At 38.4% G+C, this 71,277-nt stretch overlaps 3 protein-coding genes and 2 long non-coding RNA genes across 8 annotated transcripts; 3 read left to right on the top strand and 2 right to left on the bottom strand.

Annotated features, from left to right (window-relative positions):
- Positions 1-10,853: 10,853 nt before the first annotated feature.
- LOC114149711 (uncharacterized) lies at positions 10,854-11,380 on the bottom strand. The gene is made up of 2 exons (XR_003596569.1): positions 11,028-11,380; positions 10,854-10,956 (listed from the first exon to the last, which is right to left on the bottom strand). It is a non-coding gene; the product is annotated as an uncharacterized LOC114149711 (long non-coding RNA).
- Positions 11,381-12,298: 918 nt separating this feature from the next.
- On the bottom strand, positions 12,299-15,378 carry LOC114149716 (uncharacterized). Its single transcript, XR_003596572.1, has 2 exons — positions 13,495-15,378; positions 12,299-12,769 (listed from the first exon to the last, which is right to left on the bottom strand). It is a non-coding gene; the product is annotated as an uncharacterized LOC114149716 (long non-coding RNA).
- Positions 15,379-16,562: 1,184 nt separating this feature from the next.
- Positions 16,563-22,517, top strand: skor1b (SKI family transcriptional corepressor 1b). Of its 2 annotated transcripts, none has more exons than XM_028025728.1 (8): positions 16,563-16,796; positions 17,100-18,820; positions 19,144-19,237; positions 19,350-19,454; positions 19,575-19,634; positions 20,104-20,178; positions 21,491-21,565; positions 21,925-22,517. In XM_028025728.1, exons 2-8 carry the CDS (start codon positions 17,117-17,119, stop codon positions 22,020-22,022), a joined length of 2,211 nt encoding a protein of 736 aa, XP_027881529.1. In that variant the 5' UTR covers positions 16,563-16,796; positions 17,100-17,116; the 3' UTR covers positions 22,023-22,517. The 2 variants fall into 2 exon arrangements, with proteins under 2 accessions (XP_027881529.1, XP_027881538.1); XM_028025737.1 differs by having other exon boundaries at positions 16,564-16,796; positions 21,928-22,517.
- A 675-nt stretch (positions 22,518-23,192) lies between these two features.
- Positions 23,193-33,483, top strand: pias1b (protein inhibitor of activated STAT, 1b). The gene is made up of 14 exons (XM_028043897.1): positions 23,193-23,254; positions 24,685-25,117; positions 25,295-25,379; positions 25,524-25,571; positions 26,411-26,501; positions 26,613-26,747; positions 26,845-26,950; positions 28,439-28,512; positions 28,737-28,897; positions 29,548-29,681; positions 29,774-29,951; positions 30,253-30,389; positions 30,525-30,562; positions 31,506-33,483. The coding sequence occupies exons 1-14, from the start codon at positions 23,231-23,233 to the stop codon at positions 31,830-31,832; spliced, it is 1,971 nt and encodes a 656-aa protein (XP_027899698.1). The 5' UTR covers positions 23,193-23,230; the 3' UTR covers positions 31,833-33,483.
- An 835-nt stretch (positions 33,484-34,318) lies between these two features.
- morf4l1 (mortality factor 4 like 1) lies at positions 34,319-39,544 on the top strand. 3 transcript variants are annotated; one of them, XM_028043928.1, is made up of 12 exons: positions 34,319-34,474; positions 35,988-36,034; positions 36,146-36,213; positions 36,300-36,386; positions 36,530-36,607; positions 36,720-36,745; positions 36,853-36,944; positions 37,078-37,179; positions 37,576-37,664; positions 37,781-37,953; positions 38,923-39,007; positions 39,085-39,544. In XM_028043928.1, the coding sequence occupies exons 1-12, from the start codon at positions 34,435-34,437 to the stop codon at positions 39,167-39,169; spliced, it is 972 nt and encodes a 323-aa protein (XP_027899729.1). In that variant the 5' UTR covers positions 34,319-34,434; the 3' UTR covers positions 39,170-39,544. The 3 variants fall into 3 exon arrangements, with proteins under 3 accessions (XP_027899729.1, XP_027899720.1, XP_027899711.1); XM_028043919.1 differs by having other exon boundaries at positions 36,853-36,962; XM_028043910.1 differs by having other exon boundaries at positions 36,693-36,745; positions 36,853-36,962.
- The last annotated feature ends 31,733 nt before the right edge of the window (positions 39,545-71,277 follow it).

Here is a 71,277-nt window from a genome sequence, read left to right as displayed (position 1 = left end):
GATCCGACGCTCCTCGCCCGATTTAATCAGATTCCTAAATATCCTTTTACAGCCTGACACAGTATAAAATAGACACAATTATTTGATTTTTAGAATTCTGTCTATTTGATGCTTTTAAGAAAACAAAAAAAGCACTGCTTTATTTTCTAAATGTTCTTGTATCATAATTGCCACATTAGGCTTTTGCAGTCATGTAACTATCTATCTGCAAAGATGTCTTTATGCACTCTAAAAACAAACATTGGCCTCATTTTTCCATGCGTTTTCTAAGTTGATACAGCAAGCTTTTTTTAAAAAAAGCTATTAGAAATGTCTGTCGATCAAGTGTACTGGTATCAAGGAATACTGAGGTTCTAAAGTTACTAAAGTCCTATTTGTAAGACACAAGATAAAGTGTCAGGGTTTTCCCCAAGTAGATCCAAATGCCTCTTCCCTGATCTTTTGCTGCAAACTGTTTGTCAGCTGGCTTAACAATGGCCGCTATACACTTTTATCTCACTCACAACAAAAAGAAGTTTATAATTTTTTTTGGAAATGAAACTTGTTTTCAAGGTCAGGAAAAGCATTTGTGGCTCAGAATTTAAATCACTGTTTTACTGTAGCTGAACAGATAGCCTGATTGATTAGCTAATATCAACTTGTTGTATTCTCATTCTTCCTTTATAAACAGCATAATACTAAATTTAGCAAGTAAATTTATGGAATAATTTTTTTGTCTTTGTTTCATAAGAAAAAACCCCCAATAAATTTGGTATTAAACTTATCATAACTATTAAACCACAGTGTTATTTTATATTTATAAGTACCATAAGAATCTCCCACCAGCCGATGCCTATGCCGAAATGTGCATCACGTCTGTCAGTCTGTCTGCAGGCGTGTGTGAGTGTGTGTGTTTTCAGGGGCCTTGGAGTTCGCCTATGGCAGATCCACGGAAGAGAGGGTTTCATCCTGGTTTGTCATTGATTAGAGAAGGGTCTTTAATTCCTTCCCACCCCATGTTGTGATTCATTTGCATTTTGTGTCAGGAGGTAATGGAGTTTTGCTCCACGGTCTACTCTGAAAAATCTTGAAGATGTGGCCTAATGTGTATGCAGCCGCTAGCAAAGAGCTTTCTGATTGATTAAGTCTGTTGCGTTGGCTCATTTTTTTCCCCCTCCTTTCTTTCTCATCTTTGATTGGACTATAAGCTTCTCAAATACTTATGTGAAAATAGAGATAAGACTTAAAAATACATGTCAAGATGATTATTAGACAAATTTGTAAAAAATAAAATTGCTAGTGCTGTTTATTTGTATGGATTTTGAGACATATGCTGCTTAATAGCCAAGCCCTTGTAGCTAAAGCCAACTGTAGCTTTAAAGCAGCCAGTGTCAGTTTTTGAAATCAGTGATATGGCTCTGTGCCCAGGGCAGAATGACTTTGTGTAGTGAAAGGTGCCATTTATTGTTTTACATTTCTTACTGACCCTGTTCTAAATTATACCTGCTAGTAAAGACGCTTCTTATGTGCCTCCTCATAGCTTGCTGTAAGGAACTGACATTATATGATTTCAATAAGATGCACCATGTGGAGGTGAAGGGTCAACCAGCCCAAACAAGAATAACAATCGAAGAGAATAAGCAGGAGTGTTTCACTAAATTTTCAGATAATGAAATGCAACTGAATTAAATTACCCATTAGATTTTAAGCATTTTTATGATTATGTCAACTGTTAACTCATACGTCACTACAGCAAAATAATAAACTGAGACACAAAAGTTCAGCCCAGCTTATATGTATTGTGTATCTTGAAATAAAGAAACACAGATAGAATTTCTAGTTGGAGTTATCTAATGGGAATCTCATCTTATTCTGTCTGGAATGGGTTTGAAGTTAGGAAAGACACCGTTGGATTGGCTTGATTTTTTTAATTTAAGGATGTTTATTTTTGAGCAAAGATGGAAAAATATTGGAAATAAATATATATCACTGTTTGGCATGTCATGTTCTGGGTCGGAGTTAAATCTGTGTGACTGGAGTAAAAAAAAAAAACTGTCGTGACTCCACCACAGAGAAGCAGAGTGGATTCCTGCAGATTGCTTCAAACTTGTTTTAAAGTCAGCTGGGCATCAATAAGGGCAAAAGATGATAAGTGTGGGCATTTCATCTCTACATTTACTCCTGGTCTGCTCTATTTATACAGAAAAATAAATATCTTTTCCATAAAAATATACAAGAAATCCACAAAACTCCAGTATCTAAAACAACCTGCGCTCACACAGTTACCTATTTATTCATCCAATTGAATTTCTATTATATTAAAGTGCGGCATCAGCACTCAATCACTTATTGTGAGATGTGACTCATTCATCTGATAAATATGTAAATTGAAAATGTTTTATAGTTGATAGCCAGCAATAATCTCATTTGGAGGACTTAACACAAATTGGATGAGAAAGTGCAGCTCATAACAGTTAGCAATGAGTGAATTCGTGTCTGAATTAAAAAGAAAATGAACAGGGGACAGAACTTCTCTTTTTTTTTCATTATTACAGATGTTAATGAAAAAATGTTATTGACTTGAACAAATGGAGAATACACCTGGAAATGTATATTAAAACCTCACTTTCCAATTTCTCTCTCTGTGTAGTTTGCAATTATAGTTATTTCGGCGGCAGTGGGGGGAATTAATTTTTCGTGCAGACTGATAACACGAGCGGCGTAAGGAGAATGGATATTGTGCAGGATGGGGGGTCTCTGGGTATTTACAAGGTGTGGAGGGAGCAAAGCTTTATTTAATTGAGAGGATGAATCAATAACAGCTGCGGCGCTTTTGTCGGACAAGGCCTCGCGAAATGAGCAAGTGATTTAATGTGGACAATCTGCAGCCAGATGGACGGCTGATTGAAAATGTTTTTGTTCTCAAACATCACGAGTGGCTTAATGCAGGTGGAGAGCCTCAAAAACTTTTTAAAAACCCATAAAGACCAGCACTTTCTATTGATGTTTTTTAATTATGGTTGAAGAGTACCGGGAACAATTAGTCTCTCTATGATGACAAGCTCGCTTGCGGCTTCTTTGTTGCTTGTCGCCTTTTTGAAATGCGTGAATATTTTTGAATCAAGAATGAATAGTTTCAACATGTCCTTCCTAATTTGAAGTGATCCATTTTGTTAAAGCCATTACCAAAAATATCACTTGCTGTTAATGGCTTCAACACTTGTGTCCTTGTGAGGGTTTCAAAAGTGTTTTTTCTTTTTCTTGTTCTAACTTTACAGAAACTCTTTCCATCAGTAAGAAAAGCTCTCAGACATCTCCCCAGTTCGGCTCCCTTTGTTGCCACTGGATTTTTTGGTAAATGTTTTCTCAGATCTCACGTATGCATCATTGCTCCCACGCCATCACTGAAATCCTTTCTAGAAAGAAGAAGAAGAAGAAAAAAATCAATCTTAAAGGTAAATTAGCCTCCCCTTGCACACTGGCAGGCATCCCAGTATGTAAATTCATGTGCTAATTCACAACATGATTTCATCTGAACTTACAAGAAAATGAGGTTTTAATTGAAAATAAGATCTTCTGCAGAGTCCCTCACAGAAGACGTGGGACGAGGGGGAATGACACTTTCCCAGATTGTTTTTAAGACACAAAAAACACTCTTTTTCATCTCTCTCTCTCTCTCTCTCTCTCTTCTTTCAAGTCATTTACAGAACCGTCGTATGTTTCTCAATGTTTGCCCACATTCTCTAGCTCCTTGTCCGTGTGAAGAGGACTGGCTATTAGCATTTGTATATTTTCATTATGCTAATGTTGTTAGCACATGCCCACAGATTGCCACCGCTGGTGCAGTCATTCTGTCTTGCCGAACATAAAGTGGCCGAGTGGGTCATTTTGATTATGACACACTAATTACATATTGCCCCCACCACAAAAAATAAAAGGGAAGTCAAAGCAACCTACAGTCTTTAATGATAAGCTTTTATGAGTTGGTTGAGAGAAAATAGGAGAAAAAATCTCTACCTATGGCCCTGACGGCTATGCTGCACACATGCTTCACTGCTTCCCTTTAAACTTCCTAAATTGTGTTTCACAATAAATAGATGCCCAAGCCTTTAACTGCCAGTATTAAATTAGATACCATTAGATGTAATAGAAAATTCTCCCCCTGTAATATTTTCATAAGAGTTTGAGGCATTTGATTAATCTGACCACATTTTATTGCATTAATGATTTTTTTTTCTCTCCCTTCCACTCTGCTGTAAAGACATCGCATACAAGCTAATGCTGTTTTTTTTTTCTCCTTCCTCTCTCTCCCTTTCCTCTCTCTGCTCGCTCTCATTCATCCTCAGCCGTTATTGCAATGCATTGTTGATGAGGTGAGTCGGCGTCTTATGTGCTTTCACTCCTAAAGTCATTCCTAATGGAGTGGAAACCTTATATTTTGTTTCCTAATGAAGCACAGGAGTGGCAGACAGCTCCGCTTGGGCTGTCCTATGGCTGCCTGCAGGTTGAAGCCACCGGGCCGAGCCAAGCAGCTCCGAGGGAGCCAGCAGGAGACGCCAGGCCGGGCCAACACACACCCTGTGCATCAGCTTACACTTATACAGGCAGCAAAAAGAGTGTGGAGTAGAATCTACGAGGAATAAATAACTTTCTGAGTGGGAGATGGATTTAGATCTCTAGAGTTTCCTCAACTGCAAGTGAAATTCTGCACTGAAATTTTTACTAATGTGCAAGTGTTACAAATAGCTTGATTACAGAAAGCCATGTGCTTATTAGGACTGGGCTGAGTCTCATGATGTGACAGCCTTGAGTAAAACACGGTAGTTTAAAGGCATTTCTGAAAAAAAAAAATTAAAATGGGGAAATAAAAGACATTATCTAATAGCTTTTATATAAAACACTAAGGCAACAACTGACTCCTTTGGTGATGCAACTTGACTGACTTATTATAAGAGTTAGTATAATGTTAGCCATAAATTATTCTTTATGTATTGGGTTCTTTGTAGAGTGGTAAAAGGAAGATGGCAAGCAAATATTACCTGGATAATCTTCCCTAACTGGTGACTGGATTGGGAGGTTTTCTATGCCAGCTAGTATTTCGCTGTGGGTCCCACTGCCAACAGTGTTTCTTCACTTCAAGTTATCCTTCTTTGTCTTTTCTGGTTTGTTGGACCCCTCAGTGTGCAGGTAGCTGCTGCCACTACATTTTGTGCATCAACAGCTGGTTGCTGCTGGCATCTTTCTTGGATCGCGTTGTTGGTAACTTGGTCATGCATAGAGATGCCACATTTGACAAACCTTAACTTTGTTCAAATCTTTCTCAGAATGGCCCAGGTTTCATATTTAGAGAAGGAAAGCTGATGTCAAAGAACATCAGATATCCTGGCTTTCTGCCAGGTGCACCATCAAAGGATTACCAAAGCCCCTCTATTGAACCCGTCTTCTTTTCCAACACTAGTGAGCCGAGATTTTTAAAATCGGTAATCCTTTAAAATCTTAAAGCCATCAGGAAAAACAGTAGCCCTTTCTCATCCCAAATAATCTTTAGGCCATTCAGCTGAGCAGAACAGATGATATTGTATAAAATATTTGTAACCTCTGTCTGATCATTGGTAAAAATTGCATCTTCAATTTTCAAACTAATTAACGTCAAATAAACATTGAAATTTACTCTTTTTTAGCAGTGGGACTTTTGTTGCTCCAGTAGAAAGTCTAGTGTTTACCTGCTTAGCAGACAAACTGTAGCTTTAAATAATTTTACCCTAACAGCAGTGAAAAGTGGTGCTTCTTTAGTGACTGGCCTGTTTTCACTGAAAGAATGAGCCAATTTGTTTTTTGATAAGAGATGGAAAGCCTGCTGACCACTTCTCTATTCTCCATACAACTTGAGAAAATTCTTGTCACTTTATTCAGCTTTTCGTTAAAAGGGCTATGATCTGTAGCAAGAGTATGAAAAGAAATTTTATTGATTTTGAAGGAAACCGATAAAACGTTGGTATAACCATGATACCAATAAAAAACCATGTCTAGTAGATGAAGATATTAATATTTGTCTAATGAATGATAAAGATTTTTGTAGTTAATACCTAAAGCTCATTGGAAACCAACAACAGAAGTGAGCAGAAATAATGTTTAAAAACGAGGAATGAAATGATAGTAAATGAGCTCAACTGTGTTCTCTGACAAGACAAGCAGACAACAAACATTAAAATACTTCTTACCTTTTAGGTTGGTTGTTGCCAGCTTTGCTCTCAAGTTTCAGTTTGTCATTTACTCTCTTAACATTTTTTCTTTTATTTTTAATCCTATGTTGCATGTTGAATGTAAAACAAAATGTATGTCCATGACAAAATAGCAAACCAACTGGCATAACTAAAAAAAGTCAAACAAAATGTAATCTCTAGAGATCTGCTATGTTTGTATGGATAATGTCTCACTAGAGAACCCATAAAGACTAGGAAATGATCAGACTGATGTTACCAGGTTGACCCAAATGCAGGCATGATGCAGACAGGATCGTTGTAAACCAGAGCTTTTACTGAAAATTCAAAGAACTCATAACAAATGAGCTGGAAGCACCACAAAAGAAGAGCATCTGGAGACATACTAGCTTGACAGCTAGTAACAGGTCAACAGAGTGAATAGAAACCTGGAGCATAACTGCTGAGTGATAACAAACAGGCCACAGCTGTGAAGGAAGAGATGATCTGAAGGGCACCTGAAGAAGGTAAGTGGAGAAAATGACAAAACACCAGCTGGCAAAACAATAACACAGGCATCATCAGATAGTAAATAACTATAATAGGAAACATGACGACACACAAAAGTAACCATAAACACTTAATGATAGGCTGCCTGTCTAATAGAAACGCAGCAACGGTCTGCTTGACTTGATTTACAAAAACTAGCATAGCTGTGCTAGTTTTAAACGAGCTGTTATGATTCCATTTTTTTCTCTTAAGTCTAGATAGTAGTTAATCAGAATTTTCTTGGTGTTTTTTGATTAGCAGAGACTTTTCTCAATGTTGTTTCTTTCCAGTTGGTAAAGCATAAACAATGATGTTCTGGGTTCTTCTGTGTCTGGATTGGTCGCTGATTTGCTCCTGGTGTCATTTGTGAATAATTCTTCCATCTGTGGTTCACTGGAGTCAATATGCCTTAGAAATGTCAAATAGATGTCAATGACTTTTTTTTCTTCTGTTCTTGAAGTTTTTAAGCTGTGGATATTATGTTTTGCTCTTATAAATGGTCTAAGCTTGCTTCTTGTTGTCAGACAGTTTCCTGTTCAAATGATTTCTTGATTTAACAGGTCAGGTAGTAAACTGAAAAAATAAACACAAATGATATTTTCACATATGTCAAGTTTGGTTTGAAAAGCCTTTTTCCCTTGATATATGAAATTATCATTTAACAGCTGCTTTTTGTACTTACTTTCTTTGATATAATATGTATTTAATGAGCTGAGATATTTGATGGTGACAAAATCTAAAGAAATTTATGAGAGCAAAGACATGTTGCACCACTATATAAATGGACCTCAATTAAACTTGTTTGGCTGACAAAGTGTCTTGATATGATGTTTTCTTCTAATTTTGTACTACATAAATAAACTTAAAGAATGAAAACATCAAACTTTAAAAACAACGTTTCCTCATCAAATATGGGTCAGCCAACATTATCACGGTCCCTTTTAAAGTGACATTTGGGCTTAAGCTTTGATTTCCAACATTTCTTTTAAGACATTGACGACGTGGAACAAAGCAGCCAAGCAAAAATACAAAGGCCAAGAGTTATCAATTTATATCATGTGAGAATATCATTTTTTTAAATGGCAGAGGTCATTTGTGGTAATGCGCTGTTACTCCTGCTTTACATCTGATGGCTTCCTCTGTACCCTCAATGATGATGCTGCCACTTAACGAGGTCAGCATCTGACTGCTCAAAGCTCTTCAAACTGTCAAAGATATACCACACTAAAGAAGTGCAGCATGATAGTAAAAGGTTCTTCAGTAGTCATAAATGGATTTGCAAACCCTGTGCAACTCGGTTTAACCAGAGCAGAAGAAGCAGTGAGGCTGTTGCACTCTGAGCTATTCTGAGCTGACGTTTCACAGCAAGGTCACTTTTAAAACAAAATGTCTCCCTTGCTATCTGGGTCACAGCGCATTCTGTTACTTTCTCCGAAACTTCCCTCCTTCCTTTCTTTCACTGCACCACAGCTTATAATTAAACACACACAATTATCCCAAATTTAATGGGATTTCAGGATTGGGCTTTTATTTAAGAGGTAATGAATAATATTTTAATTGCATATGTAACTGTGAGAACCAAATGTGCTTCTCTCATCACGTGTAATTACTACCACATATTCCTAGTGCGACGTTCTGAGAATGCATTCAGGATCTTATGGGTGCCTCTTTTTCCTGCATTTCTAAGGTTGATGAGCTGCAGTAATTGTAAAACGACTCAGTGGGTGGAAGAGAAGAGGAATAAGCACACTTGAAACATATGGACATGGTCCTATTGTTTTCTTTTAATGTCTGTAATTAATGATATAATGCATGGCACTGAAGTGGTTTGACCTCTGATACGATGATTATTCAGAGTGTGGCAGCATCAATCAAACTGTGCTTTTCTCAGATCTATTCCTGCGCAGCCCTCAGGGACAGACGGAGCACCCACTGTATCCTCATTTGTATTCAGCTGACCATGGCCTCACTATGAATGATTTAGACATCTATATGTCAAATGTAGTCATGTTCGCCGCTGCTGAAATTCATAAAAAAAAACAAAAAAACTAAAGTGGATGGTTGGCTGCCTCAAATAGGAGAAAGAAGTCATTTTCTTTACAGTACTTTGGTGTATTTACTGCTTCTTTGCCTCTGTCCTTCCACCCTGGATACGACGCGTATTTACTCATGTCGGGGAAGATGATGTCTTTGTGTCCAGTAATGACAGGCTCAGTGGTGTTATTCAGCATCTCTGCACCATAATGCGAATGTTTGCCTTTTGGATAAAGGGCTGGCCAGATTGTTTTGGCTATTTAGAAGAAGCGATATGCATCACTACCCCGCCTGAGGATAGAGGTAGGGGTTGATGTCCCACTCCAGCAAACATCCAAGGCCCTCCTTGGGACGGGAGTATTAGAATAAGCTGTTCCATTGTTAATTTAAATGGCTTAATGCATCACTCTAAGGTAACAGACTGATGTGAGCAGCAGAGGAACCCAGAACAAGTAAGAAGGATTGCAATGCCGACGGGTGTTTCTTTAATATCAAATCATATTGAGTCCTGTGTTACTTCAGTTTTTCCAAAGGCAGCTTCCAGTCTATTAGCATAAAGCTGCGACAGAATTGGTTTGTTTTCTGGTCCTTTAATTTTACCCCAGCTCCCAGATGTTAGGTCTTTGTCTCACCGCTGATCCCCGGCTGATCTATGATGTTGTCTGTATTCCGCCTGCAGTCCGTTGTGGCTGTGTGTTGTGTTATTGGGTCAGGTGAATCTATCAAGGACAGAGAGTTGGGCAGTTTACACACCAGGGGGATAATTACAGGGTGATTGGTGTCCTCACGCTCTCTGCTCTCTCTTTTTGTCTCCTTCCTGCGAGCTTTGCCCTTACATAAACGCACACAGCATGTGTCAACTAACAAAAATAAATAAATTTTAAAAAAAGGAAGTGAAGCTAGGATTCAGGAGCATCTCTGGGGCCCACTTTTAAACATCTGTGTTTGTTTGATAGAAAACCTGTGCAGCTATTGTTTACAGATGCTTGTGTACTTATTTACACCAGCTCATTGAGATGAACACAAGAGACCGCAGCCTTGCATTCTCCAGCAACTCATCCCCTCCTGTCATTAACCTAACTCACACACACTGTTCATCACAATTTCACACATATGGATCTCACTCCACCCTGATTCCTCACGTCTACATGTCCTTTCTGGGACGTAAGCTGTCGCTCAGGTTGAATTAATTACTTTGTGCAACTAATTACTATTTTGACCCTTAATGAAGCAGCTTGACAGTTTTTGGAATTGCATTCATACAAAAGCGGCAGCTCCCACTGACAGTGAGAAAGAAATGGCAGCACGGCACAGTGTTGGTCAGAAGTTTACATACATTCAAGTCGTTCCTTCTTTATGCTTAACTTTAATACTTTTTAAAAACAAGAATTAAGAAATTTTCACCTTTAGGGGATTTTCTCTACTCCATACAAGGTCCAAATTATACATGCAGATAAAAATACATTCACACAATGTCAGTAATATATTTAGATACAACCAAAAATGATAATAATATAATAATAATAATAATAATACGTGAGTATGGTATGGCACAGACATCACAGAAAGATTGAGCAAATTAGGCTCAGGGCATCTAAACAGATCAGTAAAAGTTTTGTCTTTTTGCAAAAGCAAAGAGGTATAGATTTGGTCCCAGGTCATCAGTTCCATTTTTTCTTTCTGGTTTGTTTTCCACTTTTTCTGAAGTTGCATGAGGAGTTGCTGTTTGTTGATTTAGTTTCATTTTCTTTAAAAAGCCATTTTGTCAATGACACTTGAAGGGGTAACAGCTACTCTGTTCTCAACAACTTCCTAATTTTTTAAATACATCATTCCATATTAATGACAAGTATCCAGTATCAACTGTCATAAGTGGTTATGTTAAATATAGTTTTACAATTTCTACCAGTATTTTCTGAACCATTCTGGTTCATTTTTTAGCCATTGCCTGGTAGCAAAATTTTTACCCGCTGCCATCAAAAATTTATTAAATACCGGGCACTGGAGGAAAGTACTGACAAAAATCATAGTTCTGTCATGGTGTGATCAATTCTCTGAACCCACATGTGCAGAACACACTCCGGAGGCAGATCAGGTTAGGGAAATTTATTAGAAAAACAACGTGCAGATATGTACAGGTGAAGGTGAGAGGTCTCTCTCTTATTCTCTCTGGCAAGGGCTGGATCTCTGGGATCTAGTGAGAACAGAATAGGGTGAGTACAGAGGCGTGGGAGCCCTCAGTCCCTAACCCGGCTATGGTCTTACTTGAGGATTTACAGGGGAAAGCTCGGCTGGAGATCTGGGACTGGTGGGTCCGCGAGGCCGGGGCTCAGGGAAGGGAGGTGGGCTGGTAAGCGGAAGAACAGGAATCCAGGGTGGAAAAACCTTCCAGCCAGTAACTCGGGTCAGGCGGCCAAGGCGTCACGGAGGGGCAACCATAACTGGCTAACACTCTGGCACTGGAGTGTCGGCAGCTCCATCCAGATATACTCCTCCAAATGAGTCAGATATGTGTCAGGTGTGCAGCCGCGAAACCACGCCCCTCCAGGAACCTCCAGGAAGCCCCCTGGTGGAAAAAGTGGGAAAGAACCCCAGCCAGCCTTCCCCAGATCCCAACAAGTTCAGCTTAAAACATCACATGACCAATTATTTCTACAGTTTCAATCCAACGTGGTTGAATGAATGGTCAACTCCAGAAGATGTTAAAGTTCTGCTGACTACTCTTATAATCTGAGATAGATGAATAAATGTTAGACATCTTTGGGAAAATGTGTGTGTGTGTGTTTTTCTGCAGCACATTTTAAACAGCACATTCCCATCTACATTTACTACATCTTATATTTCTAGGACTTGTGATTTCTAAAGTTTGCCATGCGAAAACACTTCATTTGTTAGACACTGTGATGACAAGTATGTTGCACACTTCCTCACTTGCTGGATCTTGATGGAAATCTCTGGTTTGCTGTTCACACACATATAAGCTCTTTACACTTCCAGATTTTGAAAGCTGTCTGCAGAGGGAAACAGTGTTATGTTTCAGCACCCTAGACAGTTCCTTTGCAGAGACTGACTGGGTGTTCAAGACCCTCCCGCTGCCCCCTCCCTTAGAAAATCACCGGGGAACACCAGTCCAGAACTGAGATTTACCACTTCCTCATCACGGCCATGAGCGTGCGCGATGCACTTGTGCGCCCCAACGAGTCTATGGAGTCGCCCGACTCCTTCCCCCTCACTCGCATATCATCCACCCAGAGCCATTCTATCTGTATGGAAATTTGGGCTCCACAGCTGGAATCCAGCAAAGCACTGTCATCTACTAATAGTTATTATCGCTTTGGCCTGCTCTCTCTTAAAAAAAAAGAAAAAAAGGAAAAATAAAACCTCCAATACAAGCACATCACATCTTTATGGTAATGCCCTACAATATAGCCCCCAGCTATGATGCATAGACCTTTGTTATCATTACGATAATTCCCATTCTCACTTGACTCCTCATTACACTTTTGAAAACTGCTTGGGGTTGGGATGTAGACAAATTTCTACATATTCCTTTTATTGCACTGTCGCACACGCAAAATTTACATCCCCACCATATAAAAGCAGCAAGAATGACAAAAATAAGTTTAAGAGATGCTTTTAGCAATCAAGAGTTACTTAAAAATAGTTAATACAAATTCTCACATTTGTTCACATTACATGCACAAACTTTAGCGGATTTTGTAGCTTATTTTACATGGAATACCAACATTGTAGTAAAGGGGAAGAAGAATGACACTTTCACACTTTTTTACACAGAAAATTCTGAACAGTGTAGTCCATGTTTCAAATCACCCCTTTTACTCTGACATCTCTAAATAAAAACCTATAGCCTTTAACAGTTGCATAATAAATGGAGTCCATCTGTGCATAGTTTAATCTCATTATAAATGCAGCTGTTGTGTGAGGGCCTCGGAGGTTTGTTGGTTGAGCAAACAGCATCAGGGAGACGGAAGAGCACACTGGAAGACCTGAGGTTTAGAGTGAGGTCAGGTTAGAAAACAAACAAAAAAGAAGCTCTAGGTGTCTTATACAGCCATGTTAAATTCATCAGTAAAAAATGACTGAGTATTTTGCAACTGCAAAACAAGAATTGCCAACATTGTTGGCAGCGTCATGCTGTCGGGATTATTTTCTTCAGAAGGGATAGTGACTTTCGTCACATAGCTGATGGGAAGACAAATATAGCTAATTAAATTGCAATAAAGCCTGTTATGGGGGCTTTGATTGAAAAACCTAAACATTAAACCCAGTGCTACAAGGGAATGGCTTAGGACAAAACATATATATTTGCTTGAATGGCATAGTCAAAGTTCAGAGCTAAATCCAATGAGAACTGAGAAAAATCTTCAGTGTGTACATGTGCACAGCTGGTAGAAAAGCATTCTAAAAGACTCAGTTTCAGTTCAACATGTATTGACACATTTGCAAGGTGCTGTGTTGATTTCTTTGTTTAATAAAGGAAAATAAATAATCTTCCCTCCAAACCACTACAGTTGTACACTTCATTCTCTTGACTTATGGAGGCTCGTTGTCAGCGAGACCCTTTCTAACATACCAGAAGATATTGCTTTACAGATAACCCTACTGGCTAATAAACTTTCCAAGTGTTTCAAAGTAATTTTTTTTTTTTTAGCAGTGGATGAGATGAAGCAAGGGAGGTTAACTTTGTCGAACCAAAAAGACGGTTGATTACCTCCAGATTACTGCCTTGAAGAGCTTCAGTTCAGCTCTGCATTACAAGGAAAGCTCAGAGAAACACGGCAGCATGTGTCCTTGCTCCTCTCCATGAATGCCCACACAAGGCCCCTGGATAGCACACACAGAGACTCACACACACACACTTACAAATAGTAATAATTGCAGAGTGATTGGCACAGCTTGTCCCATGCAGCCTCTGTCCCACTCTTGAAGGCTCTCCTCGGAGCACCCTCATTGTCACGCAGCCTTTTAGCACCTTTGTTCCGGCCTTCCCCCAGGACCTCACAGCTCACCATTGGCAGATGAGTCCCGCTCTGTGACAAAAGGGTCCCTGTGCTCAGTCTCATTTGATGCAGTGATGTACCCCACCCCACCCCTCTCTCTCGCTCTCTCTCTCACTTTCACTCCTTTTCGCTTTTCTCTCTTTCTCTCACACACATACATGCACACACACTAACCCGCTACACTCCACCTCCTTGGAAGATGAAATGTTCCGTTTAGCGGTGCACGATGTGGGGGTCAAGACCCAGGGGTGGGCTTTTAGGAGACAAATAAACATCCAAGCAGGAGAGGGGTGATGTCTTGTTTACGCATTAGCAACCATTTAGCAAGTCTTACTGTTTTCTCAACACCTCTCCTGTGGCCTCTCAAACAGCTGATCTTCCTCTTGCAGTTGTGCTTCGACATCTTAGAGTCACTTGTGCCGTCCATTCTTGCCTCTGATCAGCCATAAGTGACAAATCCTGCATCCTGACTCATTACGACATGAGAGCAAACAGGAAAGATCCAGAATAATTAGCCTGCAGCACATTTTCCTTAAAAAAAGCCTCCTGATTATTGTCACACCCAATCAGGAAAACATTCACACTCACAACTGCATCATTCTAACACCATCTAATGAGGTGATGACCAACCACTTGTTATAATTGCTTCAGTCTCCTTTTAATTTTCAAGCTTATTAATCATATGTAGGGTTATTTAAGAATGCATAAATTAATCTTAGATTAAAAAGCCTATCAAAGACTCAAAACAATTAAAGAGCAAGGTAAGATTTCCCCTGGGCTGCCACTTTTATTTTAATAGAGTGTTCAGGTGATTATCATACTTTGATGCAGCGCTGTGATTAATACAGAGACACTTTTAAATGAGCTGTTCTGCTTCACAGAGAGCTGGAATCAGCTCGCACCTGACACTAACCTCACTAAGTTATTTTCTTTTTCTTATGTTTTGATTTTTTGGGGTTTGTAGTTTTTTTTTTTTTTTTCTTCTTAAGTGCACATCATTTGCTTAGGAAAAATAATATCGGATTTATTGTCTTTTAAAATATAGGCCAATATTGGAAATGTATTCCTGAAGTGGATGACGTTAAGAATTGTAAAAAGGTTTATTTAGATTGTTTTGCGCACTTGAACTAGTGTTTAGTATCCTTGACCTTCATTTGGATTGATTCACGTCACTGACAATGAAACCCTGCGTTTTTACGATCCATTGCGCTGATGCCCCTCACTGATGTTCAGTGACGTTCAGGTGAAGGGCAAAGCTGTACTCCCATTAAATTTGTTCACATTTTCATCCGCCTGTTTCAAATTGTTTCTTTTCTTACACGGATTGTTTTCTTCTTTTTTTTCATAAATCAATTTAAAATATTCTGCTTCTTTCCCAAAAGCGAATGAGATTTGTAGATTGACATATGTGGAAATTATTTTAAAAACAAAACAACAACAAACCTGGTGCGGTTTACATTAATTACATTTGAATATTACGCTAATAACTTCTGAGTTAAATTCAATATGTTGGAAGCAAGGTTTTATTTATTTATTTATTTACTATAGTCGAGACCTGCAAATTCAAACATATGAGCCATAATTAATTATTTTACCCAAATTCCCACGAAAGTGTTTTTTAAAAAAATTATTCCAATCCAGTTTTACTTTTAAGGTCACAGTGCTGTATAGAATGTATGTGTTAAAGTTAAAATTGAAATTTGAATGTGTTTTTATGTATAGAATACATAAAAACATTACATTTACAAATGCTATAAGAAAAGGCACACAGAAATATGTATGCATTTTTAATTTTTGGAGTTTCTCATAAATTCACAATCCGCTGATCTTATCACCAGCAGTGTTTTCATCTAAATTTTGTACTGACTACTGCGGCAAGATGTTTTAACTTATTCTTTAACAAATATCTCATATTACTATTCATGTTTGAATATCACTTGAAAAATATAATAGGGTGACTATAATAATAATAATAATAATAATAATAATAATAATAATAATAATAATAATAATTTTATTTCAATTACTGCTCCAGCATTGCGTCTTCCCCCACTGAGTAAATAATTACGCACAAACTGTCATTGCTGTGTCCAGCTCTGTCCCGCTGGTGTCACTGAGGCCAAGCAGAACGTGTCCCGTTACCTTCATCAATATTATATCAGCGCCTGTCGCAGCGCGGGGGCCACATGAAAATGATTAACCCAAAACCTTTTATTGACTTTCAGGAAGTTTAAATGTCGGTCGCTGATGGCGCATTGTGTCTGATTCTTTTCTCTGAGCCGAGGGGGCAAAAACACCATAAAGCAGCTCACACAGAGGGAACCTCAGAGCAGCTGCTTAATATTATTCTCCGGGCACGAGTAGTTTGTAAACTGTGAATACGTGGGAACCCAGCACGTGACGGAGGCCTGCGCCAAGCATTCATCCACCACGCGCGTGACAATGTGTCAGAGGGGGGTCTGCTGTTTTAGTGAATCCCACATGCAGACTCCCGTTTATTCTATAAACAAATACACCCAATATTCGTTTGTAAAGAGCGTTTAACTTATATCGCTTCGAATAAAGTGCTTACTTTGTTTACTTAGCTCCTCTTAGAGTTCAGCACAGACCTTCAGGCTCACACCAAATCATCCTCATTGGTCATGAATCCATATTTAATGCGGGCTGCTCGTGGAAGTGGGAGTGTCTTGCCTTAAGTTTTGCAGTCACTTGATTGCTGTCGTTGTCGGTGGGGGTAAAGCGACTGTTAGGCGAGGAGGGGGTGGGGGGAGGGCGGTCTGTACTACAGTCTGCGTGCCTTGTGGACACCGCTGCTCCTGGTGGCGCAACACAAACCGTCCGCGCACACAGACCGCGCAGCAGAGAGACGGGAGGACACAGAGCAGGAGGGAGGCGTCCCGCTCCTAAAGCAAACATATTTGCAACCTCCAGCACAGACTTCTTAATATTTATCCGGCATTTATTCGATCACAGTCACTCGATTTCGGAGGTGATCTGAACAGGACCGTCAAAGGTGAGTTTAGGAGACCGATTTCTTGAGCACAGATACTGTCTGGGTGTCAGATGGAGGCTACTTTGGAAGCTGCACGCATGTCTTGTCATCTTTGTAGTTTGCAGGATTGAAACGCTCAATCATGATTGTAAGAATTAAAAAGTCATGGTAAAAAGAAAAAACTGCGTTGTAGAAATACTTGTGATAAAATACATACAAGCCGCGTAAAAAAAATCATAAGGTTTTTAAAAGCAAAAAGTCTTAATTAAAACTCTTGTAAAGACGTGTAGAAACTCGTGTCCAAATTAAATGTCATATTTGCAGCCTCCAGGTCTCCAAGGATGGACTCCATACCTACGGGACGAGACACCACTAGCTCTTCGCCAAACTCCAAACAAGAACTTTCCTACCCCAGTACCAACTTGAAACCGAACCAGGTCGGCGAGACGATTCTGTACGGAATACCCATCGTGTCTTTGGTGATAGATGGCCAGGAGAGACTTTGCCTTGCGCAGATATCAAACACGTTGTTGAAGAATTACAGCTACAACGAGATCCACAACCGACGCGTGGCCCTGGGCATCACCTGCGTCCAGTGCACCCCGGTGCAGCTGGAGATCCTGCGGAGAGCCGGGGCGATGCCAATCTCTTCCCGGCGCTGCGGGATGATCACCAAACGGGAGGCTGAGAGACTCTGTAAGTCGTTTCTGGGAGCGCACTCGCCTCCAAAACTTCCCGAAAATTTTGCCTTCGACGTGTCTCACGAGTGCGCCTGGGGAAGCCGAGGAAACTTCATCCCGGCCAGATACAACAGCTCCAGAGCCAAGTGCATCAAGTGCTCCTACTGCAACATGTATTTCTCCCCGAATAAATTTATATTTCACTCCCATCGCACGCCGGAGTCAAAGTACACGCAACCGGATGCCGCTAATTTCAACTCCTGGAGGCGACACCTCAAGCTGACAGACAAGAGCAGTCCCTTGGAGATCATGCACGCGTGGGAAGACGTGAAGGCCATGTTCAACGGGGGAAGTCGCAAGAGGACGCTGCCGGGGAGTGGATCTGGGTCCAACTCTCCTCTAAAGCTGCATGGGCCAAATCGATCCCGAGACTCGCCGGAGATCCCCGCAAAAATCCTCAGCTGTGAAGACACTCGGGGTGCTATGACCAGCGCCCGCAGCTACCCGGTCATTCCGGTGCCCAGTAAAGGCTTCGGGATGCTACAGAAAATCCCTCCGCCGCTCTTCCCTCATCCCTATGGCTTCCCTGCTTTCGGTCTGTGCCAGAAGAAGGATGACGGGATAATGGGAGAGCAGAGCAAAGCGGGGCTGCCTGGCGTCCTGTGGCCTGGCACCAAGGACAGCGCCTACCCCTCCTTCCCCATGTTCTGGCCCGCTGCGGGCCCGCTGCCCATGCCCCCATACGCACAGACTCCACACAAGCCCCCTCCTGAGCTGCTGTGCCCTAGGCAGACAGAGGTGGACATTTCCGAAAGCAGCGACCGCAGCACCAACACGTCCAAAGACAGCGTGGTGGACACCGACCGCTGCTCCAGCACCCAGTCCATACGTAACGAAGACGACAAATCCGGGGACGAGGGGAGGCCCACGGAAGGAATGAGCCTCCCGGCGCGGAAACTTAGCTACGTGTCCGCATTCAGGCCCGTCATTAAAGACGCTGACTGCATCGCCAAGCTGTACGGCAGCAGGGGCGCGTACAACGGCTGCCGCACCGGCTACTTATCACCTGATTTTTTAAGCGAGAGCTCCAGCTACCGGTCTGTGTCCCCGTGCGTGGACAGCGAGGGTGAGCCGGACGTAGACGTGGAGACGAACAGATCGCCAGAGGAGCAGGAGGATCCCGGGCCTCGGACTCCTCTTGGTTTGGCGCACAGCGCTTCACCGAAAGACTCAGAGTCCTCAAAGGGCGCAGAGGGAAGCGAGAATGAGGCGCAGAAAATGAGCCTGCAGGTGGCCCAGTCCTCTGACAGAGAGCTGCAGAGCAAACAGCTACCAGAGCACCACATAGCAGCACCTTTCACAGAAGTGAGCCGTTTTTAAATAAAATACTACATTAGATTATTATTATTTTTTTGCTGATTTTTAATTAATTATTTGTCTGTAGTTTATATTGTAGTCTGTAATTATTTGTCTGGGGAAAAAAGTAAAAAATTACTTTTTTTTCCCATGTGGAGGAAATTTGATAATAATTCAAAAGAAAAAAGAAAAAAACAATCACAAATAATCCAATTATTTTGAAATAAATCTAAAATAAAGTTTATCTGCGTGCATTTCAATCACATATTATTTTTATATTTCCTTTTACTGAATTTCGAATATTGTCCTGAGCTTGATTGCCTTTGCTTCAGGTTTACACACCGGACAGAGCTGAGCTGCAACAAAGGAGCAGCCCGTATCAATTCAGACCCACCAATTACCTGACGGCAGTACTGACTACAAACGGTAGATTTTTTTTTTTTTTCAATTTTAACTTTAAAAAATGCTGCAAAACGGCAAATAGATTATTTTTTACTTATATTCATTTAATTTTGTTTATTTGTTGTTTTTTTTCAAGACGAGAGCGCAAGTAAGGAAGAGCCGTCTTCCACAGTGGAGGAGATTGAAACAAAATCTTTTAATGGACAAAGCAGCGAGGAGAGCCAGCGAGAGCCGGATGAGGGTGAGCTCGTGAGAAAAAAAGTTTTTCTCTGTGCTAGAAGCTCTGTTTGAGTGTATGGATGCACGCTTTGTTTTCAGAATGAATAATCAAAATGTTGAAACTTAATTTGTGTGAATTTAGGCGAGGACGCGGCAGCCAGAGTTGCGCCGTTACGCAGAGAGCTCCAAAGTTTAGCAAAGGGTAAGATGACTGTTTTTTTTTAAAATCATTATTATTCTTAATAGTAGTCGTAGTAGCAGCAGTGTACTTTGAGTAATAACAATTAAATTTTCAATATTTTGTCATGATACAGATAAATTGAATCAATCTGAAACCAAATCATAATAATAAAAAAAAACAAACTAAAAACAAAAACGGGTATCTCGAACGATCCTTCAGGTTCAGCTTCATCAGTTTCTGATATCCTCAGATGCCCTCAACATAGGATGGGTTCTATTTTTGTGCCTTTATTTTTAGACTAACAGACTCGGGAAGCTGTGCTCTGAATTTTCATCCTAAGTGATAGTGATGAAGAAGATGATGATGATATTCTCTTCTCTTCGTCGTTGTGATTAAAAATAGAAAGCTGTCCTAGATGTAATGCAAAAGGCTCCCAGCGCCTGTTTCTCTGCTCCTCCACTAACGCTTCCTCTTTTGCCTGCTTTTTTAGAGGATCTGCAGAAGCAGCTGTTGGAACAAGTCGAGCTGAGGAAAAAGCTAGAACGCGAATTTCAGAGCTTGAAAGGTAAGAAGACACTTTAACGCAGCGATGATTTGGATTTCTGTCTTCCAACAAGTGCAAAAGATTTATTTTAGGATTTATAATAAAACAATACGTTTTTTCTTTTTTCTTTTTTTGTCACTGACATGGATTGGGTTTTAAAACTGTTAAAATGTGTTATTGGAATTACGTACATCAGAAAAATGTATATATTCCCATACTGGCTGGTTCTCAAACTATTACAAATCTATCCACACATAAGAAATTCTGGGTGAAATTAATAAAAAAAAAAGAAGATTTTAATGACAAAAATAATAGCACTGTATTTTCCTCTAAAATATTTGCAAATTCTGCAATGTTCTATTTTTTCTGTGAAAAAATTACCAAACCAAATACCATTTAAAAGTGGTTTTGTGCTATATTCTTGGAGAAGAAACAGAAACTGTTGAACTTCTATTGCTTTTCCAGTAAAAATAACGAACGTATTCAGCCTCTGCGAAACACATCGATTAAAGAGGGTAATTCTGATCTTTAAAATTGCTTTATAATGTGCAAATCTTTTAGCACCATTAAATCGCTTTGGTAAAAACTTAAACTGCTCTTATAATCTGATCTGACCAGAGCGGTTATTTTTCTGTCCTTATTTTATTTTGTTGAACTCTGCTCTAATAACATGTAAATATTGCTTTTCCTCATATGTGATATTATGCATTGTTTCAAACTCTAAAGTTAGAGTTATTCAATCACTCTGACTAAAGGATATATTTTATGCAAACGACAACAAAAACACTACAAGTTTATCAAAATCGCAACATTACACCAAATGTGATTTTTTTTCTCCAAATTTCTTCGAATTCGCTGTAAACATGATCTTCTTTCTAAATAATTCCTAATAATACATTCGTCTACCATTTTATAAGATAAATCTATAATTAAATATAGACATGTGACATTTCTGACCAGTGTTCATTAACAAAACACTCAAAATTGTGTTAACGCGAATTTGACGTTGGTCACAGTTCAAAAGACTTTTTGTAGCTCTTGCTTGGGAACAGCGCCCTCTATCTGCTGTTTAACGGTCTGACAATGCATAGTTGCAATCCGGCTTACCCAAGCTTCTTGTTTTTTAAAACCTAAAATGATAACAAATACGTTAATAAAGTGTGAAACAAACGTAACTATATGCTTATTAGTGTTTTTTAATTGTGATTTATTTTGATTGACTGAAGTTATGTTTTGCTTCTTTAGCTCTTTTTTTTCTTCCTGTCTTCCCTTCTTTCTTTCTTTCTTACGTACGAGCGGAACACCAAATTTAATGTTGACTTTTACTTCATAGATAATTTTCAAGATCAGATGAAAAGGGAGCTTTCCTACAGGGAGGAGATGGTGCAGCAGCTTCACATCGTTAGAGGTGAGAAAAATAAAGCAAATGAGAAAAAAAAAAAAAAAAAACTCACAGCAGAAGTGTTCAAAGATATGTGCGTAATTTACACTTCAGCTCAATTTGCCCCATTCTGTTTGCCCCATTCTTGTACACTTACAAGAATTTAATTTACAAATAAGATCTATTGCGTCCTGTCTCATGGCATACCTGAGATATATTACCCTCAAAGCAATGATCAGTCCGCCAACAAAAAACGTGAATTGCTTCATCATATGGTCTTTTAAAATGTCACTCAACCATCTTTTATTGTGAATAACAGACATTGCGTATCTATGATTTTCAGGAGCCGTTTGCTTGTGCACTATTGATTGTTTTTCTCCTTCTAGAAGCTCACGACGCTTTACACCATTTTTCCTGTAAGATGTTAACTCCTCGCCACTGCACGGGATCCTGCACATTCAAATCTCCTCTGCTGCCGCCTTGAGTACTGGACATATTTATTTGTAAGGCAGATGATGGGTGAAAAGGATCCACCGCTTGTGTTAAACACCAGAGTTTGGGGGGGGGAAAATTAAGTGGAATATAAACATCAGCGGAAAGATGGAGGAACTGAACTGAAAACAGACCAACTTGTAATTATTTGTAAGATTGGGGAAAAAAAATGTATTACCACCCTCAGTATTTATGAAACCTTCCTACATACGTTGTAATTTGTTTTATTAAAATTATGCCATCAACTCATTTCATTTTTGTGGCAAAGTGCAATGACAGTGAATGTCCTATCTTGAAATTAATTATCTACGTTTTATTTTTGTTCAGAAACATTTTTCCTCTTTTTTCCTCTATTATAAATAAGTCGGTTATTACTTTTTGTCTTTTACTTTTTTTTTTAGGTCAGTCACTCACATTGGATTTAATGCACTTTAAATGAGTCACGGGAAATTACAGCAAAATCCACTGGTTGGTAGTTGTATTTGTTTTTAACGAATGGAAAAACACATAATTTAGAGGAGGAAATCTGTGCATCTGCGTCCATATATTATAATAAGAGTAGATTATTTGTCCCTGTAACATTTGTTTTCATTGTTGAAGAATAAATCATTTTATTGAAGAAATGTGGCACATTTTGGCGTCGGTGTGGTAATTACTTGCAGTTCTTTGTATTTTAATTTCTAAAATAAACCCAATAATAATATCCTGCGCAAGTGCTGCTTTATTAGACTCAAAATAATCAATATGTTGCTGATTGGTCGAAGTAAGTTTTCACTTGTAGCTATATTGTGGCACCGTAAAGTAACATAAAATGAGCCAATATATTGATTTTTTTTTTTAACTAAAAGAGTCACCCAGCGTTCTACGTTTTCGTCTGTTAGTATCCTAAAAATCGTAATATTTTCACCTATTTATCACTTCTCATAACTAATGAGATGTCTATTGTTCAGTTTATCAAAAACAATTAGTCATTCATTATCAATGTATGATGATTCCGACAAATAATAATCAATTTTAGTTTAAAACTATTTAACCACTAACACTTTCCTTGGTGTGTCCGTTTTATTCGATTGTACTTTCGTTCATAAAAACATGCGAGTGTTTACTAGCGTTGCAACAGCGCCCCCTTCTGGGATTCGCAGAACAACATTCAGTCCCTTGAGGGAGATTGTGTTGCGCATGCGCACCTAATGTAACGAGATGGCGGAGAGTGCGGAACTGAAGGTAAACCTGCTCTGTCTATTAGCTTGCCGAGTAGATGTTTCAGTCACTGAAACTTGAATTTTAAGGCCACATCACTCTTGGTATTCGACAGCAAAGAGCTGAGTTGGGTTGTTATGAAAGTATATGATGAATAAACAGCTGAGCAGAAGGAACCAGAATACCGTTAGCTTGCGGCTAAGCTCGTTAGCATTAGCTTTGTTATTGTTGCCGACGTTCCCGTTAGATTTCCCCTGCGGTTCTCCTGATCAAAATCTAATATATCGCTTTCATTACGGATTGAACCGTAACGATTGTCAGTGTTTTAAAATCAACAAAGCAGCAGTTTCGGCTACCTTTGATTATTTTTACACTACTGTTCGAACGGTTATCTGTTGAAAAATGGGCCATGTCTATTCCCTGGAAGAGAAGCGCACGTTAACTTGAAATATTGCTTCCTTTTTTGTAGGAATGGTAGTCTCTGATAGCAAATCTTGTTATATTATAATGCTTGGGAAGTATATCTATTTAAAAATACATCGCGAAGGTTAAACATGAAGAATTTGGTTTCTTTTTGGGCAAATGACAGCATCGCATAGCCAGTGGGAGCTAGAGTATGCTAACTAAATCTGTTATCTTCCTCTCCATCCTTTTTTTGTACATTGTTATTGTACCCTCCGTATGATAAGTGCTTTCTTTAATTTAATGAAACCAGACTTATATGTGCAGAAATGCTGCTCCTGCTTTATAATAGACATTTACTGTGACATAATTGTAGCTGTTAAGCGACATTTATTTTTTGGAGAAGAAAAAGGAAGCTTATGCATTGATAATAAAACAGCTGCTATTGTTTGTATAACGTACAAAACATTCTTTCAGGCTGGGTCTAAGGTGTTATCAGAGTGTTTACATCTAGACTCGTTTCCTGATGAAACAGATAAAGTAATCCAGGTTTATAGTAATCTCAGAATTGTTTAAATTCACATATCAATAAGATGACATATCCAGAGATTAGAATATGCTAAATTGACCTTAATCGTCTGTGACTGGTCATTGGCAGGACAAATATTTAAAAGGCTATGTTTTTTTTAACCTTATTCATTACATGCATCAAAACTATTAACTCACTACATCTTTGATCTCAATGCATTACCCAATAACATGTACTATAATGATCTTTTGAAGGAGTTCAATAAAAATTAGTTAAAGCTTAGATGCATATGCTTTGAAGCTAAAGTATGGATAATCTGATCATTTCTTTCAAACTACTACCTCTATATTAAATTGGGCAGGAGAAGGCTGATGGAAACATCTGTGTTTTAGAAATGTTTCATATTAAAGAAAAAAAAGTGCTACAGAATATTTGATAGAGGTAGTAGTTTCATCGTGGAGTAGAAAACTGCGTTTTCCCAGTTTTTATAGATCCTTTTCCCCACTCTTCATTTTTCCACCAGCAAATGGTAATGAGCCTTCGAGTTTCTGAGCTCCAAGTGTTGTTGGGCTATGCAGGACGGAATAAGCATGGGCGCAAACATGAACTTTTGACCAAAGCTCTCCACCTACTCAAGGCTGGCTGCAGTCCTGCTGTGCAGATGAAGATCAAAGAACTCTACAGACGGCGGTTCCCAACCAAAATGGTTTCGCCAGTGGACCTAGCTCTTCCTGTTGTTCATTCTGCGACCAGCTTGCCCACTGGTCTCGCTCAGCTAGGATTCGACGGCCACAGCTCTCCTTCATCACTGCTGCCTGTTTCTCTTCTCGGACCTAAGCATGAGCTGAGTCTGCCTCACCTCTCCTCCGCCCTGCACCCTGTACACCCTGACGTCAAGCTCCAGAGATTGCCATTCTACGATGTTCTAGATGAGCTCATTAAGCCAACAAGCCTGGGTGAGTCCACAAGCAGCTACTCAGCTGTGTTTATAGTTATAACATTCCTCCTGCTTGAGCATACCAGTGAAGCTTTGAGATCACAGGTACAGCTAAACAATGAGTCGTGAGAAGCGTGCGTAAAAAACTCTTTGTAGCTTCTTGTCTGACTTTGTGTTTCTGGCTTCTTTCTCAAAGTTTCAGACAACAGTCAGCGCTTCCAGGAAGCATGTTATGCCTTTGCATTAACACCACAGCAAGTTCAACAAATTAGCAGCTCAATGTAAGTGAGAAAATTGCCTGCAGGAAAAAAATAGCCGAAAGGCACAACCAGTGAATAGTGCCGCTGCTATTTCAACGTGTAAAATTCCTAACTTTGAATTTGTTTTTGTTTTTGTGTAATAAACTGTTGATTCTAAATTTTCAGGGACATATCTGGGACCAAATGTGACTTTGCTGTTCAAGTTCAACTAAGGTATTTCCAACACACACTTTATTTTGAGTATCAGTCTAGTGTTTGATATATTTCTACTTTAAGCTCTGGCTCTAAACATACAAAAACAATAACAGCATCACTGAAATCCTGTTTGTCATTTCAAGTGCCATTTAAAACTGTTCATACATCTGGCACTTTTCTACATTTTGCCATTTTATAAACCAAAAAATCAGAATCCATTAGTTTAGTAAATAAACAAACACCATCCTGAAGACTAAGAAGCGTACCAGACGGGTCAGGAAATAGTTGCAGAGGAGTTTAAAGCGGAGTTGAGTTGTAAAACAATATCACAAGTGTTGAAGACGGAGGAATGTTTAGTTCTCTGCCTGAAAATGAAGCATGCGATAACTCCAAACCTACTAAAAAATGGCTGTCCACTTAACCATTGAGCCAGGAGAGCGTCAATCAGAACAACAGACAGCACAGTAACTCTTGAGGAGAAAATCTGTTGATGGAGGCATCCACTCCATAAATCTGATCATTATATGGAAGAGATGAACGAAGAAAAACACTGATGAAAAGGTTTTTGAGAAGTCCCTTAGCCTTTTTGTGCCTGACAGTCTGAAAACTTATGGTTTAAAAGTATCCCATTTTACATTAGTTTCTCACTAAGTGACACATTTCATTTTGGTAAAAATACTCTCATCTCACTATAAACAGCAATAAAATACATTTTCAGGAAGTGCTCTACCTGTGTCACAAAAGAAATCTTATATTATTGAAGTAAACCTTGTTTACAGTGGAAATGTTAGCCTACTGGAATCCACTTGCTTAAGACATTTGTTTAAACCTTAATCAATGATTTTAATCATTTTCAGATTTTGCTTATCAGAGACGAGCTGTCCGCAAGAGGACCATTTCCCCCCCAATTTGTGTGTGAAAGTTAATGGCAAACCATGTAATCTCCCAGTAAGTCTAAGCCTTACTTTACTATGGTTTAGTGTTTGTGTGTTTTCTTTTTAATTTGCTACTGTGAAACAAACACCATGTGTGTTTATTTGTTTTTTTTTCTGTTTGCAGGGATATCTCCCTCCCACAAAAAATGGGGTGGAACCAAAAAGGCCCAGCCGTCCTATAAACATAACGTCTCTTGTCCGGCTATCTACCACTGTCCCCAACACTATTGTGGTGTCTTGGACATCAGAAATTGGAAGGGTGAGATTACTGTGTCAGAATGTTGAGAAATAATAATAATGGAACAATATGTGAGCCGTCTGCATGACATTTGTGGGTTTTTTTTTTTTGTGGTCAGTGTTTTTCTATGGCGGTGTATTTGGTAAGACAGCAGTCATCTGCAGTGTTGTTACAAAGACTACGGGCCAAAGGGATTAGGAATCCTGACCACTCAAGAGCCTTGAGTAAGTACACACTTTGCTTAATAGTAAAAAAAAATGTTGGGTAATAGAAACAACTTACTTTAAAGCCATATATGAGCAGCAAATTTATCAAAGTATCAAATTTTGAGTTTTTCTTTTGTTTCAAATTCTGGTCTTGTTTTGAAAGCCAAGAAAGGCTTATTGTGGATTATGAATGTTGCTGGTGCAGAGTACAAGAGCACTCTGAGGCTCATCACAAGCTTTTAAGTCTTTACAAAACCATATTAGGTATTCAGTTTTGCATTGAGAAAATATCACAAATTGATGTCAAACCTTGTTTATCCTTTGAAAAGAATGTGATTTTAATGTTCTATCATGCACACTTGTGTGCAATTTCAGCCAAGTTAAGGTAGATTAGATGTGACGGTGTCATAATGGATTCTATAGAAGAGATGGCATTTTTTTTTAATGACAGCACAAAAGGTTTAAGAAGACCTTTTTCAGTTTTAATTAAAAGTGTCTGTGCTGTATTAGTGGTGTGATTGTGATGTGCTCCACTGACAAAGACTTATTCCATAAATTCATAATTATAACTTTCAGTCATTGTTTACGTCCAGTTTTACTGTGTCTTGTTTCTTCTGGTGCTGTTTTATGACCAGATGAAACATAAAACTGGTCATAAAACTATGACATAATTAAAACATAGTCATAAAACTATGTCTTAACTATGTCTTAAGTAATTGACGTAAAATTTGGATAAAATGTGACTCGACCGTTCTGGCTGTAGACATTTTGACAACAATTGAATACATGTCTGATTTAGTACCACATATGGAAGTGGTACAAATAGTTTTTTTGTGTGCGAAAAGATTAGAATTGGGCTGCTCAGACTTCCATGAAAAAGTCTAATATAGGTCGGATGTGGTGAAAAATATCAGATTTGGGTCGCATTTGCCTGCTGCATGAATGCAGCCATTGTTCTTTCTCTGCTTCAACACACCTGAGTCAAATAATGAGGTCAGTAGCAGGACTGGAGAAGTTTACTGCAGACTGAAGAGGTAACTCAGCTGCTTGACTTGTCCTGTATTGGACCAGAGACATGTCTAAATTTGGCAGGATGAGGCCTGGATTTAAAGACCCCCGCTGTAAACCTTCAAAGAAAAACACATCAAAACCGCTTGAATTTTAAGAACACATTAAAGAGGAATGAATTTAAGCCATATTTTACATTGTTTACATAAGATAGGTCTGTTTGTAAATGTTAAAATGAACCATCCTCTGTCTCTGAACCTTTCTTCACAGTGGCTTTGAAGATCTAGAGTTCCTTTAAAGTGGCATATACAACATATGCTTACTGTATCTATACTACTATATGATTTCAGTTGTTTAGTGCTCGTTTTTGTTGCTTTAATCCATCTAAATGTTAATCTAACTTCATTGTTCACTGAAGGTTACATAAATTTGCTTGTGGTAAATATAGATGGCTAAGTACATGTTTAACCTTTTTGTTTCTCTCTTTCTATCTGACAGTCAAGGAGAAACTGACAGCGGATCCAGAGAGTGAGATAGCGACCACCAGTCTACGAGTTTCTCTCCTTTGTCCTGTAAATACTCTTCAGTACTATCCTGCTCATTTTAAGTCTTTGTGATCACAATAGGGTTTTAATTTAAAAAGGAAATTATTTGTGCTGTGTAACATAGTATAATAAAGAGAAGGAGAGAGAAGGAGAGGGGGTATTAAAGAACCAAACCTTGCTTTTTGGGGTTTATTATTAGGAGTCGGTCATACTTTATTAACTGCTGCTTTCTTGTGTCTCTCTTTGTACAGCTGGGAAAGATGAGGCTGACCATCCCTTGCCGATCAATGACATGCTCACACCTACAGTGCTTTGATGCTACACTTTATATCCAAATGAACGAGAAGAAGCCGACATGGGTGTGTCCGGTTTGTGACAAAAAGGCACCATATGAGCATCTTATTATAGATGGGTGAGTGTCATCGTAATTCATGTCAACTCTTCTAAAATTTGGTTTAAAATATCTGTTACGACTAGAATACCCTATCCCCTCAGTTTTGTTCTTAAAACTTAAAATATTGTTTTTAACTCCACATCCTATTAGATTATTTCTGAAAAGGATAATTGTGCTGCTAACTGCGGAATATTTTCATTATCTTCAGAATGTAAGAAGCACTTTTCCATCTAAAGTTTGTGTAACGTGTAACCTGTTGTATCATTTTCGAAAAACATGTTTATTGCAATATTATTGTTGAATATTCCAGGGATTATTTCAGCTGAGATTAATCCAAATAATCCCAACTTCTCTCTTTCTTTTCCCTCACTAAATTGCGGCCATCGTGGTCATGAAGATACAATCCATCAAATCAGCCAAATAAATTATTTACGTCATAGACCATTAATGTATTGGGCTCCAGTTATAACAACCTCTTCAATATTGCAACAGAAATTGCACTGTTGTATATAGGGATATTGCACCGGATATTACATTTTAACATATTGTTCAGTGCTACTAATAAATATATATTGTGTCTTGATGGAAGTTGATCGAAATTGTGATGAAAGTTAACATTTTGGGTGAAGTTTGTGTCAGAAGTGTTTACAGGTTGCTTGTTTTCACAGGTTGTTCATGGAAATCCTGAACAGCTGCTCTGACTGTGACGAAATCCAGTTCAAGGAAGACGGAAGCTGGGCCCCCATGAAGTCAAAGAAAGAAGTTCAGGAGGTGTCGGCTTCCTACAACGGCGTGGACAGCGGTGTGTAGCTCAAGCTTTCCGCAGCCTCACAATCCAATATCGATCCACGAACACAGAGTGAGGTTTCTTTCTTTTTGCTTTTCTGTGGGTAGATTTGTCTAGAACAGACTCGCATGAGCATAAACGAGGGTCGTCTAACGACAACAACAAGAAAGTGGATGTGATTGATTTGACACTGGATACCTCCTCAGAAGACGAGCAGGATGACGAGCCGCCTCCGAAACGGGTCTGTCCCTCGCTCTCTCCGGTCTCCCCGCCTCCAAACAAAGGGTAAGCTTCAAAATCACTTTGTTAGTTTTTGTTTAGAAACATCTCGAAAGTTAGAAGATAATCAAAAAAATGATTTATTTTAGTAATTTAACTCAAGGAGTGAAACTTATTTACTGGCAAATAGTGATATATTTCAAGTAGACATTTTGGTTAATGTTGAGGATTACAGTTTATGGATTAATACACATCTAGTGAGTTTCCCTTTTAGCATTGAAAATACTGAAAATACTTTACGATTCTTTTAATTTAGTGAAATGCACATGAAATATCTCTGATTTTGTGCTGCATTGTCTGTAATCAGAGTGTTGAACCTGCACAGCCAAGCTTCACCCGTGGCCAGAACTCCCAGCATGCCCCCTGTGGAGAGCAGCTACATTCCTCCTCCGCCTCCTCTTATTCAGGATTACCGCCACTATTATCACACAAGCGATCTGCCTGGTAAACCTGGTGCTTTCCCTTCATTTCACTTAATCAAATCAACTAAAAAGTGTATTTTCAAGTAATTTTACCGCTTCTTGAGTCAGAGTACTATTAAAAAGGTGAATAAAATTTTATGTTTTATTTTTTTTACAGATCTGAATTTTTTCTCCTTCCTCCAAAGTGACAATCAGGTACGTTATTTATAAATTTTCCTCTTACATCACTGGATTGAATGATGTTGACAGGTGAAAGCAAAGAAATGTGTTTTATTCTGTTTAATATATTATTTAAATGATTCCATGATGATACCTTATACATTATACATGTTTCAGTAAAAATCATTTTGCGAAGTAAAAATGTAATTTTTATCATTTCATAGTGTTGGCAACTTTTATCGGTTTTGTTGTTTTGTACCCATCAGAGGGACTTTTAAGAGCTGCTTGTGATATTGATAAATTAAAAAAAAAATTATCTTTTCATAGACTACTCTGGGTCAGTTCATTCAAATATGTAATAAAGGGAAAAATTAACTGACATTTAATACCGCTCTGAAAAAGCAATTGCCTCATAAATATAATAAGTGGTTGAGCCTCACTTGGTGGTGACAGCTGTCATCAGCTGGAAAATTAGCCTTCTTACATCATTGTGGCGAGATTTTGACTCAGAGTTAGTTTGCAGATTTTTTGCAATTTAGCTACATTGGAGGTTTTCAGAGGAAGTTTGAAGTCATGCTACAATATTTACATCTAAATCAGATTCAAATCCAGGGGTGTGTTTTTATTTTTTCATACAGGTCCAGGTTGGTTTGGAAAACCTTTTTTTCCTCATAATAAATGAAAGTGATAGTATCACTTTGTTTTATATTAGAACCTGTTTGACTTGAAATATCTCTCTTTAATAATAGAATGAAAGATATTTCAAAATATTTTCACAGAACTACAAGTACATGAGTATGAAACAGTTTATAGGCATGAAATAGACGCAAGAACTGAAATGGCTATGTGATTTGGCAAAGCAGCAAATTGAGCCAACCCCACTAAAACATTGAGTTAAACTTTACTTCATGTCGTATGGCTTGCACTGTGCGTTGCTCTACTGATGATGGCTAACAATGCCTCCTCTGTGTCCTGGAAGCATTACAACATGGTGATGGCTGCTGCAGCGGCCGCATCAGCGTCTGCCCCAGAGGACCACGACCTGCTCCTCAACCGCTTCCTGCCCTACAGCTCCTCCCAGATGCTACGGGAGCAGTCGGCCACTCCTGGGGGCAGCACCCTTGCAACCGCCAATGGAGGCAGCAACAGCGGCAGCACCAGCAGTTTGGTGTCTTCCAGCAGTCTACGGGAACGCGAAAAGGAAAGAGACAGCCACGGCCTTTCTGGATTGTCACGGTCCTCTATGGAGGCAGCGGCGGCGGCGGCCATTTACGGCTCCTTATCTGACGTTATCTCTCTTGACTAGATCCATGTCGAACTGAATCATCAAAAATTCGAGAGACCTTGAACAGGAGTTCTTTGTAAATATCGAAAGTGGAAGATGAAAGAATACAGTGCTATGTACAGAGAGGAAAAATCTATTTTCAATTTTACTTATCATATGTATATAAACTTGGGACGCTTCTTGTCCAGTGCGTTACTTCCGTTGATATTTTTGTGTGAATACTGAAGACTTTTTCCACACCTCTTCATGTGGTCTTTGATTATATTGTAGCTTTTGTACCTGGTTTTTACAGTTTGTTTCGATATTTTATGTCAACGGCATTATTTCAGCATACATGCACAGTCCCCAGGCAGTCAACACCAAACGGGACATATTTAGAATATAAAGAAAACAGGCTTGTTGTTGATGAAAGGTGAGCCTCAGCAACACGGGAGAATGTGTAGCACTTTATGTTCTAAATGGTGTCATCTTTGTCATAATGTTTTGACAGCAGAAAGATTGGCCATTTGTTTTATTTTTGCCATCATTGTACATTTATTTTCTTAACACATTCATGCTGTGGTTGTTATTTTTAAATAATTATTTATGATGTAAGTTATATTAGGTGTGTGCTATTTTTGAAAGAAGCATTCCTATGCCTCTTGGAACTGTTGCCACTAGAAATGCAGGAGAGAGTGCACGATCCTCGTGTTTCATTACTGCGCTTTTTCTCTTCTTGCTCATCTTAATCGAATCAAAGAACAGTAAATCATGTTTTATTGCTCAAACTCTGTAATCTACACCTTAATTGGGAGAAAGTCAGGTTGATCAGACTGTTTCAGTGTGTGAATGAAGGGCACTGGTTCAGCTAGCACTCACTATTGGACCTTTATATATGGTAGATATAAGTACACACACACAAACTTGAAAAAGTTATTTTCTTTAATGTATAACTGTTTATTTTGTGTTACTCAAAACTTAATACAAACTAGACAGAAGTGATCAGTTGACAAATTTCTGCTCCACATACAAGACATGGCTAGTTTCTGGTCAATTTGAAAGGCTATAGCTGTTTATTTTTATTTTTATTTTTTTTAGTTTAAGTTAATTACATTTCATTATGTTGATGTTTTATTATAGCACTTGTTTCCTTTTGTTTTCGTGCATCGAATCTGTGTGGAGCAGTTAAGCATTACAGTTCCCAGTTAGTTGAATTCAGCTTTCTCTGTCTGCTGGTTACCTGCAAGCTCACCTACTTGAGTGCTATGCGATTCTGTAGTGAGGCCACAGGATACATAGTCTTTTTTTTTTTTTTTTGGTGTTTAATGTATTTGCAACAGCCTTCAAGATTACTGTGATAGTTTAGGCTTTGAGTGAATCACAACATACATTTTGGCCCAGAGGTAAAACAACTTTAAAGTCATTATGAATGCCTCCCTTTTTGTTGCTTTTCTCCTTGACTTGTCTTTACGATTAGGTTTATTTATTATCATATATACTTTCTGCATTGGTTTGATTCGTGAATATGCATTGCTGTCATTATATGTGATATTTCTTTTGTAATTATATAATTATTGCTATTTAAAAATATCACTGTTGCTTGACATGCATTGTAACATTTTTAGTTTCTGTCTGTTTTGCTATAAGATGATGTCAATAACTCAATAGACGCTTTGATCATTTTGAAAAGAGATGAGATCTACTGTGCTGATTGATATTGGTAAGGATTTAAGCCTGTAGAAAATAAACAAAAGGTCTTTGCAGGCTTAGTAGTTCTGTAAAGATTCCTCAGTTACATGAGGCATTAAAGAACATTTCACATCATTTTTAAATAATTTACACAAGTAAAGCAATTGGTTGTCTAACATTTTAATTATAATCACTAGTTTGGCTGTAGCTGCTGGATAAAAAAGTTTCTAACTTTGGATAGGGGTAAAGAATATTAAAACCTGAAGTCATTTTTAAGTGAACTTTAATGTCCACCACTTTGTGCTTTTATAATGTGAGAGACATTCATTGACACCTCTGGTCAAAATGTTTAGACCTAAGATAAATTTATGTTTTATTGCAACAGTATATTAGGGAAGCGCTTAGTCTTCTCAATTAATGGAGGAACTTTCTTATTTTCACATTCTCTTTGAGTTTGTGATTATAAGAGGTAGGGTGCTTTCTCCATCTAACTTCACAGATTTTGTTAAAGAATGACATCTGGATATTTGTGTTTAAACCTGTGTTTATCTGTAAGAGATAAATGGGTTTCAAAAAATAGTAAAGAGATGGCATTTGCTTGACTTTATAGTACGATACACAGGTTTGATTGATAGTTTATAAAATAGGCAAACATCATTCTAAGATGTTGCATTGGTGGGTTAAAGATATAAGATTAGAAAGCCAGGATTAATAAAGAAAAATTTTACTTTACTTTAAGCAGTTCACTTGTGAAGTCCTCATTATTCCATCCTTTTCGTTTAACATTTTGCACTTTCATCCCAATAGGTGGCGGTTACGTACCTTATGCTGGTTGCCAACCATCAAAAAACATCCACAGAAGAAGAAGAAGAATGACGTCATTGGATAGCGGCGCCGAGGTGGACTGGAATGGGACCTGAAGATTTTTCCCAAATTTTGATAGCTTAATCCATGAATGGCGCCGAAACAGGACCCGAAACCTAAATTTCAAGAAGGTATGCAGTTGTTTGTTTTGTCGTATTATTTCGTGTGAGTTTCTGTTCGCTTTAAAGCGCCTAAATATTGCAGTTGTTGGAGGTGGAGCGGTTAGCCGTCATTGTTGTTACAATAAAGACAGAACGGGTTGTTATTAATTAGATTTGGTAGTTTTAGCCGTGTGTCCATGACTTCAATAAAGCTTCTGATATAGAGTGCATTGTGTTAATTTTAGAGTTAGTTTGAACTTCATTCAGATAGCGTTAGCTACTGAGAGACTTCACCGCCCACCTCTGACAGTATTTTACCAAGCTAACCGTTAGCTCAGATCTTGCTAACTTTAGTCTTTCTAACCATTGTCTATTGTTGCTATTTTGAATATATGTACATATAGATTGTATTACAGGGTTTGTTTTATGGAAAAGCGAACTAAGCTAGGAATGCCACGCTTACTTACAGCTGAAAAATCCGTACTTCAGAGCAGAAGTACCCGCCAAGAACCGAATTGTTTTGTTTGATGGCTTGCCATAAATTTCATCATATCAGCTTGGAAGAATATACATATAAGACGAGTAACTGTTTTGAAAGTTAAAGCTAAAATCAAGATAAATGCATTTTTTTTCTGATGAAGTACAGTGTACGGAAGCCCAGAATGACCATATTAGTTATTTGCAAGATTTAAAAAAAACTACAACCTGAGACTTTTTTTTTTTACTTCCGGTATATTTCTTCCAAACTAAAAGCCGGACCAAACAAGCAACCAAAAAATTATGCATTGCAATCTTTGTCAATTGTTTTTTCTTTTGACTGGTTTCGGTCAATACTTAAATAACTTACTCAGGTCTAAAGAGCAAGTGAAAAGTTTGTTTTGTACACAATTTTCTGAATTTTTGTAACTTCCGTCTGGCCCAATAAGTAAAATGTCTCTCGGCCCTTCTGAGCGCTGACCATTTCGTTATTTAGTTGTGTTGGTTGTTTTAATGCTTAAATTAATCAATTAATGTCTGCTTGGATATATTTATTTCCACAATGACAATCAATTAACTAAAGTAATCATTACATATCTATCTTTAATTTAACCAAGAGTACTTTTGCTTGTCTGCATAATCCATAGCAATACTTGACACAGTGGGTAAGACACTTTTTATACATAATGTAGATGGGCAGAGCCAAAATAACAACATGTTGCTATTAAATGGGGACACAGCTTGGCAAATTGCTCCAGAACCTCCATAAGATCACAAATAAATGACACAATGATCTGGACTCAGTTCAGTTTCCTTTGCTTGAGTCAGAAATTAGATACAAATATTTTAAGTCATCTTTTCTTTTTTTGTTGCTGCATGGTTTTTTTAGGAACTAAAAAATGTAATGTAAATGAAAAAGAAATCTTAGAAACATAATTTGTAGGGCCATAAGAAAATAAAAATGTTTGTCAGGCGCTAAAACATGTCCTTTCCCTGTTATTGTTTTCCAATATTTGTGTGTGTGAAGCTTCTTCAGTGGAACTTAATTGTTTTGTCTCCAATGCAGGTGAAAGAGTGCTGTGTTTTCATGGGCCATTGCTCTACGAAGCTAAGGTAGGCCACCTTAGTTAAACTATTCTTATAAACACCATCTTGATGTTTTTTTTGTTTTGTTTTTTGGGGTTCTTTTTCAATGTTGACAGTAATTGGTAATTCTCTTTGCAGTGTGTTAAGATTAGTATCAAGGACAAACAGATCAAATACTTCATTCATTACAGTGGTTGGAATAAGAAGTAAGTGTTCATCTCAGATAATAAATGCCTAAACTTGCATATTTCTAACAGTGGCTTAAGAACTCAAATCATATTTTCTCTTTCAGCTGGGACGAATGGGTTCCTGAAAGCAGAGTACTGAAGTATGTGGACAGCAATCTTCAGAAACAGAAAGAGCTTCAGAGGGCCAATCAGTAAGTCCACTATGATGTCATGCGTTCAATCTTTTCCGTTTGATTTAATCCGTTTTGTTTTCTCTCCTTAATCGTCTGTAAAATTCTCATTTCATCAGAACCACAGGTTCTTGATTAACAAAACTTTTGTTTTCTCAATTTAGAGACCATTATGTAGAAGGGAGAATGAGGGGAGCTGCACCGAATAAGAAAATCCCTGCTGCATCGCAGAAAAATGATGTGTGAGTGATTGTGCCATTATGTTGTTGTTGTGTTTTTTTTTTTTCATCTCATCTTTTTTTTTGTTTTTATCAAACTTTATAACAGAAACCTGAGTTGTATGTTTTTTCCCAGGAAAACCAAAAAGAACAAACAGAAGAGTGAGTATATATGTTGCTTTACTCTTAAATATTAAAAAGTATTTAAATTCAAAAAGTTGATTTTCCCCTGCATTAGACGTGTTAGTTAAATAAATGTGTGTTTGCAGCTCCTGGAGCAGGAGAGGGAACAAGTTCAGGAGGAGATCCAACTCATCCTCCCAGGAAGAAGAGAGCACGAGTTGACCCAACTGTTGAGAGCGTAGGTCCAGGATTTCATGTAATAACTACGTTCAGAACCTAAAACCAACATATTTTTGATCCTTTAAGGACATCATTCATGTAAGGTGCACAGATGAAACAATGTTTTGTTTCGTTTCTTTCCTTCTACTTAGGAGGAAACCTTTATAAACAGAGTTGAAGTTAAAGTAAAAATCCCAGAGGAGCTTAAACCATGGCTTGTGGATGACTGGGATCTGATTACACGTCAAAAACAGGTAAATAATCAACATTTTGTCATATTTCCATTTAGAGTTCTCACCACACTTGTGGTGCATTTGGTAAAGAGTCTAGTAAAGAAGACCCTTTTAAAAGTTCGTGATTCCAGTTTCTTTAATCATTTAATCACAGAGGTTATGGAAGAGAGAATATTTCTCAGAATCACATTTTCAGCTATTTAAATAAATTTTTTTGTCTGTCTTTAGATATGGACAGATTTAGGTAGGTGGCTGTATTTCCCCCAGATGGATAAATAATAAATAAAAATAGATAAAACCAGAGTGAGATTATGCTGCAGCAATAAAAGAGCATTTTTTTAAGGCTTTTAGGAGTTCCACTAAGTAAGCCACAGAGAGAAGCTTCTAACAATCATGTTTGAATTTGTTTGTCTTCAGCTTTTTCACCTTCCAGCCAAAAAAAACGTTGACGCTGTCCTCGAAGACTATGGAAACTACAAAAAATCAAGAGGAAACTCTGACAGCAAGTAAAGACTCACCTTCATCTTATTTTATTTCCAGGATTTGTTTCATAGCCAGCTCCAGAAATGCCATGCGAAACCTATGTCTTTACCGGTGCAACTTGTTTTCCTTCAACACTCAGGGAGTTTGCTGTGAATGAGGTGGTCGCCGGTATCCGTGAATATTTCAACGTCATGCTGGGGACGCAACTTCTCTACAAATTTGAGCGGCCTCAGTACGCAGACATCCTGGCTAACCACCCCGACACAGCCATGTCTCAGATCTACGGCGCGCCTCACCTACTCAGACTTTTTGGTAAACACTCAAAACAAAAGAGTCTTTATACAGAATTGTTGTGAATAGCAGCAGTCGACAAAAGTAAATAATTCAGATGCTTCAACTGCATCTCAAATGCTGTTAGGCTCAGTTTCATCTCCTACATTTGGGTTGAGAGATTTTGAGAAGAATTAAATTGACAATGTGTTATGTTAGTTTAAATAATAGAGAGAAAGATTAGTTTTTTTTATCTAGCAGAAATAATATTTCAGTCTTCCGTCAGTTGACTACTTACATGCCTTTTGCCTCATTGCTGATATCGTAACTTATTACTGAAATACTGAAAACTTATTACTGAAATGTGATATTTATCATCAGTATTATATTTTTTTCTATGAGTATTTATAGGAAAACAAAATGAATGAAAAATGGTGATCAAATGTCAGACGGGACAGAATTTAGGCCATAAATAATTTAATTATTATTTTTGCATGTCATAATAAGTTAATAAATGTGTTTCTAATTGTTTTAGTGATGGTTTTTTGATATCTAATCAAAAATTAAATGCAATTAGAAATTATGTTAGAAGCGGTATATGATCATTTAATCTGTTTTTGAGTTTTGTTATAGTTATTTGCAGCAGTGCAATTTGTAATAATTTAAAGTGTTAATGTTACTCATCACGTAGATCAAAACGTGATTGGTTGTCCTCCATAGCAACCATCCCCACTGATTGGTGGATGGTGATATCAGATAAATTCACAATGTTGCAGCATAAGACCATGAAATTTACATTAACAATTATGTTTAAACAAGCTTGTTTTGTGAATGTAATGCATATTTTAGGTAATACCATTAATAAAATATATAGTAAATAAATGCAGCATTTTTTTTCAATGTCTATAAAATATATTCCATTTGACTCAAATTTTAATAATTTAGTTTTGGCACTTTTGTACCTCTTTATTCAAAAATCAATTCAAAGGTTCTGAATTGTTGTTTTGACAGTGAGAATTGGGGCTATGCTGGCATACACTCCCCTGGACGAGAAGAGTCTTGCGCTGCTTCTCAGTTATCTACAAGACTTTCTCAAGTAAGTACTGGTAACTAATTCAACAAGCCTTCAAATGAAGAATCTGCTGCATAAACGAGTGTTTGTTTCTTTTTCAGATATCTCGTTAAGAACTCTGCGTCACTCTTCAATGTAAGCGACTATGAAGTTGCTCCTCCAGAGTATCATCGAAAGGCGGTCTAAATTTTATTTTATTTTTTAGTTAGATCTGAGACCTTTGTGTGTTAAAGATCAGAAAACTCTTTCAGTTGGAAAAAAAACCTTATTTGAAGCACAGATTTTGTAACATTATTTTTGCTCTCAGAAGAATCACATGTGAATAAAGTTGGGTTATTTTTGTTTGTTTGTTTTTCCAAGAGGAACGCTGCTGAGAACATTCCCCCCCCGTATTCTTATGTTTTTGATTACCACTTTTTTGTTTACTTTGTTTTTTTGTCTGAGTCTAATCAACAAATTTGGACATGACTGTTTTTTTCTTCTATTTCCTGACTTGAAACAGATACTGGTTACAAACGTCCTGGAAGCAGTTATTTTCTAATAAAAGTCTTTCATTCGTTACCTGCTATGCTGTCTTTTGTAGTCCCACTTGGTTTGTTTGACTTTCACTTTGCTATTTCTTATTTAATTAAGCTGACATCTAGTTATTGTTAGTAGCACCTGTCTACCAACTTGAAATATTGACTATAGTTTATTAGCTTTCTGTGTCTAGAGATGGAAGTTTTGTTCATTGTCTTGAGGAAATTAGCTCAAGCTGAGTCAGTTTGGTTAGAGGAAGTGTGTGAACAACAATTTTTAACTTTTGCCACGAGGTTGACAGGAATATACTTTTATCAAAGTCATTTTAATTTTGCTACCTTTTGAATGATTTTCTTCCAGGATTGCTTCTTATTGAATTTCTTATCATCCACTTAGGAAAAACATTTATGCGCCATAATACTGCTACCACCATGTTTCACTTTAGGATGTATTTTCCTGACTTAAGCAAACTGGAATAGCTGAAATGAATTGTGCTTTAATGAATTGGTGTCTGTTGAGGATAATTATGAATGGAATAAGATATTGATAATTAAAACACTCAGGAAGAATTTCAAACAAGCTTACCTTGCATATTTTACAGGTTGAATGTCTGTTATGAGACACATAAACTTTCAAGTCTGTCATATTCTGCTCTGATGGCTTTTACCACAGTGTAGATCTGCAAACATCTAACAGAAAGGCTGGTGGAAATCGTTTTCTGCATTTGTTATTTAAAAAAAAAAACAGTAGAATATATTTTGAAGCCAAGTTCTTCCTCCTTTCTGCCTCCAGCTGTTTTTCTCCCCCTTCTGTTGTGTCTTCACACCATGAAAAAGAGAGAAACCAAATATTAGCTTGAGGCTGATTTGTGGTTTCATCTGTCAGACACTTGCATTTATTATGGCAAGAACAATCCTAACTTTTTCTTTTTTCTTTTTTTTTTTAAGAATTTGTTTAATCCAAGTTTTCCCAGCCCTAACCAGAAGCAGATGTGTTTTTACTGTAGAGAGTTCTCATTTCACCGCACCCTGACGGCTTAAAATAAAAACACCATAAGGAAGAGTGACATTTACTGGGGCCTCCTCTGAAAAGCCACTTACCTGCTCCTTGTTCCTCTTGCGTTACTGCCACAGCTAATCCTAAACATAACAGGTCCGACCGCCCTCTGGGCCGTCATGTAAACCAAGAGACAAAAGAGCCATTTCGTGGTGTCATTATTCACAGAGAGACAAATAATACATTGTTTGCACAAAACAGACACCACTTCTTTGGCTTGTTCAAGAGTGATGGATGGTTTTTAACTATTTTTCTCCTAGTAGTTTCTGTTTAAAACAGATTGAAGATTAGTCCTAATGCACCAGAATAGCTCATGTTGGATGTTTTGGAGATAAAGTCCAGACTGAGACGGTTTGGACATGTTCAGAGGAGAAACAATGATCATATCGGTAGAAAGATGCTGAGGTCGGAGCCACAGGGGAGGAGGCCAAGAGGAAAACCAAAAAGGAGATTTATGGATGTGGTGAATAAGGACATGAAGTTAGTTGGTGTGAGGTTAGAGGATGTGGCTATATGGAGACAGATGATTCGATGTGGCGACCCCTGAAGGGAAAAGCCAAAAGAGAAGAAAAAGATTTATGAGCACAACTGCTAAGCATGTGAGAAGCCTTGAAATAAATTCATCTTTTTTTGCACTGTCTGAAATTGTTAAAATATGTTTTTAAACTCTGTTCACCTTATTTCTTTTGCCACAATTATCAGTAGCCCTGACAATTCCTTTGAAATAGATGTATAAATAAGTATGCATAAATATGCAGCTCTGGACAAAGTTAAAAGACCACTTAAAATGATCAGTTTCTCTGATTTGACTTTTTAGAGCCATATAGTATGTTTGAGTAAAATGAACATTGTTCTTTTATTTTATGAACTATTGACAACATGTCTTTGAAATTTCAAGCAAAAATTGTATATTTATTTGCAGAAAATGAGAACCTTTCAAAATAATGAAAAAGATTATTTGCTTTAAAAACTCAAATAATGCAAAGAAAATAAGTCCATATTAATTTATAAACAACAATACTAATGTTTTAACTCAGGAAGAGTTCAGAAATCAAGATTTGGTGGAATAACCATGAGGTTGTGTATGAAATAAGTAACAAAAATATTTAACTTTTCCCAATGTTCTATTTTTCAGATATACCTGTAAATGCCCTGAGCTTAAAAAATATAGCAAATTATGGTCTAGTAGCTGTATATTGCATATAATAAAGAAATATATTGTGTATGTAAACAATATACATGGGATAAGGGTATTGATGTCTGTCAGTGCAAGTTTTAACATAATATTAGCATTATGACCGATGTGCACATTTTTAAATACTCAAAATCAGACACGTGTGCACCAGCAAAGAGTTGCAGTGCCATTTGGAGTTGAAGCTTATTTTCTTATTTCCACATTTTGGAATGAATACGTGAGAAATTTCTGTTCTTCTAAAATTATACATGCAGAATTTTGGAGTTTTCTTCATAAAATTCGATCTAAGGCCATGTTTGCACTTCATGTCACCTGATTTAATCCTGCTAACATCTTTATTTCATCAGCCAATGCTTACTGATTTTTTTTTGTCAACACGTGACTTTTTGGGATGACAAGATTTTCAGCTTATTCACTGAAATAACCCAAAGAGATCAAAGTGAGTGAAGCACATCCTGGTGAGGGTGGACTGTGGAACAGTGAGTGCTACTCTCTGCAGACTCTGGTGAGGAGTAATTTAATTTGCCACTCAAAGTCATTTCCTCAGTCACTTGTTTTCACATTGTCAACTTATCCTCTGTTCCACAGCTGCTGTTGCTTTGAAAAGTCTTCCACCTATAAAGTTTGTGTCAGTTTCTACTTTAACCACCAGATGGCAGGATTGTCATCCTCCTAGCACTCATTTGTTGTTGGTATTTTTCTTGTTTTTGGTGTTGCTTTCTTTTCTGGCTTTTTTTTTTTTGATTGGTTGTACTGTAACAGAAGCTCTCTGATCCTGTCTCTGGAGAAAGAGGATATTGTTTGGAGGTTGTCATGCTAATAATAATTTTAAAAAAGCTTTCTAACTCAACCAGGCTGAAAACTTAAAAGAAAATCTTACAGAGACCCCAAACAGCTTGGTCTTATTAGACATAGAGTGTTATCAGTTTATCTTGCTGATGAAAGCCATTTGTGTTACATATGACTCCTCCAGAGCATATCCATCTGCTCCGAGCTCAGTCTGTGTTTAATGTGGTTGTGAATGTTTCCCCAGACTGGGACTTAGTGGTAGACTAATTACACAACGGGCAGGCAGCCTCGGTTGTACGCCGCTGCCAGAGTCTTGTGTGACTGTATGTCATTAGTACTGGAAAAGTGCCTCGGCCACAAAGGGCTGCGGTCACCCTGGGCCTTTAAAACATGAAAGCTGCCATGCCGCTCCTCTGTAGAAGGAATTTGCAAGACATAAACAGCCTGTAAAATGGAAAATCACATCTGAGCCTGTTTGTTTTCCTGAAAGTAGGCCAGAATTGGTAATTCTTACTCAGATTCTTTCCAATAACAGTGAGCAGTCCAAATAAAGGACAAGGACTATTTGATCCATCTGTTTTCACTGTGGCGTAGTAGTGGTTTTATGCTTAAGATCTCAACTTGGCTGGGCGGAAAGAAACTGTAGAGACTTGAGAACATGTTGAGGCCTTATTTATTTAATTTGTACATTGGGTTTATCACCTGTGTTGTGACAATATTTCTTTTCTACAATAAAGCCAGCTGTAGAGCATGTAGTATATTCACTCCATCACCATGTGTTTACAAAGAAACCCCACTAGGGGAATTACAACACTGCAGCTTTATGTTAGTTTGTTCTTTAGTGAGTTTTTTACTAGAATATATCATTTTTTTTACATGTCACACAAAAAATACAGACTTCATTCAGCTCCGTTTCTCAACACACAAATAAATTTTTCTTACAAACATGGCACAATTTAAAGGAAAATATACAGGCTTTCTAAAAGTAAAAGATTTATTGGCAAGAATTATCATTATATTATAGAAATAATCAACCAGTCCAAACACAAACTTTCTTGCTTGTTGTGCAAATCCTCTCTGCACAAAAACTATTAAAAGGAAGAAAGAGTAAATATAACAACAGTTTGTTTTTTGGGGTAAATATCTATTAAAATACTTCAGACGTACAATGAAATGTACAGTCCAGGTCTTAAAATACCTTTTCTGCCCTGAATCCTTTTGCTAATTACCTCACAATCATTAAAACAAACAAACAAAAACAAGTTATCAAAATTTAGTCATGAAGAAGTTACAAGTTATCAAGTTTGCATGGAAAAGAAGTTGAATTTTTTATCAAACTTTTTTTAAATCATGACTTTTTTGATGGGCTGCACAGTGGAACAGTTGTTGGCACTGTTGCCTTGCAGCAAAATCTTAGGTTCGAATCCTGGATTGACAATGAGGTATAAATACTGTATAGTTTTCTTTTTTTTTCCTGCCAACCAAATATTGAAATTCACCTCTTCTGAAAAAGATGGACAGCGAACAAAAGAAGCCTTTCTCTGAAACATATTCCTAGAAGTTCTAGATGGCACACATACAAAAATACCCTTTCTGTCAAACCGTGTTATTTCTTTGCAAGCTAATAGGATCTTCGGTTCCAACTCTATGTTAGAAAATAATGCAGCAGACTTGCAAAGGTCCTGAGCTTCACCTCATCTAGTTAGTGTCCAAGTGCAAATTAGCCCTCCAGCGAAACAGTTAAATGCTAATTTAATCTACGGGGACTTCACTTTTTTTCTCATATCACCTTGGTGGAAGAAAATAGAGCTTACTTTTGATGTCGAGCAGAGATGTAACACGCTGTGAACTTGCAACTGAATATCTAAAAAAAATAACCCTCTGTCTCTGTCCCTCATTAGGCAGAATGTAGAGCTAAAACACCTTTTCATGTCACCACAGTAAACAGCTTAATGTGTACCTCTTTCATCTGCTGCTACCCCAGAGTCTCACCGCTGCTTTGATCCACGCCTGAGTGTCTGAGCACGATCAGACCTCTTCACAAAAAAAATAAAAATGTTTCCATTTTAATTTGGACTTTCTCATAACCTCGTTTCTCAACACCTCCACTCGGACGATAAATGCAGGGTGAACGCATCTATTAATTTTTGACACTTTTGAGGACGTCTCTACAAAGAGCTCTGGAAGCTTTGTTTTAGTCTGCTCTCAAAAGAAGTCTAATTTTCTTTTTCTTTGTTGACTTTATGAGGCGTTTAAATATATTACATTTTCATAAGCAGGATTTGTTTTCAATAAATATGCTCCAGCATTTAAGAGGAACATCAATTTATATGAAGATGTTAGTTATACATTAACTGTGCAAATAACTATTTTTTCTTTTTACTTATTAGTCAACAATTAATGTAAATTAATTATACAAATAAATCAGGGTTCTGTAATTGACTGGAAACTGATGCACAACATTTCTTTACCCTGCAGAGGGCAGAATTGGCTGATAAATTAGTAATTAAAAGAAGACAGCAGAGAACACTTACAGTTTCTAAAAGTAACCCTGTGTGAACATCTACTGGATGGGAACGCCAAAGGTGCCACAGTCAAATAAATAGACAAATCATTACATAATTATTCGTTCAACTGAAAATAAAAATAAAAATTGAACCAAAATATGAAAGGTAAATATTTCAAAGGCAAAATTCATGTAAATGTCAATTACACTAAAAAATAGAATTCACTCATTTCACCTCAGGTCCATTTCAGACCAATCGTCTTGTCTAAATCAATGTTAGACCCGCCCACTTATATGGAATGCTTCTCAGGCCAAAAATGTGTGAATATATCGCGTGACTGTGTACAATGCAAAGACACTGCGTAAAATATGTGATGCTTACCTGTCTAATATGTGTCTAAATTTTACGTAATTAACATGTGAACTATGCATAAAATAAATATGCGTTGTTTGCACTAACAGCCTTTGTTAATGTCCCTTTTAGGCAACGTCACTCTGAGTTTTAGTCGCAACTTTTCTCATTGGCTGTTTCTGATTCAGTATAGTAAAGATGGGCCGGGGGTTCGTCCCACCCTTCTATCCATTTCATTAGTAAATATATAGACGGATTGACTGAACGGTTGCACTGGAATACTCTTGTTTTAGCTTCTTAATCATATTATACAATACATACATTACACAAAGTGACATGGACAGTTTGAGTACCGAGGTCAAGACAAATCCCTCACTCCGTCAGCACAGTTCTAGGAGAAATAGCTGGCTTGGCTGGGGACCTTCATATGAAATCTTGGCATTAAAGGAAGGAAAACATATATTTCTAAAGGCTTAAGTTAAATTCCATATGTTCCTGCAACTGGGTATATTTTTGTCTTATGTTTTTTACTTGCAATAAATTCCGTAGTGTTGCGGTTGTTGTCCACAGTAATAGCTTTTGCATTTGCCCTGGCAAGCCTCTCCTTCAGTAACCCAATATATATTTTTGAGAAACCTAAGAAAACTCTTCTGTTTTATCCATAAATCTCAAAAAATGTTCAAAGGAGTCTCTGACCAGAGTCAAAAGATAAGACGGAGATAAGATAGTAATAAAAATGCTATGGTTTGAGCTTGCTTATCTGCTTCACTACTTAAAAGACTGTGAGACCTACTAACAGCATTTTGTCAAACTTAAACAAGCTAGCTGTTAGACCACATGTTTGAAGTTAAATTTAAGTAGTTTTTCCAAATGTTATTTTATTGACTAAATTATTAAGAGAAGATATTTCTATCCTCATTTTTGAAAATCATTAGCTATTTTGTCTCCTCTGATTTGTGCTGACATTTTCAGCACAAATCATATGCTGGCAAAGTAAAGGTAAATGTAATAAAAAATAATATATCCATGTTGACTTTGGACTTAAGAAAACACAATTGACCAACATCAGCAGAAGACATGCCACCCCACATCATCACTGAGTGGAAATATCCCACTGGACTTGAAGCAACTTGGATTCTGTCCCTCTCTCTTCCTTCAGACTCTGGGACTTTGATTTCCAAATGAAGTACAACACTTTACTTCCATCTGAAAAGAGAAATTTGAACCACCTAGCAATAGTCCAGATAAGACGCTTCTGTTGCTGTCTCTGGTTCAGGAGTGGTTTGACACAGAAATGCGACATCTGTAGCTAACATGTGGGATCATCAATTCACAATGAATCTTGATGAGGTGACTCCAGTCTCAGTCTGAATGAATTTTGACAATCCTCTCAAGGCTGCGGTAATACCTTATCTTGGTGCAAATTTTCCAACCACAATTTTTCTTCCACTCAACTTTCTATGAATACAGTATGTTTGGATACAGCAATGAAAAGAGTTAGCTTCTTTTAACGATGACCTTTTTATGGCTTCCAGTAATTGTCCTCTGGACATCTTTGAAGTCAGCAGTCTTCTCCATGAGTCTGGGTTAGCCTACTAACCCAGACTGAGACACCATTTAGAAAATCTTTACAACATTTTTGAGTTAATTCAATGATTAGACTGTGAAGGCAATAGTTATAAGTTGGCTATATAACGTTTTCACATTATGCACATTTCTGAGACTGACTATTATCTTAATTTAATTTCCCTCTGGGATCAATAAAGTATTTTTGAATTTAAATTTTGGGTTTTCATCAATAGCAAGCCATATTAATCAAAATTACAAATAATAAGGCCTTGGAATATTACTATGTGTAATGCTTCAGTTTCTGAAATGAGTGACCATGAATATTTAACTTTTTCATGATATTCAAATGTTTGTGACATGCTGTATATTGCTGCACAATATACAGCAAAATAACTTCTTTACAGATGATATACAGTATGCCTTCATTTAAGTAAGAATTTGTATTTGTATAAATGATGCTTTTCCTAAAACAGCCAGACTGTGACATATGTAGTTCAGATTTGCAGGACTGTGGAGCTGATATCTCATTAGGAGGCCTGAAAACTTGACAGATTCTCCTCCAGCTGCGCTGGTGGTCAGTTCCGGGCTGGCGGATTCCTTCTGACCTCGACGTGCCACAGCGTTGCCCTCGGTGCTCCAACTATCCGTGCTGCTTGTTGACAGCTGCTCCCTTTAGGAGCTGCTTGGGACTGGCCTGATGCTGACCTCCTGCCAGTCCACTGAAGGCCCGGCAGAGGCAGGCTCAGACCAGGAGGAGAGGGCGAAGTAGAGACGAGTAACAAGGAGTGTCAGAGAATGCTTGAACATACACAAGAACACATACAGGAGTTGAGGGACAACTCTCAACACATTTCCACTGTGCAAATCAAAGTGCAAACTGTTAATTAAAAAAATTACAGCTTTCTCTTTGCCTGCAGGTACTTTTCCTAACTTATAAATAGTTGTTAGGAGGTAGAATGACACAAATGTTTAAGCAGTTGGTGTCTAATTTGCAAGTCGATATAATGCAGCATGAGCTGGCCTCATGTTGAGCCGACTGTGGGAACACAGCGCTGTATGATTATAATTTTAGAGGAAAATGTTAGGTTTCCTCTCGGCTCATAAATAGTCTATCATCATCGAGTGGCACACGGCTGAGCAAAAAATTAGCCCAGAATTTTGTGCTGCACATCAAACACAACTGGCAGAGACTCAATTAATGATTAATATGCCATCTGTTGGTGGCGGTGGCATTTCGAATATGAAAAGGACTCCCATCGGATGTTTGATCACCTGATACAGTTGTGTCGGAACACAACAACAAAGCTGTTGGAGGCGCCATTGAGCGAGTGAGCTCAAATGTTTTGAACCACCTTCTCCATGATATCATGAGATATTTATTGTTACAGTGGAACAGGTCTACGGAGCCCTTCCAGCAGCGAGGCCTGCACCCAAAGCAACACTCCGTTCGCACTTCAGCGCCGAGGATGTCGCAGATGCGGCCTTGACGGCGTATTCTGACCCGGAGGGCCAAAGAAAGACAGGAAACAGTTGGCTCACGCTCGACTGAAGTGATGCATGGGACTTTCCCACACGCCTCGGGACGCTCCTCTTCCAGCCCAGTCTGTGGTTGGAGCGTGTGTCTGCACCACTTCACACCAGGGAGAGTAGGAGGACGAGGAGGAGGAGGAGGGAGGCTTACTGTAGAAGTTGGAGAAAACTTTTCAGAGGGGATTCATTGCCCCTTAGCAGAGAGAACAGCATAAATTATTTGCACTGGCAGATGTTCACAGACCCAAATATGCATGAATTTGTAGAGCTGGCAGGCTTCCCTCAGCCAAACTTACTGCTTTTCACGATGCGTGCAGAAGCAGTTGTTATTCTGGCTGTTTTACAGAGAGCATTAATCTGATCTGTCAGCACCACCAACCACTTTGGTGGAAATTATTTCACTCCTTAATAAGGAAACTCTGGTGCTATATTACATATGGTGGTCGGACGAACATTCTTGGTGGGTCTGTCATCATGTAGCTGTTCTCCAACAGTGAGGCTTCTGTGTTTGGCCCGTAGCACATTCTCTAACCAAGAGATGAAAAGAATACTCTAACTAGACATTAAATGGAACCGCAGCCTCTCAAATTCTCACTTTTGATGGCAATGTGGAGTGCCTCCTGCCAGCAGGAAGGAGAAATTCAAAATTGTGTTGACTGATCACTGTAAATTGTTTAACTGAATCTGAAAACATCTTGAAAGCAAACTATTTACCTAAATATATTTCCAGGGAAAAGAAGTGTGATTTTTAACTGACCTCCGTCGTGTAATGAAATAGCATACGTGTATATATATATATATATATATATATATATAAAATTACAATGTATGTGAGTTCACATAGTAAGGATTTATAGACAATTTGTCAAGCTGAAAAGAGAAAGGCAGGATATCTAAAAGCCAATCTGTCCGCTTAAACTGAACCGCATTGACATTATTGTCAAACAGCTTTTCAAAGACACTGTCTGCTGCACAACTCAAACTCCAATAATCCATCTACAGTTATTTTTAATAAGATAACATATTGTATTGATACACAAAGTTACCTAAAATTAATGTTACATGTTTGGTTGGAAATCAAGTGAACCTCCACCAATTCACAGTTCAGTATTTGCGGTTTCACCTATTTGTAGATTTTTTGTGTAACATAAATACTTTTGTAAAACCTGCCTATTCAAGGATGTTTTTGTTGAGTGTGTGTAAAATATTTTAAAGAAAATGCTGCTTTGGAAGTTCAAATACAATAATTGACATGCTATTGGTTGGTGTTTGCAGAGCAGCCAGTCAAGGAGTGGCATTTATTGACCTTGGTGCTAATTGGCTGAGGAAAAGCAAGTCATTGCTGAATGTGTAAACATGTAGGGGTAACATTTGGAGAGTACGTGATCAGCAGACAATATGTGCAGACATAGAATTAGGAAGTAAAGGTAAAATTATGCACTTTACCACCTGAAAGATCTTATGCTTACAAACAATATCCATGGTTGCCTTGAAGGTCTGGTTGACAATTATCTTGAAGCTGTTGGTTGCTAGCTGGTGCATAAACTGTGCTTTTTCCTTTTAAATCAGTATTGGGTTGACCCTTTTCTGACTGGCTAACATATTTGAATCAAAATCCTGGGGAAAATGTTTTAATTAAACAATTTTTGGTGGGAGAGAAATAATCTATTTTTTATGCTTTACCTTTTTTTTGTAAAGCTCATCTTTTTTTAAAACGTTGGGGAAAGTCAAAGTGTTCAATCCATCATTTTCTGTTATTTTCTCAATACACAAGCAAACATTTATTCAACATAATTCCCATTAAAATACTGCTTCCCATCTACAGCAGTTGGAGGCATCTAACTGTACATTTTGAAACAGGCAAAGCCCTAAATCTTGTTCAAATAATTTCTTATCTGCTTTAGAAACAATAGAAAGTTTGAGTTGGATTTATTTTAGTTCAAAAGTTTGAGATGTTCTAACTCTTAAGTATAATGGGATTTTAATTAAATTTGATTGGCTACACAAATTCTACATCCTTGCATGAACTTCTTGCAGTAAAAAGTACATCTTAAATTATTGTGTGGTACTGTAGAAGAGGTTTTATAACGTATATAGTCACGTCACATTCACAGGTTTCTATTTTCTTCACAACAAATGTTATCAGATATTACATTTGCAGCATGTAGCACTTTTTAGTGGCTTTTACAGTAAAGTTTTTGCAACAGCTTTAGACTGTCACTTTGCACAAGTCTTTGTAGTTGTTCCTATTGGGAGTGCATTTTGAAAATACAAGTTACAGTGAGTTATGTGATTAGTTATTCTGGCCATACTGGACTACAGTCATTACAACGGCTCTACTGAGCATTTTGAAAAAGGAGTACCGGTAATTTGTGACTGCAATGCGCTGCCTGTTGAGGTAAAATATCATGTTGCTATCTATTCAGTCATTTTTATAGGTACTGAGTCATAAACCAAATATGCTTCACACCTGCATGGGAAGCACATAACAAAAAACATAGTAAAGCTATCATCAGTGCTTGGAGATCCAAATAACAGCAATAAAGACAGATGAGACAACCTGAAACTGTCACGTTGTATCTAACTGCTGAGGGGAAAATGACTTACAGCCTTTTCAGCCGGAGAGCTTTGGCAGACTGCCACTTAGCTTGGTCCCCCTGAGGGCCCTTACTCGTGAATCAGAGAAAATGGGAATTACACATATTAAAGAGGGTAAACGTCAGTAATCACAGCATTGGGAGGGTGCTTGAGGACTCATCAGGCATGCCTTTTTTAGAGACACTTGTTTCAAGGAGCCATGGCATTCAGAAGCTGCCGGCAATGCCAGGATTACACAGTTCACCTTATGAGATTCCCAGTCAGCACACCTGTGTTTATACCTCAGCTGTGTCCGACCTACACACCGATGGAACGTACTGCAGAAGCACCACCTGATCCCTCTGAACAGCGCTCGGCTTATGCTTTGACATATCGGTTGTTGTCTTCTGTCCATTGATATTTCCAGCCTGTTTGCCTTGCATTGACTGTTGTGTGGTCCCTCGCGGCGGTGGACCTGGTGGCTTTTGACATGGGAAAGTTTGTTTGTTTGTCTGTCTGCTCTGCAGAGGTCATGCGGCGTTGTGTTTGTTTGGCGGGTCAATTGAGTCCACTAACAGTGGAGGCCTGGGGAGGAGAAGCGATGGAGGGAGAATCACACAGGCTTCCTCTCCTCCCTGTGTGTTCCTCCTCCGCTGGAGATGGCCAGACCACAACTCCCTGATAAGATTTCTGGAGTCGCTCCACATGACTTACCGCTGTTGGTACTTTGACAGAAAACAACCCTCAAGGGAAACTTAGGCAACCATAAATATTTAGGCATCAGAGTGCTTTATGGAGTTTGTTGTAAAAGGATTTATAGCAGCCTGGGAGGCGATGTATCAGTGTCCCAGGACCTGAAGCAGCCGGTGTTTACAGCATCGCATGTGAACTGAACCAAATAAGCACTTCAGAATAAGGAATGCAAATACCTCAGCCTCTCCAAACAGGTTCCAGAAAACAGGTGCCAGGAAATCTTGGTTCAAAAATCATAATGACTAGCAGAGACGACTCACAAACAAGTTGAGTCAAGGCCTTATATGGACTGATGATAAGGATTATGAGGATCTGGTCCAAATACACACTCTATAAAACACAGAATGACTGCCAGAATGTATTCACACTCTGATGGGATTTAGAGGTAATCTGGATCTAATTTATGTTTTAAAAGAGAGGTTAAGACAACAGTTACAATTAATTTGTCTTCATAAAATTGACTGATCTTTTGTCTCTGTGAATTCTGTATTTGTTGTACTTTTTTTCCATGTTTCTGTTAAGACAGAATAGTATAACAATTAACTTTGTGATGGATTTTTGAAGAGCATTTGGCTAATTTACTTTTTGCTAGGCTTGTTTTCTGGTCTTTAAGTATGTTTATATTTTTTATTTTATTTTATTTTTTTTACTTTATTGCTAGTTATCAATAATCTTAGCACTTTATTCTGTTTTTCCATGTACAGTTTTCTCTCATGTTTTGCTTTTTTTGGAGTTAGTGCTTTGGCAACACGTTTTGAAGTTATCACCCCAACAAACTGTTCCAACACTGCATTTTGTTCCCTCGATAACTTCACCGGAAAGTACTATGAACTTTCTATTAACCTTTGAACAGTTTTGATCTGTTGTATCTTTATTCTGGCAGTCCTACGATGATAAAATGAACCAATACGGGGGAGATAATTTAAACTACGACATACATACATACTTGAACATTTAGAACAGCAGAAATGAAGAACATATACAAAGCCAAAAAAAAAATCAGTCAGATCATCAGAGGTATGCAAAAGGAAAAGCAATAAAAGTTACTTTTCCACTGACAAGTCCAACTCTAACTGGTTAATTCCTGGTCAGTTCTACTCCAGTTTGCAGTGTCTCCATTACAGTCTCTTCCTCACTACTCTGGGCATAAATACAGGTAGGAACGTGGGCAGGTCAATAATGTTTGCAGCAACATTCTGCAATAGAAAACATCAAGACTGTGGTTTTGATGGATTCAACTGAACCCAGATATTTAATTTTGTCTCATAGAAATTCATTGCTGGTCCAAACATAATGGAAGCAATTCAACTTAGCTTATTATTTTGCTATATGTACAAATCTACTTTAGTTTATGTTTTTAAATGTGCAACCTTTTGGATTTAGGTAATGCAGCCAAAAAGATGCAAAGTAATATCCACACGCAAACTTTATTGTAAGCAAAAACCCAAACAAAGAATAAATTTCACAAACTACCATTATCTAAATCCAGCCTTTCACACTCGTTGGGACAAAACTAGAACTCTGAACAGAGCTACACAGTTTCTTCATTGCATCCTCCTTCCCGTAAGATAGGTGCAACTTACTGAGCTACAAAATTGTGGTCATTCCGCTGCAAACGTTGACATGTGCTCCTACTGCTTCTCAAGATTAAACTCCTAACTACACTCATCCAGAGTATGCAGCTCTCTGATTGCAGATGGAATGTCTGTCGGTCCAATTCGGTGGAGTTTTACTTAAAACTACATTCCTCCTATGACACACACATAGAAACCTCGAAGAACACATCACTAGTTGTTAGGCTTTTGACTATTGTTATTTGCAAAAACGTTTTATAATATTATGTGTGTAAATAGTTCAAGGGCATGGTGGTGGTGAGGGAGTAAAGCGTGTACAGATGCCGTCACAGTTTTGAGTCCCAGCCCTTTGACCTTTGCCTCATGTCTTCCCTGTCTCTCATAAACCACTTTCCTGTCAATTCATTGTCATATGAAGGCCACTAGGACCAAAAATGTTACTTGTTAACAAGCTCACATGGTGACAATTCCATGGTTTCTCATTTACTGCTGCTTATAAATGACATGGAGTGATGACGTGTTGAATAGGGAGTGTCAGAAAGGGTAGGAGGTTCTTAAAGCGACAGCGGCCAACTTCAAGGTGTCAAATACAGCTGATACAAGGTCAATTTTCTTTTAACTTTTTTTTATTTATATACAGCATTTTCAAAACAAGTGAATAGTTACTTGATTGTGCACTATGTGCCTGGGAAATACATAATGTCCCTCCTTTAAATTGACATATTAAATAATTTTCCTGCCATGCTGATTTAAATAAATCCAGCACATTTTAAGACCAGTATGGAACCACAAAGGTTGCTCTCTGTGGCCCTGCTAAACAAATCACTAGGAACTGCAGGCTGCCTTGGCAGTCTTCACCACTACTCTTCCTTACCTTCACTCTCCTCATCAATGTTTCATGAGGGTGTTATCTGCATCCCTCTCATCTCTGCCTTTCACCTCAGGTCCTGTCTACCCTGGCGCTTTCATCTCTATCCTACAGGGCAGTCGGACGTCTCGTCCACCATCCACGCTGCCCCACACGCCTCAACTATCCTTGCGTCTCCCTCTTCATCCTCCCCCTGTTGCTCTGCTTCCTCCCCAAAGGGTCACCCGGCCGCCCTGTCCCAGATTGCCGTAGGATCAGGATTCCTCATTATCCTGTTAACTGTACATTTATCTGACAAGACAGGGAGAGCGAGAGCGACCCCCGGCATCATTAAGCTTTAATGGACAGCCTAGAAATGAGGGAGACGCCATAAAAGCAGGAGCCGAACCAGAGTTTCTCTTTAATGTCTCTGATCGCCCTGACAGGATTATTAATCAGGAACTAAAGGAATTTAAAACCTTTGCTCTTGGCTTCCTCACTTAGAGTCTTTAGCTTGCACCATTACATAGCAAGCCAGGGTCAGGAGGTCTGCAGCTAATTGGTTCTACAGGGTTTTGAATAACAATGAGCTGAGCCCAATTACTGAACTACAGAGAGGTGGAGATGAGAGGAGAGGGAGGGAGGGCCCTGTGGAACAGGCTCATAGAGGATGCAGGGAGGAGGAGGAGATGGGGGAGGCTGTTTTCACGGCTGCCGTCTCTCTCCTCCTCAGAGTGGGGATATTAATGAGATCAGTAAATGAGTGCTGGCGCATATGAGGATGTGTCGGTGCAGAAAAGCAGCCGCCCTGGCCCTGTAGGACAGCAGCAGCTCCTCATTCCCTATTCTATTTGACTCATAACGAAATATGTTTGCCACGTTCTTTTTGTCCCAGATTTTCCTCTTTCTCCGTATCTCGGGTTCATTTATTAGTGATATATATTTTTTCTTTTTCCTGACATAGGGGATCTGTAGAACTGCAGTGCTTTGATGGCACCACAGAATCTCGGTCTGTCTTGTAACGCATTAATGCTTGTCTTCAGGGGTTAGTATTCAGCTGCGGTTAATGCAGTTAGTCCCAGTCGTTTAGAAACACTTCACCACGAAATCTGTACTCACTTAAAGAGGCATACAGCAGATGATCATTCCCTGATTGTCTGACCCCTGCTGCTTGTTCACATCAATGCTCGTTTTTCATCCTCTCACTATCTATTTTTGCAAGCTGCTGGTCAATTTATAGTTCTGCAAAAAGAATGAACACATTAGTTTTCAAAACCAAAAGGTTTCTAAAGGGTTTTTGAGTTAAATAACTGAGTCATAACTAAAATTCAGAAGCCACACAATCAGTAAATAGAGTACACCAGTGTCTAGCTTAAGCTTAATGAAACTTATAAAGGCGTCTGAGGCTTGTTGAAACATTAGTAAACAGACAACATCATAAAACAACAGGGAGATCAGGGAAAATGTTGTGGGGGCCTGTAATTAAATTCACATTGTGCATGTTTTTATACTTCCATTTGGTTCTCTACTGCTTCTAAAAACAGTCCAAGGGCATAAAAAACACCCAGCATTTTTGTAGTTATAAGTTAATGTTTTGTGGTGTTGGAAAATGAGCCATTTCTAAAACCTCCTGGTTTTAAGTCAGCAAATGGTTCTACAAAATTCCTAAATGTATTTTGAAAGAGAAAGAAAGCAAAAAGTAAAACAATACATTCTTGGTCTTAATCCGAGCAAAATAGATTAACTATAGGGCTCAAGGACTGAGAATACTTTCACAAGACTCTATAGACAGTTGTCATATAAACCAGCACATATGGATACATAACAACCATGGCTGCGGACGGCTAAATGATTTGAACAGCAGGATTATCAGATTTAGAGAACTAATTTGTTCCAGCAGCAAAATGGCTTTTCAGGATGTTGAAAGGAGTCCTTTTTTTTCATTTGTGCTCATATTTTTGTCCGCCCTTGACGCTTTTGCATCAGCGTTGAGTGTTAGGACTTTCAAATTGATCTGTGCTTAAATAATCTCTTTCAAATTCATGAATTCACAGTGAGCAATCCCCTCTTCTGAGCTTTCATCACTTTCAATAAACCCCAGAGAAGCTGTCATTACGTCTCAACCTTCTAGTCCCTCTCTAAACCGTCTCTGAAGAGCTGCAATTTGGAAATGTGATTTAAATATCTCTCGGAACCGATAGCTGGTATTTACCTAAAGTCCCTCCCCTCCTTGCCCCAAACTTGTGCACCCACCTATGGCATGCTGTCGTCTGACAAAAGCCAAGGTTGTCAGCTGCACTTCCTCTGCTTTTGTCAATGACAATAATTGCCTGAGGCAGAAAGTTTAGCCCTGACCTTTCTGGATCAGGAGGCATGCAAAAATCCTCTGTGGGGGCTTGCATCTCTGCACGCTTTTGTCGCTTCTTTTTACAGCAGGATTTCTCAGAGATGAGAAGGATTCTCTTTGCTTACGCTTTTAATCGGCTATAGAGCACCAAAATACTCCAGCTGGAATGAGAAGCAGATAAAAACCTTCTTAACTCTTGACAGCAAATGAACTACAAATCCTTGAGCTTTATGTTGTTCATTCTTCAATTATGTAAGCAGCACATCTGTGTCTTTTTCTCCCCTCCTCGGTGAGGAGGCTGTGTATACACAAATAAAATTCTGGACAGATAAAAGCCTGAAACATTGAGTAAGCAGCGGACTCTTTGTGGATGATCTCCTGAGAACCGCTTTGAATATTCATCACCGATGATTGACTGGCTTCACGAAGATTTGTGCAAGTCTTGCAAATGCACTTCTGAGATTCCTCCTCTGCAGTGTGCTTGGATACAGATTATGCGAGTGAATCTCATCATTATAAAAATGGTTGCGGGTGCCATTCACTCCCAAACAATCCTCTGAGTCTGTAAATGTATTCTGAACTCTCGAATCTGCATATTTGCATACTGTAACAGGAGATGCAGCTGCGGTCTCCAAAGAGTTTATCATTATTTCACATTTATTTTGTCTCCCTAATTACCTAATTAATTCTGTTGTTTTGATTGTGGTGTTTACCGTTTGTTTTGCGGGGGCGTAATCCTGTTCTATTTGTCTGTTTGAAGAAGGAGCAGTCTCGCTGAATTATTCATGCCGCGCTCCAGCGACAGCACCAACCGTTTAAATGATGAAGGCATTTGTGAAATCCTCTCTTTCACACACACAGTCTTTCTTCTCACTATTGCCTCTCTCTCTCTCTAAATGCCTGAGGCGGTGGAAGTGTAAGGACGGGAGAGGATTTCACAAGGATCACAAGAACACCTCAAATGAGGCGACGGGAAAACATGTCCCTCTAATGTGTCTGACCGATTTCAGAGAGAAGGCCAAAACCCAAAGCCACGTTCTAATCTCGCACCATTATGTGACCTTTCATTTCCACTTCTCACAGGAAGGAGTGCTCCACCCTGGGCATCAGACATGTGTGAGTGTGTATGTGTGCATGTTTCTGGCTCTCTGAGCAAAAATGTGGACACTTGAGTCGACATAGGCGCCTCCTACACCCCCAGGAGAACTGCTGATGTGTCAAAGTGGTGTTCACTTATTGGAAATCAATGTGTCATGTGCTGACCGGGTATCTACTTCACGCCATCAGCTGTGACTGCTCTTGGTGTTGACTGTACTTGATAGACCACAAGGGTATGGCAAAATACCCTTGCAAAAACTTGACATCCTTGATATCAACAATAATTTCTGCCTACTGGTTTGTGGCTGCTCTTTGCTAGTTAGAGAGCTAGTTACTAGTTACTAGTTGCAAAGTACACTAGTACTTTGCAAAAGCACTCTTACTAGTGTTCCTTTTTGCCATCTTGTGGTACTTTTGTCTAATTTGGCTGTCCACATTAGTAGAGCAATATTCTCAGCTAACGGACTTTGGACACACAAATTGACGACAAGACCAAACTAGTCAGCCACCTTATTATCAGTTGGCATTAAAAACGCCACTGACGACCCTTAGCTTATCTAGTATACCCTACAAAGTGCAAAAGTTGACTAATATGAGCTTTTTCTGGTGATACCAGTTTACTAGGGAACCTAGAAAAGGGATCCAAAAATGCACTCAAAGATGCATAGAGTAGGACTACTTTTGATCTGCATGTTAACTGATGAAGCCTAAATGCTAGTTAACTAGTTTATATGAAACACTCTTTTCAATCCTTCCTTTTTACATTTAAATCATTCAGTTGTAGTCTATATAAAATGGAACTTCAATGCTCTTTTAGCCCTGTTCTAAATTGCAACTTGTTTTGGCGCTGTCTCTCTCAATGCAACTGGCACTAGTGAGGCATTATTGCCAAACAAACTTCAGATAATCAACCAGTGCAGTCTTTTGGCTCTACTAGTCAGCCCGTTGAATTTTAGGTCACATTTGTTGACTAATAGAGCCTAAAATGTCTGGTTATAACGTTTTGATAGTAGCAGTTCTCTAGTGCAACTAAATGCATCAATTATTTAATAAGGACATTAATAATGTACTTATAATGTCTTATAGTTTACTACTTTTTGGCCTTGCACATTAATTAGAAACACATAAAATGAATATTAGTTAACTAAAAGAAGCCATTTCAGCACTGCTTTTTAACTCGAGTCGAGCAAATCTCAATCTCGTTGTAATCTGTTGATGACAATGACAAATAAATCTTATTTTATCTTATCTTAACTAAACAGTAATTTTTGGTATTCTACTCTTTTAGTGCGACAAAAACTTTCAAATTAGATCAATTTAGTATTTTTTAGAGTCTGCAATAGTTGACTAGTCTTCACATTTGAGTCACCAAAAAACCACTTGGCATAATTTGTGTTAAGTCAACCCAGATCACTGCTTTTCAATGCTAAGTAGTTAACTCATTTGACATAGTCAGTGCATCAAAATAAAATTTCTGCTCCTACTAGTTTGCATTAAAATGTTGAACTAGCAAATCTTCAACAAGTTCAATGTAGTATAAACTAGTAGACAAGAATTAGGGCTGGTATCAAAGATAATGTTTGCCATGCTCGTCAGCTGAATCAATAGATCTATTTCAAGCTAACTGGCATCTAGTTTACTGTCTTTTTCAAGGAAATGCTATGCCTTCTCTCCTAGTGTGGTCTAAATGGTGCTCCACTTTGTCATGAGAGAACAGGAGAAAGGGGAGGCGGAGGAAAGTGACGGCGCTCTCTGGGGATTTTCTGTTTGTAGTGTTTACTGCTAAATCCTTAAGGACTAACAGGCACTTTCATCAGCTCTCAGTGGTACATAATGCACTCTTCCCCGCCTGTGTTCAGGCAGCTTTTAATGTCTTATATTACTGTCACTCTCCTGTGTGTGTTTTTTACTTTTTTATTTTTTTAAAGCTGTACACAACACCTTTAAATCCCATGGGTCACTCATGTGTCTCAGTCAGGCCTGACTGCCATTTCCAAGTTGTTGCACACTTGCATTACTCATTTACATGAATGCGATCCTGCACCAGCTGTCACTTGTTTGCAGATTCTCGCATTGTTTCCTCTCATGAGCATATTGTCCTTTACATAAGCAAAAGCATAAATAAAAACCTTCTTTTTTAATGTCCAAGTTTCATCATATTTTACAGCCAGGAAAAATTTTAATTTTGAAAGTATGAAGCACAAGTAAATCACAATTGACATTTTTATTGTTTTTCAAGAGCAAAAGAATATTTTTAAGAATCCTTTTCTGGCACATTTTAGTGGTACCTCCTTAAAATCAGATAGGCACTTCCATGAGTCTGGGAGCCTGACTCTGTCTTTTGCTGCAAATTAGGGAAATACTATCTTCACCAAAAAAGACTCCAAATTATGATATATCAGATGGATGTGTGTCTTTAAACTGATAAGAGAAATCATATTGAAATTCTCCAAATTCAATAGAATTGTGAAACAAAGATCATAATAGAAAATTTTAATTAATAGAACAGTCCAGAGCTGAATAAGCAGTGGATTATGTTTCACGTAATGGCTGAGACTGATAGTTTGGACAGAGAGTCAACAGCCAGACCACCTAGACAGCTATTGATGTTGTTTTATGAACATTTGGTTTTTCACTTGTTTTTTTTTCTTGTTGTGTACTCCTCTCAGGCAATGACATCACCTGTATGAATTTTTGCTTTATGAACTTACATTTGAGATACAGACTATGCTATCTCTATTTTTGTCAGGCATCCTCAGTCATGTCCAAGTTTGGAGGTACATCTTACCATTACCACTCTTCACCAACTTCTGTCTCCAACTTCTGTTTTTTCTAAAATGATTTAACACCGTTTTTGATTTTGTACATGAAAATGAATGCAATTGTCCTGACCTACAAGTATGAACACAAACAAAAAGAAAAAGTTGGAAAGATGATGAAACATGCCCTTTAGGTTTCTCTTAAATAAAGCAATTTCGTGAGGCGCTCTCACCAGCACTGACTCCAGGCTCAGACAAAGCCTTGAGCAAACGGTTAGTATAGTTTTATTTAAAATCCTTTTCAATGTGTTGTTTTCTCTCTGTAGGCTTGTGGATTCTGCATTCTATTTGATCTGCCCTAAACATACATCTTTAATCTTCGCTGCAGGCTGTGTGAGAGAGTATGTGTGTCACCGGAGCCTCTCGGCTGAGGCTTGAGGCCTGCTTTGTTGCAGCGCTGCAGCCCCTCTGGGAGACCTGCAGAGGGCAGCACACTAAACACACGTCACCTTCTGCAGCAGCTAGGTTGCACCTGCACACAGCCATCACTATAAGCATACATCTTCATTAGCTCAATGAAAGAAGTCAGGGAAAAAAGAGATAAGAAAAAAAGAGATAGACAATGAAACCATCGTGGGCCCACAGGGTGTTCTACTGTTTGCACTGACACAGAGGACGAGTTATGCTAATTGAGAGTTCTTTGCATAATTAGAGAGAGAGAGAGAGAAAAAATGTATCATTATTATTAGGGGGAATAGCCAGACTGAGGGTAATTTTAAGTTTCCCAGCAGGGTGCAACCAGGGAACAGAAGAACTGAGGACAGTCTCAATGTTATTCCTGCTGTCTTTTGATGCAGGCGGCATAATTCATCTAAGATACTTAGCCTGAGTACGCTTTAATGATGATGACTTTTCCCAATGTGATTTTTTGAAAGTGTTTTAATGTATTGTCTTCACAGCGGATTTGTTTAGTGAAGTAAATTTGAAGATTGCATATTAAGTTATCTACCCAAATTTTCCTCTTGTGTTAAATGAGGCGTCCATTTTTTACAACTTTTTCCAGACCACAATTTCCTGCTTTTGTTTTAGCTGTTATGTTATGGGTCTGTGTTGAAAGCTTTGCATCCCAGTGATTTTCCTGTGCGAACAACACACTGACAAAGAAGCAGTTAAAATATTGTAGCAAATTACCAAGTTGGTCTTACTAAAACATTTCAAATGTTTTGTTCTTAGTTGATGTTGCCAACTTATCCTTCTAGCATCTTTTAAAAAAAATACTACTTGTAATAAATCTAATCTCTTGGAAGTTTTTTTTCTGTTGTCTTTTGTTTATTAATTTATATTGTTAATGCAAACTGTATAAAATAAAATGTTAAAACCAGCATTACTTTGGATCATGTTCGAAATCACATTAGAATTGTGATTAAAAAGTTAACAGTAGCAATTAATTAGAAAATGTAAATGTTTTTTACTCGTTTCTTTTGTATATTCAATTTTTATTCTTGTTTTCTATATTGTTACATGCACATGGCCTTTCGAACACTGATTTACATAACCTAGCAACTTCTAGGGACCTTTTGCACTGCTAGTGGTTGTCTTCCTTGCAGATCACAGTTCTTAGAATGTGTTTCAGACAGGAAGATTAAAGGTGGTGCCCCGTCCAATGTCCTGTATAAATAATCCTCAGTTTCTGTGGTAATGTGAAAACTGTTTACAGAGTATTTGCATGTAGTGATTATACTGTTTTTGAGACTGGAGTTATGAGGATAGTCAAAATTCAATTTATTTGTATTTAATTTAAACTAAATTAAGATGCAAAAATATTTATCTAACGCAGGTAAGATATTAACTGCAGACAATTTCTTCATAGAACCTCACTTTAAAAACCCATATCTATCCCTTTAAGGCTCTGTAAAATTATGATTTTTTTTTCCCTCTCCAAAATGTAATAAACATTGAATGCTGGGTGAAGAAAGTTGCCTTTCCCTCAGAGAACAGCACTTGAACTTGCTTTAAGACCATGAGTGATAGTTTATGTTGCAGTAAGTATTCCTTTCAAAGGCATTACACGACACTGGGGATTAAGAGAGTGTACCACACTCATCTCATTTGTGTCAGGCCTGGGAAAAGGGGAGCTCTTTAAATACACACTGCACCAATAAGCCATGCAGCCCGGCATGAATACAAGAAGTGAGAAACATTCCACCAGCCCCAGTTGTTCTCTACCAACGTGGCCTTCTAATACTGTGCCTGCTTCACAAATTCAAGGAACATTCCCCCGCTTCAAAGGTTTCCTCTGTTTTCTTTTTTCTTTTTTCTTCATCTGTGTGCACCAGCCCACGGCCAGAACCACCCGATTAATATTTCAAAACATGTTCCTTGCTTCCAATCCCCTCCTCTTTTTCCTCGTCCCCGCCGCTCCCCTCACCCCCCTCACCCCCAGCAGCATCATCTCTTGCACATGCAGCCCATTCCCTGTTCACCACTTATTCTCCTATCTCAACCCCTGACACCACCCCCCCCCCCCTTCTCAAACCTCCCTTCGACTCTCCATCCCCCACCTGCCTGCATGTTCGCCAGAAATGTGTGATGTTTTCTCCCCTATCTCATGCTTTGCTGCTCCACTGCTCCCTTCAATCCGTTCGCCAGGATAGTATGTTTTATGGATTAATAAGAAATGATCCTGGAAGGTCCAGTCAGGCAGCTGAGGCGCCAAAAGGAGGAGGATGAAGCAATGAAGCAGAGGGGGAGAGGGGCAGGGTGCCGTCTGCAGTCGAATTTTAATGAGTACCAAGGGGAATATCCTTTTTTTTCATGGGGTATCCTTCTGGTGCACCACTTTAAATCACTGTCACACAAACAAGGTATTCCCATCATGCCTCTGGTTTGGCTTGGTAACTGTGTCATCTTGTGGCGCAGCCACCTCTCCGGCACACCTGCTCTGCTACCCTAATTGAACAGATGATCTGCCAATTTGTCATGTTTATCTTCAGAGGCGTTCTGGCGTCAATGCCCTGCTCTGCTCAGCCCCCTCAGAACATGGTGCAGATGTTAGCACAGCTTTTTTCTTCTTTTTTTTTCTCTCTCTCTCTCTCTCCTCATGACAGATCTTGTAGTCATTACTGAATAATTCATTGCTGCATTAATGTCTTTAGATAGCATCTCCAGCATCTTGCTCTGCTTTTTTGGCTCGCTCTCTTCTCTTTCTCCTCCAGCTCCTCACAAGGGAAATCTTTATTATTCTCTTCTCAGACAGCAAAATATGCGGATAAAAGATAATTGCCTGCCTTGACTTGGCCGTTGATATGAAAATAGGATTGGAATTATTTGCAGAGGTTTAAAGGTTAGTTGAAGGTTATGAGAGAAAAGGTGTTGCAAAAAAAAAAAAAAAAACAGTCTTTATGTATAGCTTGGCAGCAGGCCTGACAAGACATTTCTTAGAGGTTAATATGTTGTTCATCCTGCAAAGGCCATGCAGCAAATAAACAAAAAAAAGGTCTCCTGAGATTTTAACTCTGGCAAAGTCAATTATTCAGGAGCAAATTAAGGTTCACTCTGTGCATAAACATGATATGCTCCAAATAAGATTGTGTGATTTTTGAGCACACTCCAATGTCTTTTATTCATTTTGTGTTTGGTGTGTCTCTTTGTTCACTCTTCCATGCATGGTGGAACATAATATGTACACTGTAATGAAGAGGGAGCGGGGCTCTTTCAACCAGTTTAATGTATTCGATCCGTTGCATGCTTATAGGCTTGTTATGGTTCAGATGGACTTTGAACACAGCCATAATAAATTACCTCCGCCGGCAGTCGTCTGATGTTTCTGCTTAACAGCTGCTCTGATGTCTGTGGTTTGCCCATCGCTACTTACGCCAGTCTCCATTGCCATGGCAACTGGAGGGGACGTATGCAGGTAGCGTGCCGTGAGCTGGGAGAAGTCTTGGGGAGCTGTTTGATAGCAGACGTGGAGCAGCAGACAGTTGTCTGTCTGCAGGCAGCACATCTGCTTCACCATATGGAAACAGAGAGAATGCAATGTCCTGGGAAAGTGTTCACACCCCTAGAACTTTTTCTGGTTGTGGTGTTACAACAACAGTGAACCTCGATGTATTTTGTTGGTATTTTATATCATAAACCACCACAAAGCAGTGCCGTGCATTTATATTCAGTTCCTGTTAGTTTAATCTCAGTCCAATGAAGGGGTCTGAATACAAATGAATCCCACTTTTCAGATTTTTTTGCATACCAAATAATTAACAAATAATTGAAAATCATGCTTTTGCCAGGTGCTACACTGAATAGATTCAAATATACTGATTTTGAATTTCAACTAGATGCTCTCAACGTAGAAAGTTAGTAGTCTCTTTTTCCCTTTAAGTAAAATTTGCTATGGTTCTTTATGCTTTTGCTGAATCTCTCTCATGATTTTTTTTCACGTAGCATCAGTTTTTAGACACCGAAACCTTCAACTGAGACTCCGAGACTGATTCTGTGATATACTTTCATATAAATACATCAAAGAAAAGTGAGATGAGAGGCAGAATGATCACAGTCCTTGTGGAAAAGGATTCTGCAAGTTCACACCTCCTCCTTACCTGCTTCTTCATATACCCACATTTGATCCTTTTTTTGTCCTCCGAGGTTCACTGTCTTCATCCAAAGACGCAGGTGTAATCACTCACGCATTCACTGTTAGTCAGAACTACCTCTTCTGCTCTCAAAATAGAGATGATATTCAAATCTGCAGCATCATAAAACCCTCCAGTGTTTTCTTTCTCTCTTTTCGACTCAGGTTGGTCAATAGATTCACATGAGGTTTTTTTTTTTTTTTTTACAAAAATATATGGAAGTGTTTCTTTTTGCTTCTATCTTTTGCTGTCAATGATTTTATGTCTCTGCTTTTGTTTCTTGTGGATTATTCAGACATGTTTGTCACCTGACATGCATTTTTTGAAACCATAACCCAGCTTGTCTTGCTTGTTGTCAAAAATCAAAAAGGTCTCTTTGACAATCAGTATCAATCCTTCCACCTAAGTATAATTTCTACATTTCCAGTAAACATTTCCACATATGAAAACATATTTTTATATCTTTACATATTAATTTTTTGAAAGAGTTGACATGAAATCGTAAGAGTTTAAGGTTTGTAGCAGAAATAAATAACACATCATCCTAATCAATGTTTATGTAATAGTGATGGAGTAACACTAAAGACAAAATGATGGACATGATATTATTCTATGACATGTTTACTGCCCAGCTGCATACTTTATATTGGAAGATTTAATCAAAATATGAGCTGATTGATATCAGCATGTGATTGTTTGAATGGGTGACTTAATGTTGTGTGAAGCGCTTTGGGGTCTCTGGGCACGTACAGGCCATTTACCATTCACATTAAAAGAAAGATACAGCAACAGTCGGTTTCGAGAAACCATCTAAATATTTTGAGAAAGTCTCTAAACGACTAAATTAGTAGCGCAATTTGATGAAATCTCAATTCCAGCTGGCCAACTGAAGTAGGTGATAAGAGTCTCTGGAGATGAAAGTTAAAAATTCTGTTGTGAATCTAAGTAAAAACTACATGGGGATTAGTTATTGGATTGTGGGTTAAAAGATTCAGCAGTCATGAGGTTTCACATGAGTTGCCACTGATCTATAACAGGGGGCAAGTTTTGCCCCTCCATTGTCAATATCTCTCTGCTCTTGTGTTTCAGATTGTTGTAAAGATACTTGATCCCTCATCTTTTCTCTTCCCCCGTTCCCTGCAACGAAACTGTATCCTGGCCTCAAAGCTAAGCACTTCAGGATGAAGTTTTTCTCAAGCCAAAACTGCTTGTGTGATTACAGACAAATCGATAGCTAGTGGTGTCTCCAGCCAGCTCACCCTGCTGGCACAGGAAATGATGCGATCCATGCAGCTCTGACATTGACAGGCCCCAGGGAGGCAACAGCTTCACTTACTAGAAAAATCCTCTCCATTAGCCAGGCGGGGGTGGATCCGCCCACTCTGTCGCTGGGATGCTACCAGGACTGTGACATTTGTGTCACGCTGATGGTAAATGCCTTCCTAATCATCCGCTACCAGTGAAATCTGAATTCTCATCAACTCTGACGGACAGCTCCTGCCCAATTATCATAAACAAAATGAAATCCTTCCTGACCCCGAAATGTCATGGCTGCTGACGCCACTCCCTGACAGCATCCCACAGTGCCAGTGACAAAAGCTGCAGGCGGTCACACCATGTCTGCCCCCAGGCTGTTGCCCTTTAGCCGCCATGCTTCTACTCAGAGGTTAAAACCTCCTGACTTTTCTTATAGCTGTGGAGAGGCCTAATGATAGACCACATCCTCTTTCAGATCTTAACTACACATGGCCCCTCTGTCCAGGAAGTGGTGCTTATAACCATGTCAGGGAACAGCAGCACTTCAGGGTAGTTTTTTTTTTCTTTATATGGCTGAGCCAGCTACTTTTAAACCCCAAGCACTTGTATTGACCCACCTCCCATTTCTCTGGCGCTCTCTTCCCCTCATCTCCCGCTGTTTCCTTGTTTGAAACAATATAGCCTGCCTGTTGTTATTGATTTCAGGAGATTGGGACCTGGTAAGTGCTCCTTCGAGTCTTGTGTTATATTAAGCAATTGTTCCAACAGCAGATGACAGCACGGAGAAAGTTTTGGCTGGCTCTAAAAGGCCCGGTATTATGTGGTTGTTAATTGATTGAACAGCAGAAGCATGGGGGGAATCGCCTTCAGAGAGATTTCAAAAATTAAATTTGATGCCGTTCTCTGACATTACAGCTAAATAAAATGTCTTTTAAATACAACAACGCCTCTTGCATCTTTTTATATTCTTTTGAAATATGTAAACTTTTGGGAGATTTTAAGTTGTGCACTGACAGAAAATGCTAAAAGAAAAAAAAAAGCAGGATTTATGTTTTTGTAGATGTTTTTCACTGACATTGACAGCAAAAAAAATCCTCTGTCAATGGATTTTTCTTTTACATTTTATTATGTAAAACTTATGTAAAATGTTTAAATAATAACATTTTTAAATTTTGTATCTATATTCAGACCCCTTTACTATGATACCCTTCAGTAAAATTCAATTGCTTCAGATGACGTTTAGTTATTAAGCAGAGACCATCTATATATATTTTATTCTCAGTATGAATGAAGTATGAGTATCAGTATGACTGAAGGATTTAGATAATTTTTACAGAGCATTGGTGAGGAAATAGGCCAACAGTTGAATAAAATCTATAAATGTAATTTTTCAAGCATTTGTAACCAAACCTTCCAGTACTAAGACTTTTTTCTGGTACTAGTCAAGCCTAAGGTTATCCTCTCGGACATGCTGGGAGTATTTTCTAAAGTGTCTGAACTACACAGTCAATAGCAAGACATTGTCAGCAGTACAGTGGTAGTATTGCATGGCAGGCTGTTTTATGGAAGCCACCCGAAGTAAATGCTCCATTCATCCTGTCTGTCTGCTGCAGCCTTCATTTCCTCTTCTGTCACATGCATGGTTAGGGCCAGCTTGAAGCATTCATCACAAAACCGGGACAAGGAGGGTGGAGCAGGCTAGAGTGGGCGCACCGCTTTGGTGGAGAAACTGTGACTTGTCTCATGCTTCGTTTTTTTTTTACATCGAGAATGTCTTAATTACTTCATGAAGGAAGTCAACAGCGATAGCCCATAGATTGGCTGATTCTAGATCAGTCTGACATCTTTGTTAAATATGACAGTAATTTGACAGCTATACATCTGAATGAATGAGCAGGGAGTTAGATTGGGATTTTACACAGTAGACTGAATCAAAGTGCATGGAGTGCATGGAAATGAATGAATAATTATTTTCCAAAAGAAGTCTGAAATGTGTGGAAAGCTCTTTTTTGCAACAGTTTTTAATTTGATATCCTGTTTCAACCAGATGACTTCAAAAGTCACCCAAATTATCTTGTAATAAGCATCGTAAATAATGACATTCATTTGTTTGCACTGCATCTAATTCCATTAGCAGTGAGTGGTAATTGGTGGTTTTGCATGGATTTACTGTATATGCGCACTTACGTTTGTGTTATTTTGATAAAGTGAATCTCATTAGATTCTATTTACAATACCATCATGTTTTGCAGGTGCTGCTGCCCTCTTATTAGAAAGCAATTATAATTAATAACCAGTGACTGATACAAGAGGTGATTTATTCTTTAAAATGTACAGTTTGTCCACCAGGTGGTCAGTGTGGATATATATACGTGTGTCTGCGTGTGTGTGTGTGTGTGTGTGCTGTCTTTCTCTGAGATGATTGCCAGCCCCACACCATCACCCTCACCTCCCGCTGGCCTGCTGCCAAACGGCGACATTGTCATTATCAGTGTGCCAGAGGCTGGGTAAATGTCATTATTGCAGCTTGTGGATTCCTCCAGGGAATCAGCAGCTACCCGTTTAATTTCTCTAACAGCCTGGGAAATATTTGTTGCATCAGTCGCCTGGTCCACAGCAAACATCCATCGCTGCTGTGCAATTAACAACATAGATCATTTACATAGTCACAGAGCTAATTTTCATAATGTTCCCTTTATTATCAGAGGAAGAAATTAACCCAGGAATTTATTTACACACCCACTGCAAATGGTAACAGTGTGCTAATTGGCTGTTAGATGATTAATAAGCTTATAGCACATGCTAATGAATGGCACACTCACAGTTTCAGAGGTGCTCAGGCACCGTGCTTGTGTTTTGGCAGCTCAATTAGACAGATAATTATGTACTTGTTGCTTTCACTCTCAAGCAAATGCCATCAAACATTTAAAAAGATTAAACCGGGTTGTGTGCCTGTTGGTTCTCTGGGTTATGCTTTGTTATAAGTGGCCACTAACGTCAATGTTGTTTGCAATTGTATTTAGGACAATTAGGATAGTAGTTTTACTCTAATGGTTGGAAAATCAGGGTGAACTTATTGTGGGGGACCAGTTGCTGGGGACTTTAGATCAAGGACCCCCCCTCCCATTAAAATGATTTTATTCTTGTTCCTATGAATATTTTACTTTGTTTTGTTATTTAAAAAGCACTGTGATTGATTGTCCATGTGAAGCTGTACATTCATACATATGTGGATAACTATTCTGGCTGAGAGTGAGGAGTTTAGAAAAGCAGGACTTTTGAACAGGCGCGTAGGGCAGCCTGGGGTCCTAAGTTGTTTGTTGTGTAGAAGAAGCCGAGTAGTAGAGAGCAGCCTGAGTGTGACGCACGTTGGACTATTGATGTTGTTCGTGTTCGAGAAAAAAAAGGAGTAAAGAAAATTTACCACAACCGCATGTCTCGATACCATTTTTGTTCGAGTGTGCAACATTATACTTAATGCAACCCAAACTGAATGGAAGACCTTTTCTTTAAGACATTGCATTATTGGGTATGTTACATAAAACCTGAAATCATAAGAGGAAAATGTCAAGTTGGTCAGCAAGAAGAGAAGAAAACTTGAAAAACCAATTTTAGTGCATTAAAAACAGTCAGGATGGCTGGTATTTGAAAAAGCTTGGCATTTTTATGGTGCTGCAATCTCTTGGGTCATATGTAGACATATGGGTGCAGTAATGAACCTTGTGGACTATGTGAAAATGTGAAATATCTTCATTTTGACTCCATATATTAATATTTCAAAACCTAGTTCAGCACTTTTAAAGACCATCTTTAAAGACATTAAATTCATATGGAATGCCCATGATGCCTGGATGTCAACTTCTCACCCTTCTATTGGTGTATTTAGTGGACAGAATGACCCTGCTTGCAGGTTAGCAACTCTGATAGGCTGCGAGTAATTAAGCATCACATGAAACCAAGCAATGAACAACAGAATTTTCACTAGATGTGCAGGTTATTGAAGGATAAACAACAGCAAATTTAAGATAAAAACTAATTTCCTGTTTCCTTACATTTAGCAGGATAGTAATGTCATATTATATGTTAAACTCAATCTAAAAGTGAACATTAACCGAATGCAAATCATCTGCTCCACACAAAGCTAGTGTCCTATTGTTTGCTTCGCATTGCAAAATAAAATCTATATTGCAATTCACCACAATCCATATCTGCTTTTAGCTATAAACATATGAAGGACAAACCCCATCCATCTCTCTAATCCCTGAAAACTTTTTTATAGTTTTGCTTTGTTGATGCATTGGTGATTTATTATTCATTGTGCTGAAGCACTCAAAGACTTTTACCGACTCACAAATCTTGCTATTTAAAGGGAATTGTAAAGCAAAGACCAAATGTGTTAAGCTGTGAGGGTTGGGTTTATCTCATGAGGCAACTCCGACTCCATTATGCTGTCAAACAGTCATGTTAACATGCTGTTTGCTTGTCTTCCTAACTGACGATGACAACAGGAGCCTTACTTTTTACTTATGCCACATGAAAAGCGATATAATTGCAACAGTTTCTAACATTTTTTTTAATGTAAAATTCAATCTTAAGAAGCTTGATCTATCCAGAGACTTTGTTTTGTTTTGTCTATAAAATAAAAGTTGTGACTGCATGTGGTTGTGCATCCTTTGGGATAAACTGGCAATGAATCTTTGATGTTTTGATATAAATCCAACTTTTTTTTTTATCACTGACACAGCTCAGAGCAGGAATCCTCACTGATCTGGTGTAATAATCACAGATTAAAACAGCCCTCCCCAAACAGTTCTGTGATTATAGCTCTGTTTATGCTCTGTGTTCCTGACCGAGCCAGACTGGCACAGTGGTACTAAAGAGGGCCCGCTGCAGGAGATGGAGAGCTGTGAATACGCCGACTTTACTGTGGCTCCC

This window comes from Xiphophorus couchianus, chromosome 2 (assembly GCF_001444195.1).
Source record: "Xiphophorus couchianus chromosome 2, X_couchianus-1.0, whole genome shotgun sequence".
Taxonomy (NCBI): Eukaryota; Metazoa; Chordata; class Actinopteri; order Cyprinodontiformes; family Poeciliidae; genus Xiphophorus; species Xiphophorus couchianus.
Note: the sequence above shows the minus strand (reverse complement) of the source record. Positions and strands in the feature narration are given on the sequence as shown.

What these genes read in the sequence shown, in the direction of transcription:
- skor1b (XM_028025728.1), top strand. Translation starts at nt 17,117, where the DNA reads ATGGACTCCATACCTACGGGACGAGACACCACTAGCTCTTCGCCAAAC. An exon ending in CGAATTTCAGAGCTTGAAAG is followed by an intron (nt 20,179 to 21,490) that starts GTAAGAAGACAC and finishes TTTACTTCATAG; the next exon opens with ATAATTTTCAAGATCAGATG. An exon ending in GCAGCTTCACATCGTTAGAG is followed by an intron (nt 21,566 to 21,924) that starts GTGAGAAAAATA and finishes TTCTCCTTCTAG; the next exon opens with AAGCTCACGACGCTTTACAC.
- pias1b (XM_028043897.1), top strand. Translation starts at nt 23,231, where the DNA reads ATGGCGGAGAGTGCGGAACTGAAG. An exon ending in TGACCACTCAAGAGCCTTGA is followed by an intron (nt 26,951 to 28,438) that starts GTAAGTACACAC and finishes TCTATCTGACAG; the next exon opens with TCAAGGAGAAACTGACAGCG. An exon ending in TCACACAAGCGATCTGCCTG is followed by an intron (nt 30,390 to 30,524) that starts GTAAACCTGGTG and finishes TTTTTTTTACAG; the next exon opens with ATCTGAATTTTTTCTCCTTC.
- morf4l1 (XM_028043910.1), top strand. Translation starts at nt 34,435, where the DNA reads ATGGCGCCGAAACAGGACCCGAAACCTAAATTTCAAGAAG. An exon ending in GAAACCTAAATTTCAAGAAG is followed by an intron (nt 34,475 to 35,987) that starts GTATGCAGTTGT and finishes TCTCCAATGCAG; the next exon opens with GTGAAAGAGTGCTGTGTTTT. An exon ending in CAAAAAGAACAAACAGAAGA is followed by an intron (nt 36,746 to 36,852) that starts GTGAGTATATAT and finishes GTGTGTTTGCAG; the next exon opens with CTCCTGGAGCAGGAGAGGGA.